Source organism: Triticum aestivum, chromosome 6D (assembly GCF_018294505.1).
Source record: "Triticum aestivum cultivar Chinese Spring chromosome 6D, IWGSC CS RefSeq v2.1, whole genome shotgun sequence".
Classification (NCBI taxonomy): Eukaryota; Viridiplantae; Streptophyta; class Magnoliopsida; order Poales; family Poaceae; genus Triticum; species Triticum aestivum.
The window spans coordinates 52,189,677-52,261,765 of record NC_057811.1 but is presented as its reverse complement, the minus strand read 5'-3'; positions in this window follow the sequence as shown (position 1 = coordinate 52,261,765).

The window sequence follows — 72,089 nt, the reverse complement described above, 5'->3', positions numbered from 1 at the left end:
GGCGCAGCGATGGGGAGGGGAGGGGCAGCGATGGGCGGCGCTCCTCGGGGGGCGGTCGACCCGCGGCTGCAGCGGCAGCGGCGGTTGGTCGGGCGTCGGGGCGGGGACGGGCGCGGCGGTACGGGGCTTGGACGGCCGCGGCGCGGCTGGCCGACATGGAAGGAGCGGCGGGGCCGCGATGGAGGTTGGGGAGGGGTGCGGGGCGGTGGGGAGGCCGGCTACGCCGGACGGGCTCGGCGGCGGCGGCATGGGCTGGTGTGGGCGGGGCGATGTGGAAGAGGCGGCGAGGGTGCGGTGGAGGTCGAGGCGGCGAGGGTGCAGTGGAGTTCGGGCCGGGGCGGCGGGGGGCGGGGCGGGGCGGGCGGCGGCGGCGGCGGCGGGGTGGGAGGAGAGAACGGCGAGGAGAGAAGAAGTGAGTAATGGGCGGGGGTACGGGCCGTTAGGTAGTGCCCTCTTGGCCGTCCGCCTATCTTTGCCGTCCGCCCTTTTTGCCTCTTTGCCGTCTGCTGGCGGACGGCAAAGAGGTGGGTCGTTAAGTTTTTTCCAAACGGGCGGGGGTGGGGGCCACCTCACTCTTTGCCGTCTCCCAGCGGACGGCAAAGATTCTTTGTCGTCTGCTGGCTGACGGCAAAGTGCTCGCAGATGGCAAAGAGCTTCTTTGCCGTCTGCCGTTTCTTTGTCGTCTGCTTTTGGGTAGCTGATGGCAAAGAGCTTCTTTGCCGTCAGCTAGCAGACGGCAAAGAGCCGGCAGATGGCAAATTAGCTGATTCCAGTAGTGAGTGTTCCAGAAGGCTACGGAGGCCATGTGCATCGATGGCGGTGCCTCGCTGCATACTTCTCACCGCCAGCTCAAGCCGTGGGCACGTGAGATTACAGCAGCGGAGCCGTCGTTCGACGCTCATAAGCCGCTGAAGTGGTCCAGCACGCCCCTCATCTTTGACGCTAAGGACCACCATGACTTAACAACCGCGGTCAGGTGTTTGCCGTTGTTGGTTTCCCCAACGATACGCACCCTCAAGGTGAAAAAGATGTTGGTCGACGGTGGGGCCGGCCTAAACTTGATCTCGCCCCGTCGTGATCAAATAGCTGCAAATTCCTGATGGAGACCTCGTGAAAACGGGCACGTTTCAAGGGGTCAATCCGGGGAGGAGCCAGCCGAAGGGAAAGGTCACATTGCCCGTGATGTTTGGAGGAGAGTTGAACTACAGGACGGAGAGGATCGTGTTCGATGTGGCCGAGATCCCCTTGCCCTACAACAGAATACTCGGCCGCCCGGCACTAGCCAAGTTCATGGCGGCGTCGCACTACGCCTACAACATGCTGAAGATGCCTAGGCTGTTGACCATCATCTCCATCCCCTCCGACAAGAAGGACGTGTTAATTTGCGCCGACCAACTCTACCGGGAAGCAGTTGTAGCAGCTGCCGCCAAGGCACTTGCTCCTGCCGGTGAAGCCCCGGGAGGGAAGAAGAAGCCCATCAAGACCTCTCGCACACACTCCGGCCAGCGCACCTCTTCGGAGTGTTGTGCTACCGTCGAGGACGTGCGAGAGAGCTCCACCGGCAAGAGCACGAAATCCAGAGTTGAGCCACCGCAGATCAAGAAGGTGTCCGTTAGGGAGGATGGCACGGGGGGAGCTAACACTATAAGCTCCACCCTCGACAACAAATAGGAAGGCGCGCTCGTCACCTTCCTGTGGGCGAATGTCGACGTGTTTGCATGGCAAGCATCCGACTTCCCCGGTGTTCCTAGGGAGGTGATTGAGCACCACCTAGCTGTCTGTCCTCATGCGCGGCCCGTCAAGCAGAAGGTCAGGAAGCAGGCTCTGGAAAGGCAGGAGTTCATCACAGAGGAGATCAGGAAGTTGAAAGCGGCAGGTTTGGTGAGAGGAGTGCTCCATCCGACGTGGTTGGCCAATCCGGTGGTGGTGCGCAAGGCAAATGGGAAGTGGAGGCTGTGTATTGATTACACAGATATCAATAAGGCTTGTCCCAAAGACGCCTTCCTTTTGCCGTGCATCGACCAGATTGTGGACTCCACGGCCGGGTGTGATCTGTTGTCATTCCTCGACGCCTACTCGGGATACCACCAGATCTTCATGACAAGAGAAGATGAAGAGAAGACAACATTCATCACCCCGTGTGGTACGTATTGCTTCTTACGGATGCCTTTGGGGTTCAAGAGTGCAGGCTTGACGTTTGCAGGAGCGGTCCAAATTGGTTTTGAACCCCAGCTCCATAGAAATATGGAAGCATACAGGGATGACCCAGTGGTCAAAACCAAGGACATGGCAACTCTTGTACAAGACCTTGAAGAGACATTTGCCAACCTGCGCAAGATCAACCTCAAGCTGAACCCTGAGAAGTCTGTCTTCGGCGTTCCGTCCGGCAAGCTTCTCAGGTTCTTTGTGTCACAGCGCGGGATCGAGGCAAACGCAGACAAGATCAAGGCCATTGAACGGATTGAGGAGCCCATGCGGATCAAGGATGTGCGTCGGCTCACTGGTTGCGTTGCCGCCATGAGCCGGTTCATCTCCAAGTCCCCCGAGCGCGCCCTCCCCTTTTTCAAAATCTTGAAGAATGCAGGCCCAATGGAGTGGACCCTAGAAGCCAAGGCAGCGTTGTAGGATCTGAAGAAATACCTTTCCTCCACGCCAGTACTAGTTGCGCTTAAACCACAAGAGTCGTTGCTGCTGTATGTGGCGACAATGAACCAAGTGGTCAGCGCCGCACTAGTGACACAGAGGGAGATCGATGAAGAGGCAGTGGCGACGACAGGACCGGCGGATGGCAAGCCAGAGATTCCCCCGGCAGGGCCTGGTGCCGGCAAGGCAAGGCCTCTGGCAGAGTCTGACGCCGTCGGGGCAGTGCCCGCACAGTCAAGTGAAGTGGTGCAGAATAAGAAGATGATGCAGCACCCGGTTTACTTTGTCAGCTCCCTCTTGCAGGGGGCTAGGTTGAGGTACTCCAGTGTGCAGAAATTGCTCTTCGGCCTCCTTATGGCCTCGAGGAAGTTGTGTCATTACTTCCAAGCCCACGAGATCCCTCTCGTCACCCGCCTCCGGTTGCAACGGATACTGCACAACCCAGATGCGACCGGACAGATTGTGGAATGGGCCTTGGAGTTGTCAAGCTTTGGGTTGAAGTTTGAAAGTACCTTGACAATCTAGAGTAGAGTCTTGGCGGAGTTATTGCAGAATGGACCTCAACGCCCGAAGAAGAAATCCAGGAGACCGCTCTCCCCGGCAAGGAGGCAAGCCGCAACTGGATCATGTACTTTGATGGGGCTTTCTCGCTGCAAGGCGCCGGTGCCGGTGTATGACATCGCTGATTACCTGTCAAAGCGCGCTGCATTCAAGCTACCTGTGGAACCAGGTACCTTTTTGCTTCGGTTAACTCGACCATCCGTCGAGCCATCAACAGAGCAGAACACGCGGAGGAAGTCAGGCCCCGTCAGTCTGCCTTGTACCAGTTCGTCGATGATGTCCTGTACAGAAGAAGGCTGAACGGTGTGAAATTGAAGTGCATCCCCCGGGGGGAAGGACTAGAGCTGTTGGCAGAGATACATGGAGGCATATGTGGCTCCCACATAGGGTCAAGGGCCCTTGCCAGCAAGGCATTCCGGCAAGGCTTCTTCTGGACCACTGCCCTCTAGGATGCAACGACACTACTAACCAAGTGTGAAGCGTGTCAGCTCCATTGAAAGAAGCTCCATCAACCAGCTCAAGCCCTTCAAACAATCCCTCTCTCCTGGACATTTTTGGTCTGGGGGCTCGACATACTAGGCCCCTTCCCCCGCGCTATTGGGGGCTTTGAGTACTTGTACGTCGCAATCGACAAGTTCACAAAGTGGCCGGAGGTGGAACCGGTGAGGAAGGTGACAACACAGTCAGCCGTCAAGTTCTTCAAGGGACTAGTCTGTCGTTTTGGTGTGCCAAACAGAGTCATCACCGATAACGGCACGCAGTTCACATGCCACACCTTCATGCAATACATTCAAGACATCGGCAGCAAGATCTGTTTTGCTTCCGTGGCACACCCCCGGAGCAACGGCCAAGCGGAGAGGGCAAATGCTGAAGTGTTGCGAGGCTTGAGAACGAAGACTTCTGACAAGCAGCACAAGAGCGGAAGGCGCTGGATTGATGAGTTGCCGGCGGTTCTTTGGTCGATCAAGACGACGCCAAATCAAGCCACTGGCCAGACACCCTTTGCCCTATTATATGGGGCATAAACAGTTCTCCCTATGGAACTCATATACGGGTCACCTCGAGTGCTCGCTTATGATGAGCTTTAGCAAGAGCCATTCCGGCAAGATAACGCGACGCTCCTTGAGGAAGGTCATCTTCGGGCAGCTGTGAGAGCAGCACGCTACCAGCAGGCCTTGCACCGCTACCATCGCCGCTACCATCGCCGCAAGGTCCATGCCCGAAGCTTTGAGGAAGGCGACCTTGTTCTTCGGCAGTCAGCCAAGAATTCCAACAAGTTGACACCGATGTGGGAAGGCCCTTATCGGGTAATACGAGTCACCAGGCCTGGTGCAGTCCGCCTAGAGAACGAAGATGCTATCCCAGTGAGTAACTCCTGGAACATCGAGCATCTTCGCTAGTTTTACCCATAAGGTGCGGCTTGCCGGGCCTCCCGGCAAGCCACCTTTTGTACAAGCTTTGCCGGCAAGGCATGTAACCCTCTGTACAAAGCCAGGCACAGACCCTGAGCATAAATAAACGAAGCGCTGCCGCCCTAAGTTATAGCATGCATGCTAGGTTGAGTCTCTCCCTCGGTTAGGGTTGATAGTGCTTAGCGGCGACTAACCCGTAGCCTAGAGGTCGAGTGTGCGTCTTTCTGTCTTCTTTGGTTCGCAGGGCACGTGGACACTTCTCCTGAGCCACTTGCGAGAAAGAGGACGGATCGGTGCTCCGGCCCCGGCAAGCCAGGATTGCCGGGGGCTGAAGATACAAGGATCCAACCACGACAAGCCAAGGTTGCCGAGGGCTGCGGATTCAGATAAGTCTTTCATTCCCCTGTTATGCATTTCCATACGGGACTGGGACGTGTGAAACCTCGTTTATTTTCTTAAAACAACCATGCTCCCCTTTTCCCGTGCCCAGGAGCTATCCCCTGGGTCGGAACTTGGTCGTAGTCGCGGTGGCAAGAGAAACATACGAGGGGCCTAACTCTACATCGCCCCTGCCTCCGCCGAGAGTGTGAGAACGGTTGGCTGAAGTGGGGGAACGGCAAGGCCTGTTGCCGGGCGATAATGTTTATATTAAAAATAACAAGGATTCAGCCTTGGCATGGGCCTCACTGACGCACAAAGAACCCGACAAACACCCCTTTTCATAAAAAAACGTCCCATACAGGTACAGTTCGTACGGAATAAAAAAACATGAGCAAGGGGATTACAAGTTTCAAATCTAACAAATGCCCGCAGGCTTACGAACTAAAAAAGATAAGGTGCCCATAATCCCTTTCTTTTCCCTCTCCTCAGGAAATGGAACAAGATGATGGAAGGGCAAAAAGAGCGACTAGGCGAGGCACGAGCAGCAGAAGGCACCAGGAGAACATCCCGGTGGCCATCCCGGGGAGAGGCCGGTGATGATGATGACGGGAGAAGAGCTGGAAGACGAGGCGGCAGGACCGGCAATACCCGACGAAGGCGTCGGTGGCCGCGTACTCCAACTTGACGGCCCGTCACCCGCCTTCTTCGCCTTCTCCGGGCCTCCTACGCCAGCCGCCCAAGGAGGCGACCCCGAGAAGTTCAAGGGGCCCGGTGCAGATGATGCTGCTGCCGACACCGCCCCGGCACGGCGGGTCTGACACCTAGTCGGACCCGTCGTCCTCCCGCCTACTACGCTCGTCGTCGTTGTCACTGTCCTCCTCGTCGCTCTCCCTCGAGGAGGAATCTTCATCGTCGGAGGAGCTCTCCACGCAGCACTTCAGGCGAGTGCCAAGATCTCCGAAGACCATGACGGAGAGCAGGCCGCCCTCCATTAACTTGAAGTAGAGGACGAGCCCCACCGTTAGGCTATGGATGGGGGCGAATGTCTTCCATCCGCGACGGAGATACATGACGTGAGGAGCAGGGAGGTCGACATCGACCCGCGTGCCGCCGGTCCCGCAGCCCCTCATGTGCAACCTGAGGGTCTGGGGCGGATCGAGCTCCATCTCCTCTGCGGAGGGGGTGGGGAGACGGATACGACAACGCGGTGGCCGGCGCAGCCTGATGAAGGACTCGCGGGGTCCCCGACGTGGCCCTCCACCGCGGGGGGCACCGCTGGCAGAGGCACAGACGCCGCGCCACCTCGTCCCCCTCTCCCCCGACCGCCACGGCAACCTCGGCCACGCCCCCTCCCCCTTCCTCTTGTGGCTGGCTCCACCGCCACGGGCTCGTGGGAAGGAGGGACGCACTGACGAGCAGCGACCCTCGCCGCCACCGTCGAAGGCCCAGCACCTCCTCTCGCCATGGCAGGTGGAAGAAAGAAGCAAAGATGAAGGAGGATCGGTGCTGGAAGAATGCGGGACGCCGCCCTCCCTCCCCCTCCTTATAAAGGGGCGAGGGCGAGGCGAGGCCGCCCCACTCAGCCAATCCAGCCGTCGGAGGCGCAGGGAATCAGGACCGACCCGCCGCCCCAATCAGCGACGGCCCGGTTTCCCGCCTCCACCGCCCGCCACTTGCATGAAGGACGTGTGGCGAACGCGCAGGGTCGAAAGGATGGGTGAGGCGACCGTTACCCGCCCCGTGATCGGGGGGGGGGGGGGGCGTGGGAGCCTAGAAGACTGCGACCACGCCCCCTCCCCCTTCCTCTTGTGGCTGCCTCCATCCAGTAAATGAGCCGCGCCTCCACGCCTCCCTCTTTTTATGGGGAAGGCGCGAGCCGCCACTTTACCACGATGTGACGCATGCATGCGGAAACCGCCCCACGCATGCCACCGACATCACACATGCCCCCCCACGTCGCGCGTTCAACGCGGGTCGTGGGGAAGCGTAGCGGACGAAAAATTACTACCATAAAATCTGCCTCGCCTGCCCGCGCACCGTTTTGGGCCTAGCCCAACCACGTGTCGCGCTTATGTGTGGCCCAGGCCTGGGGGCTCCTGTCGGTGTACAAAAGTAGGGGCTCTCCTTTTGACCCCTTTACTTGTGCACGGGCAATCAAAGCCACGGCCGTGGCCACACGTAGCAGGGCAAAGGAGGGAAGCTGGAGAGAAGTCGAAGCCCAACACAAGAGAATCAAGGCAACGCCAAGACCAGGAACACAAGACAGCAAAGGGGTGAGGTGGAGTCCCCTGGCAAGGCCCTTGCCGGGGCGGCCTCCGCGGCACGGGCAAGAGCCTTGCCGGGGCAACTTGCCCAAACACCAACAGAGCGAGCCGCCCTTGAGCCCATAGGTTCCAACCCAACCAACTACGATTGGACCAGGGCTCGGGAGGCACCTCTGTGGTGGCATTCAGATCTTTGTCAAGACCACGGACATATGAGATCAGATGAGGACCAAAAGACGGCGACTCTCGGCGGGATCCTTGCCGAGGAAAGCCATAAGACCCCCAGCAAGATCCTTGCCGGGGACGACTGCGCGCCACGTTAAGACCCTTGCCGGGCCTTGCCGAGGACATCTGCGGGGCCACTGGCAGGCCCGCACCAGCCAAGTTTCCACCGCTGTTCGCATGCAGCTGCCAGCCCAACCATCTCAGCTGGCACCTGCGTGGAAACATGCAGCTTCCAGGCCAGATCAGCAGGCGCTTATGTGGCGGCATGCAGATCTTCGTGAAGACCCTACCACCATGCCACCTCAGCTGCCTGCCTGCCTACATGGCGCCGCATGCACCGCTGGCCAGGGCGCGTGTCGAAGCGAAGAGGAGCAGCGACGGACGGGACGGCCTTGCTCTCGTCCCCGATAAAGCTAGGGGACAACTCAGCGGCGCATTAAATACGTCTTGTCCTATAATACGAGCGATAAGCTCGCATCCCTGTAGGCCTTTCCACCTCCTGTGTACCACTGTGGCTGCCCCTTTCGACTATAAAAGGAGGCCCATGGCGTACTGGAGGAAGATTCGGCTCTTTGGAACTACGTAGCCACCATAGCTAGTTTGAGAGCTCAAGAACACTCAATACATCCACCAAAGCAGGACTAGGGTTTTACGCATCCTCGCGGCCCGAACCTGGGTAAACGATCCTTATGCTGACTATTAATCCTGCTCTTCTCACAACCCTGCGCCCCGGCAATCGTAGTAGGGATTCTTGTGATCCCATAGGTGTCCTTTCCCACCGACAACGGCGCAGTCCCGTAGGTCCTTACCATCTATTCTTGTGCCATTTGCTAATTCAAGATCTATGAAATACACACCCTCCCTTTTTCTTCTCTGTGCATTCAATCCCCTGAGAGGAATAGAATGCAGTTAGCTGTTTATCATTTACAGCCTTGAATGGAGAAGCTGATCAGAGTTTGTTAAGTACTTACAAAATCAGGCTTCTAACAAGAGTGGCATCGAGCACATTGAAGTTGAAGAAGAGATGTAAGTCTTCGAAACTCACATAGATGGAACCAACATCGTGTCGCAAATGATCTCTACTGTAGTGGATTAGCAAACCATGATGACCTGCTGACATTAGATCCATGCAATATTCATGTAACTCGTGGCAACTGGAGCTGCACTCATCAAAGTATTCGCCAACAAGAAATGGCTGGCCATGGACGTAATAGCGTGCTTGAAGTACGTCTGCTTTACTTTTAGCAAGTGTAACATCCCAAATTTTCAATTTGGTATGTTATACATAGATCATCATTGCATATCATATTTTATTGCATTTTGACAAATCCTCGATAAATCCTAACCAACTCAAGGACCCTCGAGAGAGTTGGAGATTTTCTCGAATTTTCATATTTGATTCTCATCAAATAATAAAACGAGGATTTTGGTTTTAATTATTTTTCTCTCCGAAAAATATTTCATTAAAAATAAATGAGAGGAGAAAATATGACTTCTCCAAAACCATTGAAATATCGGAGGAAAAGTGTTAAAATCATTTATTGGAATTTATTCGGAATTTATTTGCAATTTTAATTGCATTAAAAAATATTGCACGTTTTCAAAATTTTATTTTGTGTCAAAAAAATGTTCACCCTGTTCTAAATATTCTAACTAGACGGGGAAATTTTGTTATATCTTTCTTTGATTTTTATTTATTTTTCTACGAATTTTTCGGCGGAACGTTAAAAAAAACCGCGTTGCGCCCGACCGGGCCGAAGCCCAGCCGAGCCGCCGGCCCACCCCGCCGTCTCCCTCGCGTACGCCAGCGCCGCCGCTCGCCGAGTCCGGCTCGAGCACGGGACCCCGCCGCCTTGCCCCTTCCCCACGCCACCAGCCCCCCCCTCATAAATAGCCCCGCCGCCGCCCCCTTTTTCTCACCCCGAGCCCGCCCGAGCCGTCGCCGCCGGAAGCCCGTGCCGCCGCCGCCTCGAGCCGCCGCCCCGCTCGCCGTTCGCCGCCGCCGGAGCCGCCCCTCGCCGCCCCGAGCACCCCCGCACCCCCGCACCCTCGCCGCCCTCGCCGGAGCCCCGCCCCCGACGAGGTATTACCCCGCCGCCGTTGCCGGTTTGGTTTTTTAAAAAAAAAACGTTAGTTTAAAAAAACCCTAGAACGGTTTTTTTTTCGGTTTTGTTATTTTGTGAGCTTTCACCGACTCGTTCGTTTTAACGAATGCGTTCGTCGGATTTTCTCTGTTAACGAACGTCCGTTCTTTAACCGTCCGTCCGTTTTTCTTTTTCGTCGGATTTTTCCGCGATTATCTCAGATCTCGATTTCTGATCGAATCTTCGTTTCTGTTTAACTTTTCGCTCGTTTATCGGAATCAGGCGATTCAAGCGCCTAGAGTTTCGTCTCGAAATTCTCTTTCCGTTTAACCTACTTAAACAAGTTTTTGCTACTGTAAAATTTGACCTAGATCCAGATTAGTAAACGGAGCTTGTTTCTTTCGCCGTTTAATTTTCGTTGCTTCGTTCGAGTTTTTTTTTTTGCAAACCGGAGTTCTTAAGTTGAACTTTCTGGTTGGATCTTTCATTCGAGTTTTACCTGTGCATTAGATGAGTACTGATTGTTTGCTTGTTTGTTTGCGATAGAGTACCCGGAGTGTGCCGCTTGTTACTTCGAATCGCTAGGTTTCGCGGATCATCAGCAAGGCAAGTAACACTTTGATCATACTTTCCATACCCAGTTTTATTGCATTAGATCTATTCCTCAAACAATTGCATGATTAGGATCTAATTAAATTGTGGGAATTGGGAAGTAGTTGAGGTAGTACCTATTACCTGTTTTCTTATCAAACCCTTGGGAGTTACTTCTACGTTGCTATTATATTGCCATGCTATGCTCGTAGACGTGGATTGGGTTTTGAGAGATATTCATGACAGATGTGAGATTGTTAATAATGGTTTACTCGCCAGGAGCAGAGTATATGGCAAGCCAAGGATGTTTTCAGATACCATTGGCCATTGGTAGGCATGTTTTCCCCTCAGACCTCATAGTTTGGAGTCGCAAGGTTTGGATGTGATTTTGGGAATGGATTGGCTATCGTTGTATGGAGGAAACATCGATTGTGCCAGCAAGACGATTTCGCTTACCACCCCGGAAGGAAAAAGGATCAAGTATGTATCCCGGCATATGCCGAAGAGGACTCAAGTAAATTCCTTATCAGGAGTTGTACAGGAGGAAGTACCAGTGGTGAAGGATTACCCGGATGTATTTCCAGAAGAGTTGCCAGGCATGCCACCAGATAGAGACATTGAGTTTTTGATTGAACTTTTGCCAGGCACAGGGCCAATATCTAAGAGACCGTACAGGATGCCCGCAAAAGATTTGGAGGAAATTAAGAAGCAGATCAAGGAGTTACTGGATAAAGGCTATATTTGCCCAAGTTCGTCACCTTGGGGATCACCAGTACTTCTAGTGGAGAAGAAAGATGGATCGCTGAGGATGGTTGTTGATTACCGTGGATTGAATGAAGTGACCATCAAAAACAAGTACCCACTGCCGATGATCAATGATTTGTTTGACCGCCTACAAGGAGCTAAAGTATTTTCCAAGATCGATCTACGATCAGGATACCATCAGTTAAAGATTCAAGAGCAGGATATACCCAAGACGGCTTTTACCACCAGATATGGGTTGTATGAGTATACCGTTATGTCATTTGGTCTGACTAACGCACCTGCCTATTTCATGAACCTGATGAACAAAGTGTTTATGGAGTTTTTGGATAAGTTCGTCGTGGTGTTCATTGACGACATTTTAGTCTTTTCCAAGAATGAGGAAGAGCATGAGGAGCATTTACGATTGGTACTTGAGAAGCTCAGAGAACATCAGTTATATGCCAAATTCAGCAAGTGCGAATTTTGGCTGAAGGAAGTTGGATTCCTTGGACATGTTATTTCGGGAGAAGGAATAGCAGTAGACCCTGCCAAGGTTGACACAGTGACAAGTTGGGAATCACCCACGACAGTTGGAGAAATCCGGAGTTTTCTTGGACTTGCAGGATACTACCGGAGATTCATCGAGAATTATCTCGAAGATTGCTAAGCCCATGACTGAGCTATTGAAGAAGGACACCAAATTCAATTGGACTGAGGAATGTGAAGCTAGTTTCCAAGAGTTGAAGAAACGATTGGTTACATCACCAGTGTTGATTCTGCCAGATCAACGCAAGGATTATGAAGTTTATTGCGACGCTTCTCGTCGAGGACTTGGAGTAGTGCTTATGCAGGAAGGAAGAGTTGTGTCATATGCTTCACGACAACTTAAACCCCATGAGAATAATTATGCTACGCATGATTTGGAATTAGCAGCCGTGGTGCATGCATTGAAGACATGGAGACATTTTCTCATCGGAAACCATTGTGAGGTGTACACGGATCACAAGAGTTTGAAGTATAGTTTCACGCAGAAGGAGTTAAATCTCAGACAGAGGAGATGGTTGGAGCTCATTAAGGATTATGATATGAGATTGCATTATCACCCAGGAAAGGCTAACGTAGTAGCAGACGCGTTGAGCCGCAAGAGTCATGTCAACACCCTCATGACAGGAGAGTTACCTCAAGAGTTAGCCGAGGACCTTCGCGAGCTATGTTTGGAGATAGTCCCAAGAGGCTATTTAACGACATTGGAGATTCAGTCTACCTTGATGGAAAGGATCAGAGAAGCTCAGAAGACAGACAAGGAGATTGAAGAGATAAAGGAGAAGATGCGCAAAGGAAAAGCCAAGGGATTTCGTGAGGATGAGCACAATACCTTATGGTTTGAAGACCGCGTATATGTGCCAGATGATCCGAAGATCAGGAAGTTGATTTTGCAAGAAGCCCATGATTCACCGTACTCGATTCACCCAGGGAATACCAAGATGTATTTGGATCTGAAAAATACTTTCTAGTGGACCGGAATGAAGAAGGATATTGCAGAATATGTAGCAGTTTGTGATGTATGTCAGTGAGTGAAGGCAGAGCATCAGAAGCCAGCAGGATTGCTACAACCATTGCTGATACCCGAATGGAAGTGGGATAAAATAGGCATGGGTTTTATCACAGGATTACCCAGGACTCGTTCAGGCTATGACTCAATATGGGTTGTAGTCGACCGTTTGACGAAAGTGGCTCATTTCATTCCAGTGAAGACCACTTACACCAGTGCTAAGTTGGCAAAGATATACATGACCAGGATCGTATGTTTGCATGGCATTCCGAGGACCATTGTATCAGACAGAGGAACCCAATTTACCTCGAAGTTTTGGAAGCAGTTACATGAAACATTGGGAACCAGGCTAGAATTTAGTACAGCTTTTCACCCACAGATAGATGGACAGACCGAGAGAGTCAACCAGATTTTGGAGGACATGTTGAGAGCTTGTGCACTAGACTATGGATCTAGTTGGGACGACAACTTGCCATATGCGGAGTTTTCTTATAACAACAGTTATCAGACCAGTTTGAAGATGGCCCCTTTCAAAGCCTTGTACGGAAGGAGGTGTAGAACACCGTTGTTATGGGACGAAGTTGGAGACCGTCAGTTGTTTGGACCAGATTTGATTAAGGAGTCTGAACAGAAAGTAAGGATGATTCGCGATAGGCTCAAGGTAGCCCAGTCCAGGCAGAAGAGTTATGCTGATTCTAAACGAAAGGAGACAGTTCACGAAGTCGGAGACCGAGTTTATCTTCGAGTATCACCACTTCGAGGAGTGAAGCGCTTTGGAGTTAAGGGAAAGTTAGCGCCCCATTTTATCGAACCATACAGAGTTGTGGAATGTATGGGAGAGGTTGCTTACAAGCTGGAATTGCCCGAAGGATTGTCTGGAGTTCATGATGTATTTCATGTCTCCCAGTTGAAGAAGTGCCACGCAGAGATGGCTGAGATACCACTGAGAGATACTGTGCCACTGGAAGCAATTCAGCTGGAAAGTGATTTGACCTATGAGGAGAAACTAGTTAAGATTCTTGAGTATGCAAGCTGAGTTACCCGCAGTAAGGTTATCAAGTTTTGCAAGGTCCAGTGGAGTCACCACACGGAAGATGAAGCCACTGGGAGCGAGAGGAAGATCTACGGAAGGACCACTCCCACCTGTTTTCTAGCCAACCCGAATCTCGAGGACGAGATTGATCTTAAGGGGGGTAGGTTTGTAACATCCCAAATTTTCAATTTGGTATGTTATACATAGATCATCATTGCATATCATATTTTATTGCATTTTGACAAATCCTCGATAAATCCTAAGCAACTCAAGGACCCTCGGAGAGAGTTGGGGATTTTCTCGAATTTTCATATTTGATTCTCATCAAATAATAAAACAAGGATTTTGGTTTTAATTATTTTTCTCTCCGAAAAATATTTCATTAAAAATAAATGAGAGGAGAAAATATGACTTCTCCAAAACCATTGAAATATCGGAGGAAAAGTGTTAAAATCATTTATTGGAATTTATTCGAAATTTATTTGCAATTTTAATTGCATTAAAAAATATTGCACGTTTTCAAAATTTTATTTTGTGTCAAAAAAATGTTCACCCTGTTCTAAATATTCTAACTAGACGGGGAAATTTTGTTATATCTTTCTTTGATTTTTATTTATTTTTCTACGAATTTTTCGGCGGAACGTTAAAAAAAAACCGCGTTGCGCCCGACCGGGCCGAAGCCCAGCCGAGCCGCCGGCCCACCCCGCCGTCTCCCTCGCGTACGCCAGCGCCGCCGCTCGCCGAGTCCGGCTCGAGCACGGGACCCCGCCGCCTTGCCCCTTCCCCACGCCACCAGCCCCCCCTCATAAATAGCCCCGCCGCCGCCCCCTTTTTCTCACCCCGAGCCCGCCCGAGCCGTCGCCGCCGGAAGCCCGTGCCGCCGCCGCCTCGAGCCGCCGCCCCGCTCGCCGTTCGCCGCCGCCGGAGCCGCCCCTCGCCGCCCCGAGCACCCCCGCACCCCCGCACCCTCGCCGCCCTCGCCGGAGCCCCGCCCCCGACGAGGTATTACCCCGCCGCCGTTGCCGGTTTGGTTTTTTTAAAAAAAAAACGTTAGTTTAAAGAAACCCTAGAACGGTTTTTTTTCGGTTTTGTTATTTTGTGAGCTTTCACCGACTCGTTCGTTTTAACGAATGCGTTCGTCGGATTTTCTCTGTTAACGAACGTCCGTTCTTTAACCGTCCGTCCGTTTTTCTTTTTCGTCGGATTTTTCCGCGATTATCTCAGATCTCGATTTCTGATCGAATCTTCGTTTCTGTTTAACTTTTCGCTCGTTTATCGGAATCAGGCGATTCAAGCGCCTAGAGTTTCGTCTCGAAATTCTCTTTCCGTTTAACCTACTTAAACAAGTTTTTGCTACTGTAAAATTTGACCTAGATCCAGATTAGTAAACGGAGCTTGTTTCTTTCGCCGTTTAATTTTCGTTGCTTCGTTCGAGTTTTTTTTTTTTTGCAAACCGGAGTTCTTAAGTTGAACTTTCTGGTTGGATCTTTCATTCGAGTTTTACCTGTGCATTAGATGAGTACTGATTGTTTGCTTGTTTGTTTGCGATAGAGTACCCGGAGTGTGCCGCTTGTTACTTCGAATCGCTAGGTTTCGCGGATCATCAGCAAGGCAAGTAACACTTTGATCATACTTTCCATACCCAGTTTTATTGCATTAGATCTATTCCTCAAACAATTGCATGATTAGGATCTAATTAAATTGTGGGAATTGGGAAGTAGTTGAGGTAGTACCTATTACCTGTTTTCTTATCAAACCCTTGGGAGTTACTTCTACGTTGCTATTATATTGCCATGCTATGCTCGTAGACGTGGATTGGGTTTTGAGAGATATTCATGACAGATGTGAGATTGTTAATAATGGTTTACTCGCCAGGAGCAGAGTATATGGCAAGCCAAGGATGTTTTCAGATACCATTGGCCATTGGTAGGCATGTTTTCCCCTCAGACCTCATAGTTTGGAGTCGCAAGGTTTGGATGTGATTTTGGGAATGGATTGGCTATCGTTGTATGGAGGAAACATCGATTGTGCCAGCAAGACGATTTCGCTTACCACCCCGGAAGGAAAAAGGATCAAGTATGTATCCCGGCATATGCCGAAGAGGACTCAAGTAAATTCCTTATCAGGAGTTGTACAGGAGGAAGTACCAGTGGTGAAGGATTACCCGGATGTATTTCCAGAAGAGTTGCCAGGCATGCCACCAGATAGAGACATTGAGTTTTTGATTGAACTTTTGCCAGGCACAGGGCCAATATCTAAGAGACCGTACAGGATGCCCGCAAAAGATTTGGAGGAAATTAAGAAGCAGATCAAGGAGTTACTGGATAAAGGCTATATTTGCCCAAGTTCGTCACCTTGGGGATCACCAGTACTTCTAGTGGAGAAGAAAGATGGATCGCTGAGGATGGTTGTTGATTACCGTGGATTGAATGAAGTGACCATCAAAAACAAGTACCCACTGCCGATGATCAATGATTTGTTTGACCGCCTACAAGGAGCTAAAGTATTTTCCAAGATCGATCTACGATCAGGATACCATCAGTTAAAGATTCAAGAGCAGGATATACCCAAGACGGCTTTTACCACCAGATATGGGTTGTATGAGTATACCGTTATGTCATTTGGTCTGACTAACGCACCTGCCTATTTCATGAACCTGATGAACAAAGTGTTTATGGAGTTTTTGGATAAGTTCGTCGTGGTGTTCATTGACGACATTTTAGTCTTTTCCAAGAATGAGGAAGAGCATGAGGAGCATTTACGATTGGTACTTGAGAAGCTCAGAGAACATCAGTTATATGCCAAATTCAGCAAGTGCGAATTTTGGCTGAAGGAAGTTGGATTCCTTGGACATGTTATTTCGGGAGAAGGAATAGCAGTAGACCCTGCCAAGGTTGACACAGTGACAAGTTGGGAATCACCCACGACAGTTGGAGAAATCCGGAGTTTTCTTGGACTTGCAGGATACTACCGGAGATTCATCGAGAATTATCTCGAAGATTGCTAAGCCCATGACTGAGCTATTGAAGAAGGACACCAAATTCAATTGGACTGAGGAATGTGAAGCTAGTTTCCAAGAGTTGAAGAAACGATTGGTTACATCACCAGTGTTGATTCTGCCAGATCAACGCAAGGATTATGAAGTTTATTGCGACGCTTCTCGTCGAGGACTTGGAGTAGTGCTTATGCAGGAAGGAAGAGTTGTGTCATATGCTTCACGACAACTTAAACCCCATGAGAATAATTATGCTACGCATGATTTGGAATTAGCAGCCGTGGTGCATGCATTGAAGACATGGAGACATTTTCTCATCGGAAACCATTGTGAGGTGTACACGGATCACAAGAGTTTGAAGTATAGTTTCACGCAGAAGGAGTTAAATCTCAGACAGAGGAGATGGTTGGAGCTCATTAAGGATTATGATATGAGATTGCATTATCACCCAGGAAAGGCTAACGTAGTAGCAGACGCGTTGAGCCGCAAGAGTCATGTCAACACCCTCATGACAGGAGAGTTACCTCAAGAGTTAGCCGAGGACCTTCGCGAGCTATGTTTGGAGATAGTCCCAAGAGGCTATTTAACGACATTGGAGATTCAGTCTACCTTGATGGAAAGGATCAGAGAAGCTCAGAAGACAGACAAGGAGATTGAAGAGATAAAGGAGAAGATGCGCAAAGGAAAAGCCAAGGGATTTCGTGAGGATGAGCACAATACCTTATGGTTTGAAGACCGCGTATATGTGCCAGATGATCCGAAGATCAGGAAGTTGATTTTGCAAGAAGCCCATGATTCACCGTACTCGATTCACCCAGGGAATACCAAGATGTATTTGGATCTGAAAAATACTTTCTAGTGGACCGGAATGAAGAAGGATATTGCAGAATATGTAGCAGTTTGTGATGTATGTCAGTGAGTGAAGGCAGAGCATCAGAAGCCAGCAGGATTGCTACAACCATTGCTGATACCCGAATGGAAGTGGGATAAAATAGGCATGGGTTTTATCACAGGATTACCCAGGACTCGTTCAGGCTATGACTCAATATGGGTTGTAGTCGACCGTTTGACGAAAGTGGCTCATTTCATTCCAGTGAAGACCACTTACACCAGTGCTAAGTTGGCAAAGATATACATGACCAGGATCGTATGTTTGCATGGCATTCCGAGGACCATTGTATCAGACAGAGGAACCCAATTTACCTCGAAGTTTTGGAAGCAGTTACATGAAACATTGGGAACCAGGCTAGAATTTAGTACAGCTTTTCACCCACAGATAGATGGACAGACCGAGAGAGTCAACCAGATTTTGGAGGACATGTTGAGAGCTTGTGCACTAGACTATGGATCTAGTTGGGACGACAACTTGCCATATGCGGAGTTTTCTTATAACAACAGTTATCAGACCAGTTTGAAGATGGCCCCTTTCAAAGCCTTGTACGGAAGGAGGTGTAGAACACCGTTGTTATGGGACGAAGTTGGAGACCGTCAGTTGTTTGGACCAGATTTGATTAAGGAGTCTGAACAGAAAGTAAGGATGATTCGCGATAGGCTCAAGGTAGCCCAGTCCAGGCAGAAGAGTTATGCTGATTCTAAACGAAAGGAGACAGTTCACGAAGTCGGAGACCGAGTTTATCTTCGAGTATCACCACTTCGAGGAGTGAAGCGCTTTGGAGTTAAGGGAAAGTTAGCGCCCCATTTTATCGAACCATACAGAGTTGTGGAATGTATGGGAGAGGTTGCTTACAAGCTGGAATTGCCCGAAGGATTGTCTGGAGTTCATGATGTATTTCATGTCTCCCAGTTGAAGAAGTGCCACGCAGAGATGGCTGAGATACCACTGAGAGATACTGTGCCACTGGAAGCAATTCAGCTGGAAAGTGATTTGACCTATGAGGAGAAACTAGTTAAGATTCTTGAGTATGCAAGCTGAGTTACCCGCAGTAAGGTTATCAAGTTTTGCAAGGTCCAGTGGAGTCACCACACGGAAGATGAAGCCACTGGGAGCGAGAGGAAGATCTACGGAAGGACCACTCCCACCTGTTTTCTAGCCAACCCGAATCTCGAGGACGAGATTGATCTTAAGGGGGGTAGGTTTGTAACATCCCAAATTTTCAATTTGGTATGTTATACATAGATCATCATTGCATATCATATTTTATTGCATTTTGACAAATCCTCGATAAATCCTAAGCAACTCAAGGACCCTCGGAGAGAGTTGGGGATTTTCTCGAATTTTCATATTTGATTCTCATCAAATAATAAAACAAGGATTTTGGTTTTAATTATTTTTCTCTCCGAAAAATATTTCATTAAAAATAAATGAGAGGAGAAAATATGACTTCTCCAAAACCATTGAAATATCGGAGGAAAAGTGTTAAAATCATTTATTGGAATTTATTCGAAATTTATTTGCAATTTTAATTGCATTAAAAAATATTGCACGTTTTCAAAATTTTATTTTGTGTCAAAAAAATGTTCACCCTGTTCTAAATATTCTAACTAGACGGGGAAATTTTGTTATATCTTTCTTTGATTTTTATTTATTTTTCTACGAATTTTTCGGCGGAACGTTAAAAAAAAACCGCGTTGCGCCCGACCGGGCCGAAGCCCAGCCGAGCCGCCGGCCCACCCCGCCGTCTCCCTCGCGTACGCCAGCGCCGCCGCTCGCCGAGTCCGGCTCGAGCACGGGACCCCGCCGCCTTGCCCCTTCCCCACGCCACCAGCCCCCCCCTCATAAATAGCCCCGCCGCCGCCCCCTTTTTCTCACCCCGAGCCCGCCCGAGCCGTCGCCGCCGGAAGCCCGTGCCGCCGCCGCCTCGAGCCGCCGCCCCGCTCGCCGTTCGCCGCCGCCGGAGCCGCCCCTCGCCGCCCCGAGCACCCCCGCACCCCCGCACCCTCGCCGCCCTCGCCGGAGCCCCGCCCCCGACGAGGTATTACCCCGCCGCCGTTGCCGGTTTGGTTTTTAAAAAAAAACGTTAGTTTAAAAAAACCCTAGAACGGTTTTTTTTCGGTTTTGTTATTTTGTGAGCTTTCACCGACTCGTTCGTTTTAACGAATGCGTTCGTCGGATTTTCTCTGTTAACGAACGTCCGTTCTTTAACCGTCCGTCCGTTTTTCTTTTTCGTCGGATTTTTCCGCGATTATCTCAGATCTCGATTTCTGATCGAATCTTCGTTTCTGTTTAACTTTTCGCTCGTTTATCGGAATCAGGCGATTCAAGCGCCTAGAGTTTCGTCTCGAAATTCTCTTTCCGTTTAACCTACTTAAACAAGTTTTTGCTACTGTAAAATTTGACCTAGATCCAGATTAGTAAACGGAGCTTGTTTCTTTCGCCGTTTAATTTTCGTTGCTTCGTTCGAGTTTTTTTTTTTGCAAACCGGAGTTCTTAAGTTGAACTTTCTGGTTGGATCTTTCATTCGAGTTTTACCTGTGCATTAGATGAGTACTGATTGTTTGCTTGTTTGTTTGCGATAGAGTACCCGGAGTGTGCCGCTTGTTACTTCGAATCGCTAGGTTTCGCGGATCATCAGCAAGGCAAGTAACACTTTGATCATACTTTCCATACCCAGTTTTATTGCATTAGATCTATTCCTCAAACAATTGCATGATTAGGATCTAATTAAATTGTGGGAATTGGGAAGTAGTTGAGGTAGTACCTATTACCTGTTTTCTTATCAAACCCTTGGGAGTTACTTCTACGTTGCTATTATATTGCCATGCTATGCTCGTAGACGTGGATTGGGTTTTGAGAGATATTCATGACAGATGTGAGATTGTTAATAATGGTTTACTCGCCAGGAGCAGAGTATATGGCAAGCCAAGGATGTTTTCAGATACCATTGGCCATTGGTAGGCATGTTTTCCCCTCAGACCTCATAGTTTGGAGTCGCAAGGTTTGGATGTGATTTTGGGAATGGATTGGCTATCGTTGTATGGAGGAAACATCGATTGTGCCAGCAAGACGATTTCGCTTACCACCCCGGAAGGAAAAAGGATCAAGTATGTATCCCGGCATATGCCGAAGAGGACTCAAGTAAATTCCTTATCAGGAGTTGTACAGGAGGAAGTACCAGTGGTGAAGGATTACCCGGATGTATTTCCAGAAGAGTTGCCAGGCATGCCACCAGATAGAGACATTGAGTTTTTGATTGAACTTTTGCCAGGCACAGGGCCAATATCTAAGAGACCGTACAGGATGCCCGCAAAAGATTTGGAGGAAATTAAGAAGCAGATCAAGGAGTTACTGGATAAAGGCTATATTTGCCCAAGTTCGTCACCTTGGGGATCACCAGTACTTCTAGTGGAGAAGAAAGATGGATCGCTGAGGATGGTTGTTGATTACCGTGGATTGAATGAAGTGACCATCAAAAACAAGTACCCACTGCCGATGATCAATGATTTGTTTGACCGCCTACAAGGAGCTAAAGTATTTTCCAAGATCGATCTACGATCAGGATACCATCAGTTAAAGATTCAAGAGCAGGATATACCCAAGACGGCTTTTACCACCAGATATGGGTTGTATGAGTATACCGTTATGTCATTTGGTCTGACTAACGCACCTGCCTATTTCATGAACCTGATGAACAAAGTGTTTATGGAGTTTTTGGATAAGTTCGTCGTGGTGTTCATTGACGACATTTTAGTCTTTTCCAAGAATGAGGAAGAGCATGAGGAGCATTTACGATTGGTACTTGAGAAGCTCAGAGAACATCAGTTATATGCCAAATTCAGCAAGTGCGAATTTTGGCTGAAGGAAGTTGGATTCCTTGGACATGTTATTTCGGGAGAAGGAATAGCAGTAGACCCTGCCAAGGTTGACACAGTGACAAGTTGGGAATCACCCACGACAGTTGGAGAAATCCGGAGTTTTCTTGGACTTGCAGGATACTACCGGAGATTCATCGAGAATTATCTCGAAGATTGCTAAGCCCATGACTGAGCTATTGAAGAAGGACACCAAATTCAATTGGACTGAGGAATGTGAAGCTAGTTTCCAAGAGTTGAAGAAACGATTGGTTACATCACCAGTGTTGATTCTGCCAGATCAACGCAAGGATTATGAAGTTTATTGCGACGCTTCTCGTCGAGGACTTGGAGTAGTGCTTATGCAGGAAGGAAGAGTTGTGTCATATGCTTCACGACAACTTAAACCCCATGAGAATAATTATGCTACGCATGATTTGGAATTAGCAGCCGTGGTGCATGCATTGAAGACATGGAGACATTTTCTCATCGGAAACCATTGTGAGGTGTACACGGATCACAAGAGTTTGAAGTATAGTTTCACGCAGAAGGAGTTAAATCTCAGACAGAGGAGATGGTTGGAGCTCATTAAGGATTATGATATGAGATTGCATTATCACCCAGGAAAGGCTAACGTAGTAGCAGACGCGTTGAGCCGCAAGAGTCATGTCAACACCCTCATGACAGGAGAGTTACCTCAAGAGTTAGCCGAGGACCTTCGCGAGCTATGTTTGGAGATAGTCCCAAGAGGCTATTTAACGACATTGGAGATTCAGTCTACCTTGATGGAAAGGATCAGAGAAGCTCAGAAGACAGACAAGGAGATTGAAGAGATAAAGGAGAAGATGCGCAAAGGAAAAGCCAAGGGATTTCGTGAGGATGAGCACAATACCTTATGGTTTGAAGACCGCGTATATGTGCCAGATGATCCGAAGATCAGGAAGTTGATTTTGCAAGAAGCCCATGATTCACCGTACTCGATTCACCCAGGGAATACCAAGATGTATTTGGATCTGAAAAATACTTTCTAGTGGACCGGAATGAAGAAGGATATTGCAGAATATGTAGCAGTTTGTGATGTATGTCAGTGAGTGAAGGCAGAGCATCAGAAGCCAGCAGGATTGCTACAACCATTGCTGATACCCGAATGGAAGTGGGATAAAATAGGCATGGGTTTTATCACAGGATTACCCAGGACTCGTTCAGGCTATGACTCAATATGGGTTGTAGTCGACCGTTTGACGAAAGTGGCTCATTTCATTCCAGTGAAGACCACTTACACCAGTGCTAAGTTGGCAAAGATATACATGACCAGGATCGTATGTTTGCATGGCATTCCGAGGACCATTGTATCAGACAGAGGAACCCAATTTACCTCGAAGTTTTGGAAGCAGTTACATGAAACATTGGGAACCAGGCTAGAATTTAGTACAGCTTTTCACCCACAGATAGATGGACAGACCGAGAGAGTCAACCAGATTTTGGAGGACATGTTGAGAGCTTGTGCACTAGACTATGGATCTAGTTGGGACGACAACTTGCCATATGCGGAGTTTTCTTATAACAACAGTTATCAGACCAGTTTGAAGATGGCCCCTTTCAAAGCCTTGTACGGAAGGAGGTGTAGAACACCGTTGTTATGGGACGAAGTTGGAGACCGTCAGTTGTTTGGACCAGATTTGATTAAGGAGTCTGAACAGAAAGTAAGGATGATTCGCGATAGGCTCAAGGTAGCCCAGTCCAGGCAGAAGAGTTATGCTGATTCTAAACGAAAGGAGACAGTTCACGAAGTCGGAGACTGAGTTTATCTTCGAGTATCACCACTTCGAGGAGTGAAGCGCTTTGGAGTTAAGGGAAAGTTAGCGCCCCATTTTATCGAACCATACAGAGTTGTGGAATGTATGGGAGAGGTTGCTTACAAGCTGGAATTGCCCGAAGGATTGTCTGGAGTTCATGATGTATTTCACGTCTCCCAGTTGAAGAAGTGCCACGCAGAGATGGCTGAGATACCACTGAGAGATACTGTGCCACTGGAAGCAATTCAGCTGGAAAGTGATTTGACCTATGAGGAGAAACTAGTTAAGATTCTTGAGTATGCAAGCTGAGTTACCCGCAGTAAGGTTATCAAGTTTTGCAAGGTCCAGTGGAGTCACCACACGGAAGATGAAGCCACTGGGAGCGAGAGGAAGATCTACGGAAGGACCACTCCCACCTGTTTTCTAGCCAACCCGAATCTCGAGGACGAGATTGATCTTAAGGGGGGTAGGTTTGTAACATCCCAAATTTTCAATTTGGTATGTTATACATAGATCATCATTGCATATCATATTTTATTGCATTTTGACAAATCCTCGATAAATCCTAAGCAACTCAAGGACCCTCGGAGAGAGTTGGGGATTTTCTCGAATTTTCATATTTGATTCTCATCAAATAATAAAACAAGGATTTTGGTTTTAATTATTTTTCTCTCCGGAAAAATATTTCATTAAAAATAAATGAGAGGAGAAAATATGACTTCTCCAAAACCATTGAAATATCGGAGGAAAAGTGTTAAAATCATTTATTGGAATTTATTCGGAATTTATTTGCAATTTTAATTGCATTAAAAAAATATTACACGTTTTCAAAATTTTATTTTGTGTCAAAACAATGTTCACCCTGTTCTAAATATTCTAACTAGACGGGGAAAATTTGTTTTATCTTTTTTTGATTTTTATTTATTTTTCTACGAATTTTTCGGCGCAACGTTTAAAAAAACCGTGCTCCGCCGGCCCACCCCGCCGTCTCCCTCGCGTACGCCAGCGCCGCCGCTCGCCGAGTCCGGCTCGAGCACGGGACCCCGCCGCCTTGCCCCTTCCCCACGCCACCAGCCCCCCCCCCTCATAAATAGCCCCGCCGCCGCCCCCTTTTTCTCACCCCGAGCCCGCCCGAGCCGCCGCCGCCGGAAGCCCGTGCCGCCGCCGCCTCGAGCCGCCGCCCCGCTCGCCGTTCGCCATTCGCCGCCGCCGGAGCCGCCCCTCGCCGCCCCGAGCACCCCCGCACCCCCGCACCCTCGCCGGAGCTAGCCGGAGCCCCGCCGGAGCCCCGCCCCCGACGAGGTATTACCCCGCCGCCGTTGCCGGTTTGGTTTTAAAAAAAACGTTCGTTAAAAAAAACCGTAGATCGGTTTTTTTTTCGGTTTTGTTATTTTGTGAGCGTTCACCGACTCGTTCGTTTTAACGAACGCGTTCGTCGGATTTTCTCTGTTAACGAACGTTCGTTCTTTAACCGTTCGTCTGTTTTTCTTTTTCGTAGGATTTTTCCGCGATTATCTCAGATCACGATTTCTGATCGAATCTTCGTTTCTGTTTAACTTTTCGCTCGTTTATCGGAATCAGGCGATTCAAGCGCCTAGAGTTTCGTCTCGAAATTCTCTTTCCGTTTAACCTACTCAAACAAGTTTTTGCTACTGTAAAATTTGACCTAGATCCAGATTAGTAAACGGAGCTTGTTTCTTTCGCCGTTTGATTTTCGTTGCTTCGTTCGAGTTGATTTTTTTTGCAAACCGGAGTTCTTAAGTTGAACTTTTTGGTTGGATCTTTCATTCGAGTTTTACCTGTGCATTAGATGAGTACTGATTTTTTGCTTGCTTGTTTGCGATAGAGTACCCGGAGTGTGCCGCTTGTTACTTCGAATCGCTAGGTTTCGCGGATCATCAGCAAGGCAAGTAACACTTTGATCACACTTTCCATACCCAGTTTTATTGCATTAGATCTATTCCTCAAACAATTGCATGATTAGGATCTAATTAAATTGTGGGAATTGGGAAGTAGTTGAGGTAGTACCTATTACCTGTTTTCTTATCAAACCCTTGGGAGTTACTTCTACGTTGCTATTATATTGCCATGCTATGCTCATAGACGTGGATTGGGTTTTGAGAGATATTCATGACATATGTGAGATTGTTAATAATGGTTTACTTCTACGTTGTCTGTTTGTATAAGGACCGCCACCCAGGCTCAAAGGGATCATAAGATTATTCATGCTAGAAACTTCCGTGTGCGGCCACAAGCTATTATGGGCTCTAGAATAGTTGAGTAGGTTACATGATCTCTTGAAGAGGTGGGCTAGCAGATGTAGGGGAAAGTAGGTGTACCGGTCCACCTGGAGTAAAGAGTGATTGTTCCTGAAAGACTGTGTCTCGGTCATCCGTTTCTCAAACATCATGCAGTGCGAGAATCAAGCGGAGGCGATCGAGTCTTGTGGGGAAAAGTGCGCAAACCTCTGCAGAGTGTATAAACTAATCATGGTTAGCCGTGTCCCCGGTTATGGACAATTTGAGTATCTAGTACCTGGATTATCATTTGAATCTCATCACCATGTTTCTTTTAATTAATTTTGTTGGGTTAATGATGATACTTAATTGGGATTGAGATGCTGTCAACCATCTCAATGTTTCACAACCACCATGATAGTTAAATAAAATTTATTCCTTTGTGGTAGGGAAAAATTGGCTTTTCGCAAAAACTTAACCGTAGAGCTTTCCACCAGCCATATATACATGTAGTATAGCATTATTATTGTTCATTATTCTCTATGTGTTACATTGCCAGCATATTCTATGTGCTGACCCGTTTTCGGGCTGCAACGTTTCATGTTGCAGACTTTCTAGACGACGAGTAAGGTGCCTTAGGTCGTGGTCTTATACTCAGTGATGCCGCTGGAGTTGATGGACTCACTTATCTTCCAAGTCTTCCGCTGTTATCGTTTTTAGATGGCCTTAAGCCATATTTATCATACTTAATCTCTTTGGAGATATTCGATGTAATAAGTGTGTGATTGCTACTCTGTTATAAATCCTCCATTTGTACTGTGCGTGTCAGCATTACTGATCCAGGGATGACACTGGTGCACAGCAGCATAGGCCATTTGAGGTCTGGTCGCTACAGCAAGCAACAAACGTACTACTTCATCATCCATGGCGTCAGAAATAATATTACTCCCTGATTCGAACAAGCTGCTGTTAATTTGGTTCTGGGCAATGAGTGCTTTAAGTAAGAGGCAATCGTTCTCTTTCCTCTTCACTTTGCCGTTGCACTTCCTCATGGTCGTGGGTGTAGCCTTTTTGGCCACTTCCTTTTGGTACTTGAAGCATTTCTGGCAGAACATCTGGTTGCCTGCAAGGTAGACTGACGAGCAGACGGTGAAGCTTGGACGGACTGCTTAGCAGACAGTTTATCTATGCCGGACCGCTGAGCTGGCGGTGCTGCTGTGACGGACTGCTGGGCTGTAGGAGCAGAGGCATCGGATTGGTGACCATGCATTGAAGCTATGTCGGGTTTCTGCGCAGGTGGTGCCAACTTGTTGGTGTGTTGACGAGGCCGTGCCAACGCGTTGGTTTGCTGAGCAGGAAGTGCTAACGCGTTGGTATGCTGATCACGCGACTGTGGATCGACGGACTGATGGGCAGTCGGTTCTAGACCTACAAACTGCTTAGCAGGCGGTTCCGAAGCATCAGACTACTTAGCAGTCTATTCCATCAGGTTGGTCTGCTGAGCTTGTGCTGCAGTTGGGTCTCGCCCCGCTGCTTCAGCGGCCGGCATCTAAACCGGTGGTGCGTCTTCAGCAGTTGTAGGCCTTGCCACTGGCTGCTTTGGGGCGGAGGATGACATGGCCCGTACGCCACAAAGTCGGGCCGACTAATCACATGTTGATGCATCAGGCCGCGAGAGCTGTTGTGGCAAGGAGAGCGTCACCGGTTGAGGGGCGACTGTGGTTGCTCTTGGCTGGGCTTCAGGGATCTCATCGATGAACTCTATTTCCTTTCGTGGCCACTTGATCTGATGTAACAGTGTTTCTCCCAAGGTCCTTTGTTCATTGAAGTCTCCTAGCACATTCTTCAGGGAAAATTCATTGAATCCAGGCTTTACTTCTGTCACGTAGCACTTCACACAGCACGGCTTCAATGGCACATTGTCCAAGAAGAGGTCATATCTTCCAAGAAGGGTGGGCAAACCCAGGCTGTTGCACATTTTAATGTACCTTCATAATGTGTAAGCATGCCCTTCAGTCTGTCTTTCATTCCAGATAGATCAGATATAGCATCATCACGAGCAGCTACAGTCTTCGTGTCGCTGGGGCCAGCTGATGCAAAGCTACTCTTTTGCAGTGTTGTCGTGCAATAAGCAGCATCCTCCATGACCGCCTCCCCTCCCATCTGCTGGCTATCTGTAAGTGTTAGAGTCTTCTGCATCATCATTGGTTCCTCAACATCTTTTCGAACAGCTGGATAAATCTCCTTCCTCAACCTTTCATACAATGCATTCTTCTTCATTTCACTCCTTGCTTTTTTCATGCTGAGCCTCTCTTCTGTGCTGAGTGTGAAAGCCCTCTTGTGCGGGACATTAACACCTATACCCCTTGCACGCCCAGGGGGCTCTTTTGTTTCCAGAGAAATGGAAAGAATGTCACATGGCCCTGAGTTCCTGTAGAACCTTCCAGGGATCTTGGAAGCCTCTAACACAACTTGATACAGTTCGGCGTCACGTCAGTTTTCAAAGTAATAAGTTTTGTCATCACGCGTCATTGCACGTGCCTGCAAGTAGTCTCTGGCGTGTTTGCCCCTGATTTTACTAAAGGTCGGATTCCCACCCGCCGCTCTTGCTTCTTTGTCCTCCTGTTCCCATATCAGTTTCATGCCGTCATATCCTGCCACACCCATACGGTGGGGGTGTATGTTCTTCTTCTGAAGTTCCGATTACTTGAAACTCTTCTCAACAAACTCTTTAGGTGCCCTGACCCTTTTGAATTCTGCCCAGTCTGCCTTTGTAATTTGGGGCCATGCGGGGATCGGGTCCTTGCCTTCACTCAACTACTTGTTGTATAGCACGTGCTTCCAGTTTCTCCAAGCATCCCTAGCCTTCCTCAGTGCAGCGTGTTCCACATGCATTCTCCACTGCTCTGGAACGTTGAAGTGATCCATGATCTCCCGGACTATCCTTCGCCATGTTTCTGTGTCAGCCTTCCGAAACCCAGCAGATTAATGTTGAGCCTTGCCCTGCCCAAAAATCCACACACACTCCTGAACCTTGTGTGTGCTTTATCTGGTTTAGTTGGAGCCCAAGACTTTAAATCAATCTCGGTTACTTCATATACACCTTTAGGCTGGTGTGTGGGCTTCCTTGGAGCGTTCCTCTGTGTCCTGACCAGAAGGGTAACTACTGCAGCTCTATCCCGTTCAAGATTACTTGATCCCTCACAATCTGTTGAAGACCTAGGGTTGTCCAAATCAGATGAAGATACATCGCCTGAAGCATTAGTGTTATCGCTGCTACTCGGCATCTACAGAGAACACATGCGAAACTCAGGAATGGAGGATAAGCATAAAACTAACAACTTGGTATCAAGCTTTCTAAACATGCCATGCAATAATTTAGAAAATGTACGGCTAATTTGTTAAGTTTGTGTGACTCGGGCGCCCGTGATCTGTAAATAGGCAGTAACTTATTGGAACAAATACAAACTATATGTAGTAAGGAAGGTAGATAATGAACATATATACGCTCTCTGTTATTTTAGAGCCAATTTGGGAACATACGAAACAAAATTGGAAGAGGGATTGCGAGGAAATATGCCTCACCGCGATGGAGAGCAGTAACTAACAGGCTTCTTAATGCAAACCTGGCCGGACCACAGGAGAGGCGAGGGTTACTGCATCGATATGCTCGAGGATGGCTGATGAGCAAATGAAGACGGCAAGGCGCGGGCCGCTGCGTGTTGGGAACGGCCGTGGAGGTAGGCTTGACACCGAAGAGCGGGCACCCGGTCGGGGTGAGCACGGCGGCGCCAGAGAGGGTTCTGCTGTGGATCTGGGGCAGGGGGGAGCTGGCGAAGGATATTGGGTGGACTAGTTGAGTGAAACACGGGCAGACGGTGGTGGGTGGTGGTTTGGCGGCCTAGGTGAAAAATATCGCCGGTCACCGCGCGCGCAGAAAGGCCTATGCAAACTGTTGCCTCTAAGCGCTCGTGTGCACAAACAGAATAATTTCGTTTGAAGTGAAGACGTACAGATTTTGAAATGAAGACGTGAGTTCATCGTTTCGCCCCTAATTTTTTTCCACGTAAAGCAATCACAATTATACCACGGGTTTGATTTGCTGGCGCATTTAAGGTTTCATGTGTTGTATGTAATATATTTTTTGGCATTTACCGTGCATTTTGGCATATAAATCAATTCCTAGCCGGACTGCATTTCCTATCGAAAGGGATGTGGATTGCCGTTCTATCTGGGAGCATCCAACGGTGCAGACGTACGATCCGTGGGGTTTGGGTTCTGGCCAATCAGAACGCACGACTTAGATCACGCGCGAAGCAAGGGGGGGCATCGGCCACGGTTTGGTAGGCACACAGCTTTCGTGTGTGAACCGTGTGCTATTTGAAAACATTTTTTGGGAGGGGCTATTTGAAAACATTCACATGTGCTCTCCAAAGGGATATGGATCACCGTTTGATCAAGGAGAATCCAACGATGCAGACATACGATCCGTGGGGTTTGGGTTCTGGCCAATCAGAACGCACAACTCAGATGGCACTGTGGCAGAGGGGGGGCATCGGCCACGGTTTAGTGGACACACGACTTTCGTGAGCGAACCGTGTGCTCTTTGAAAACATTTACATTACCTAACATCATATTTTTGTTCGAATAAAAACATGAGTTCATCATTTCGCCTGCAATTTTTTTCCACGGTAAGAAATCACGATTGTACCCTATGGTCTGATTTTCTGGTACATTTTACCAGTCGACAGGCCTCGCTAGCAATCTCAAACTATGAATATGCAAAAAAGAGATCTCATTTGTATGTATGTATGTATATATATATCAACTACACGTGTGTGGTAGCAAGATGATTTGTGTGTCGCTTTGCGAGTTTTCATCCATTGTGCGAGAAATGGGAAAGAACTTCAAACAGTTCGGCCGCAGGGTGCGGCTAGAGGCGTAGGCCTTGTTGGTATTTTAATTTCAGGAAATGCATATAGAGTCCAGAAAATAACGAAAATCATTGTGTCACTATCGCGTGCTCTCACGATCGCATGGAAAAAAATTGGTAAAGTTTGGCACAAGTTTTTGGTGCTCGCGCTTTCCATACCGGAACATCTCACAAGAAGGTTCATAGTTTCCAAAAGGAGATGCGGCACTTCGTACTACAAAACGTCGGTCATTCCTTGCACTTACCTTGCATTGCATTTTAGTGCATATATAATTAATTGAAGTCAAAAACCCTAGTACAACTACATGCGGTTGTTTTAGTTACGCTATATATACTTAGGCTACTCATACTGGAGAGTGTCGTATACTAGTATCATGCATATATATATGATACTAGTGTATGATACTACCTTTAATTAGTTATAGCACATAGTATAATACATAGAGTATAGTATCATAGATCATATTTATTGCCATGCATGACACAAATTAGCATCGCATTTAACATGATACGGTGTCTACCTATACGTTACTTTAACCCTTTCAATATATATTTAATTCTTTGTCACATCATCATACTTGCTATTTCCGAGTGCATGACATCGTCGGCTATGATACCACCACTATGGCCAGCCTTATATAGCGGGGAGTATCATATACTATATATAGTATCATGCATCTGATACTAGTGTATGATACTACGTACGTACCTTCATAGTGCCTATATAGTATCATAGAGTAGTATATATCATAGATGACCGTATTTATGGTTATGCATGACACAAAGTAGTATAGCATTTATTATATATATATATGTGTGTGTGTGTGTGTGTTTTACGATATCTACCTATGTTACTGCTTCTTTGCCACATCATCATATTTGCTATTCCTGAGTGCATGATACCGGCTATGATACCCCCACTATGGCCACCCTAATAAGGCTGGTTGTAATATGGGAGTATCAACAAGCGGTTTGATGCATGCCAACTAGACTTTTTGGATGATGTGGCACACAGTTAAATGAGGAAAGAGAGGATGTGGTATCATATCATGATACCGTATCATATTAAATGTTGTACTACTTTGTGTCATGCATGGCAATTAATAAGGCAACCTAAGATACTAACTTATGGTACTATGCATGCGCGCATTACGGAGGTATTACCGATCATATACTAGTATCATGCATATATACTCCCTCCTTTCCGGTTTATAGGCTTATCTCAAAATATTAGTTTTCCCATTTTATAAGGCTCAATTTGGTTGATCCCCATCACATGTTTAGATTCCAAGGTGCATTAAATCTTCTCATGCAAGTATTAAGCGAAAGTTGACCAATGCAAGTACTTTATGCATGCATGTATTGCAATTAATACATTGGAATTATTTTTTTGAGGAAAACAAAAGCATTAATTGGGTGTTTTTGCAAACTACAAAAAGTATTCCACCACTCAGCATCTACCTTGGTTGGTGAGATCTTTGAATTGAGCCCTATAAGGCTGGTTGTAATGGGGACTATTATATACTAGTATCATGCATATGATATATACTAGTGTATGATAGTACTTCCGTAATGCATAGTATCATAAGTTAGGATCTTAGGCTGCCTTATTAATTGTCATGCATCACACAAAGTAGTACAACATTTAATATGATACGGTATCATGATATGATACCGCATCCTCTCTTTCCTCATTTAATAGTGTGCCACATCATCCAGAAAGTCTAGTTGGCATGCATGATACCGCTTATGATACTACCATTACAACCAGCCTAAATCGGAAAGGAGGGAGTATGATACTAGCTAGTCTATGATATACTAGCTACCTCACGAAGAGCATGGTTAATAACAGCCAACGGTCGGCTATAAGAAGTTGCCATGTCATATACAGCCAACCTCTTAGCGGGCATGTACAATAATAAGTTTTAAATACATACTAGTTTATCAATAGTTGGCCCACCTTACATCCTCACAAAGTGTCTTGGCTCTCATGTTGCAGCTGGCTCTACTAACCAAGAGCCCGCTTCTCTTCTCTCTCCTCTTCTCTTTCCTCCAACTAATAAGCACATATATATGTAAGTGCATCTAGTGCCCCTTAGTGATTTTGGTGTATTGAAGACTTATAGGTTAAGGGACTAATACGTTTGTTAGTGTACACAGGTCTATAAGTCGATGAGGAGTTTGATATTTACAGAGAAAGTCGCCCCCTTAAAATGAATGTCTTCAACTGAAGACTTTGGCTTTCTGAAGACATTTAAAGTGAAGAAATTGGTGTGATCCTGAAGACTTGATATTCATGCGAGGAATATGAAGCTTCAATACTTTTGTTTTCGTAGTTTCGTTTTTCTCTTTCATGAGTCATAGGAAACACCGTACTGTTAAAGGGGGTAGAGGTAAAACTAAGGAAAAATTTCCAAGTGATGCTCATCTCAAAATCCTACACCTACCAATCCTTTCGAGTGAAGCCATTGGAAATCTCATACAGTTCAGTCAAATTTTTTCAGAGACAAAGATGAAGATCTTCTGGTCTCTGAAGAATTTGTTCTGACAAAGGAGTTAGGAATTCGCCAGTGCGGATTACCTACAAGCGAGGAACATGATAGCCCTGAGGAATTTGAACCTCAAATTTCCGACCATTGATGTGCTATGCGCCAGCTGTCCCAAAATATCTTATTGACCTAACAGTCATATCATTGAAGGGCATTTATGTCTTATCATGTCGGGCTGCTCCCTAGGCTATAAATAACCGCCCCCTACAACCACTAGCTCGTTGGCTGCTCCGCGAGAAACTGACACTTGTCATTGAGAGCATCAAGTGAGGAAAAACCCAAAACCCCAAACAAAACACCTACAATCCCAAAGCACTACAAAAAAAGACACATCCGTGACATTTTAGGCCGAACGAATTTTTTTCTGTCATGCTTATGACACTTCTATGACGATAATTGTGACAAAACCCGATATCATCATAGATGTGGTGGGCTCCTACTTCTATGAAAAAAAATCATGACAGAAAATGGGCTTTTCGTCCTGGGCAGGCCGGAGACGCAGCTGCATGACATTCTTTGGGCCAACCATGACGGAAAAAACCGTGGTAGAAGCGAGGGCGAGGAAAATATCGAGGGAGTTCCCGGTTATGGTGGGTGGTCGGGGGCCGAGCAATGCGCGTTTCTATCATATGTACACGCATGTGTGCGAGGCGTTGCGCTCTAACTGAACCCGAGCGAGGCGTTGGGCTCTAACTGAACCCGAGCGATTGCACTGTAGGCTACGCGTTACTGAACCTGAGCGATCGATCGATCCCTTGCTGTTAACTAAACCCAAGTGATTCCTTTGCTACTACTGCTAACTGAAGCCAATCGAACCCTCCTGCCTCCTTCCCTAGATGAACAGTTGAGCGTTCTTGGGGGGGGGGTGGATGAACAGTTCCCGGTGGGTGGTTCACTAATAGGAAAACGCTTATACACAGTAGCATAGTAGTAGCGCTGGAAAGAAGTAAACGTTGCTGCTATTTAGCAGTAGCGCTTTTCCTGGAAAGCACTACTAGTAACTCCATAGTAGTAGCGCTGTGAAGCAGAAACACGCTACTACTATGTGGGACCAGACGAGGCCACCGACTGTTTTTGTAGTTGTAGCGGTGTACAGAAAAAAGCACTACTACTAACAGTTTAGTAGCAGCGCTCTTTTTTTACGGGCCGCTACTGCTAGTGGGCCCCACTTAGTAGTAGCGCTTTTCCAGGAAAGCGCTACTACTAAGTCCAATAGCAGCAGCGCTTTTTGCAAAGCAGCGCTACTGCTAGTTGCGGCTGGTGCCACCTTTTCCACCGCCTTCCCCTCCTTTCCCCTCTCCCCTCTCCACTCTAGCTCCACCATTGTTTCTCTTCTTCTCTCTTCCTCCTACCTCTCTTCTCTCCCCATTAATGGCACCCTCCTCCATAAATGCCCTCTCTCTTTCTCCTACACCTCTCTTCTCTCCCCCATTAATGCCCCAATCCACCTTAACCCCTCTCCATTAGTTAGCTAGCTAGATTCTCCTCACCTCCCCAACAACTAGATCTAGCTAGCTATTTAGCCAAGCACACGTGCTCTGTCGATCATTCTCTCTCATCATCTAATTAACCACGTGCTCTCGGTCTCTCTCGGGAGATATATATAGGTGAGTAAAAAGTTGTTCATTTCAAGAATGGGAATATGTGTCTGAATGAGAATATGTGTGTTTGGGATATATATATATGTGTGTGTGGAGAGATTTGTGCTAGTGACATGCCCTCGAGTTGCTTATGTTTTTCCAAAATGTCGATTTTATTTCCGTTTTGGTGAATTTCGAGCAAACTCATATGTCCTATTTTTAGGCAAGGTCATGCCAAAATTTTATATATGTGACTTTGAAGCATGCATTATTTATTTCATAACCCTTTTGCTTGTTATACCGTGCAGTCGGTCATGAAGGTGAGTGGATGGAAGGTGGAGCGGTACATGCAATCCGCGGTGATGGGCATGTATGCAAATAATCGGACTAGGATTAGATGTCCGTGTGCAAGATGCAAGGAAGGAGTCCTTTTGGACCCTTTTGATCGTGGCACTTTGAAGGCGCACCTGCTGATGAATGGTTTCATGGATGGCTATACTCAGTGGATAAGTGAAGAAGAAGATGATGAGGAGGACGTCCACATGGCAGGGAATAACGACATGGGACTAGATAAAGTAGACGATGGCGCCAGACATGTCGGCGGGGAAGAGTCCGGAAATGACGACGGTGGCGGAGAAGATTCCAGACACGGAGAAGAAGAGTCCGGACATGGTGGAAAAGAGGCGGCGGTATCGCCGCAGTCTTCGATGCTACTAAGTGCAGTTGTGCAGGACCTCATGTTCGAGACCTCCTTCGCAAGAGTACAACTAGCGAGAGAGCAGCTTCTAGAGAGGAGGCCCAGCTAGTGCAACTTGAAGTAGACTCGAGGACTCCATTGTATGACGGTTGCGATCCCGAGGCGACCCACTTAAGTTTCACGCTAGAACTTCTAAAGACAAAGGCCAAAAACAAATGGATAGACAAAAGCCTCGATGAGCATTTGAAGTTTCTGCATAGTAAAGTTGTTCCCGCGGGGAACCTGTGTCCTACTAGTGTCGAGGAGGCCAAGAAAATCGTTTGCCCTTTTGATTTGCCGCACATTAGGTACCACGCATGCATCAACAATTGCATCATTGATTGGGGGGAGCACGCGGAAAAATCCAGTTGTCCAGTGTGCAATGCTTCTCGATACAAGAAGGCAGGAAAGAAAGCTCCTCAGAAAGTTGTATGGTACTTTCCGATCACTCCCCGTGTGCAGCAGTATTTCGTAGATCCTAAGGAAGCAAAGCTCATGCGCGCGCACGCGCAGAGGAAGAAGCCCGATGATGGAGATGATCCGAGGCTGAGACACCTTGCAGATGGTAGCTAGTGGAGAGCATTCAACGCCATATATGGATTTGCTGCACAAGATCCAAGGAACATCATGCTTGGTGCGAGTACCGATGGCATGTATCCGTTTGGAAACCAGAACACCAACCACAACACATGGCCCGTGTTTGTATTGATGTACAACCTCCCCACATGGAAGTGCATGAAGACAAAGTACATACACATGAGCATGCTGATTCAAGGGCCGAAACAACTGGGAAATAGTATTAACCTGTATATGGGGCTTCTGCAAGAGGAGCTAGACACGTTATGGAAAACACCGGCTTGGACATGGGACGCCAGCAAAGGAGAATATTTCCATATGAGAGCCGCGCTGATGACGACGGTGCGCGACTATCTTGGTTACGGGTACCCCTCAGGCCAGGTGTGCCACAGATACTGCGGATGCACGAGGTGCATGGATGATACAACGTCTCAACAGCTTACGTCAACGAAAGATGGCGGGTCCGGGAAAATCATGCACATGGGGCATCGTATATGGCTCGAGAAGGATGACCTGTGGAGAAAGCGTGGAAATCTATTCAATGGGTTGGCTGAGCTTCGAGGACCTCCACGTAAGAGGAGCGGCACCGAAATCGACGAGCTGTTGAGAAACTGTGAACAATGCCCCACGCCGGGAAAGATGAAAAGGCGCCGGAGCCGCCGCTGAAGGTATGGAAAACGAGGTCTGTTTTCTGGGACTTGGAGTACTGGCCCAATCATGACTCAACTCATTGCCTTGATCCAATGCATATCACGAGGAATGTCCTCGAGAGCTTGCTTGGCACACTGATGAACATGCCGGAGAAGACCAAGGATGGGCCGAAGGCAAGGAAAGACTCGCAAGATTTGAAGATTAGGAAAGATCTCCACCGTAAAAAGTTGATGGAGGAGACGGAGATGGAGACGGAGGAGGTGGAAAGGGGCAGAAAAGTCAACAAGAAGGAGGAGAATTATTGCCCCCCTTCTTGCTTCACCTTAAGTGCGAAGGAGATCGATTAATTCATCAAGTGCCTTATGGGAATCAAAGTCAGTTTCGGTTACTGTGGGAAGATAAGCCGATTTCTAGACCCCAAGAAGAAAAGGTTCAGCGGGATGAAGTCTCATGACTGTCACGTGATGATGACGCGGATACTCCCGGTTGCATTAGAGGGATAATGGAGAAGCACGTCCGTGACACGCTTACTGGTCTCTGCAACTTCTTCGACGTTATAGCTCGAAAGTCCATAAGTGTGAAGCAGCTCCGAAGGCTACAGGAAGGGATCGTTGTCATACTATGTGAGCTTGAGATGTACTTCCTGCCCGCGTTCTTTGACATCATGGTGCATCTGTGTGTCCATAACGTGGACGACATCATCGACCTTGGGCCGACATTCCTTCCCAGCATGATGCCGTTCGAGAGGATGAATGGGGTCATCAAAGGATTCATTCGTAACATGTCCCGTCCGGAAGGGAGCATCGTCCAAGGATATCTGACGCATGAGTGCGTCTCCTTTTGCGAGAATTATATAAGCGTCAGAGAGCCTGTTGTTTGTTTGCCTGTCAAGAAGCACGATGGGAAGCTCGAAGGAGATGCTCACAACAACGGCTGGAGGGAATTGCACGTGGACTAACGGAACGACTTTGACAGGGCTAACTTAGTAGTGCTACAACACCTAGATGTGGTAGATGATTATGTGGCACAACACAAAGAAACCATCGCAAAGAAGTACCGTGATAAGGGGATGCTCAAGACGGACGACGAAGTTACTGTAGAGCACAACGCCACTCTCTTGCGCTGGTTTAAACAGGAAGTTCTTGAAAATCCCCCCAAAGAGGGCAGTTCGGATGGATTGCTCGTACACCCCTTAGCACATGGCCCCGCGCCCAAGCTCGCGACATATCAGTCATACGATATCAATGGGTACACGTTCTACACGGAGGCCAAAGACATGGACAATGATTACCAGAACTCTGGCATGACAATTCAATGCGTGACTGACGCCAACGTCACAACTGAGAGATTCTACGGAAGGGTCGAAGAGATCTCGGAGCTTGATTATGCTGGAAGGCATGATGCGACAATGTTCCGTGTCAGATGGGCCAAGGACGTCGTAAGAGAAAACAAGTATTTCACCACCATGTCTATACCCGACGCGAAGAGCACCCCCGTGAACGTTAACTTCATATCAAAAAATGAGCCATGGGTACACGCTAAGCACTTGACACAATGCTTCTTCATAACGGACCCGGCCAATCCTAGACGTGTTGTCGTGAGGAGATCCAAAAGGAGCATCATCGGAATGGATGGAGTAGCCAACAAGGAAGACAACGACCAATACGGCAACCCGATGAGGGAAGATGACGATGACGATGAAGCATACGTGAAAATAAGAATCAATACTACATTACCTAAGAAAGATCATAATCCATGGCTCCGGAAAAGTCACAAGGAGGGGCTCAATTACTCGGCAACGAACAAGAAAGGGAAGAAGCTCAATGTGAAACATCGTTGACGTACACAGCTGATCAGGAACCTACATTTATATATGTATCTATTTTGTGTATGCACTTAAGTAACCGTTATCGGTCAACAGATATGTTACCACCACATGCATGGTTCTGGTGATATTCGCGCAGTGGGGGAGAAAAACAAAAAAAAAATCAAAACGAAGAAAGCAGTACAAAAGAAAAAGAAAAGTAAACAGAAAAGAAAAGGAAAATAATAAATAAATAACAAACTGAAAATAATAAAAGAAAATAAAACTAAAAGCTAGAAAAGGAAAATAATAAATAAAAAAGAAAAATAGCAGTAGCGCTTGTGTGTCGACCAACGCTATAGCTAAGTATTTTAGAATTAAAAAAATAAAAATTGGAAAAGATAGCGGTAGCGCTGGTTTGTAAACAAGCACTATAGCTAAGTTAGCTATAGCGCTTGTTCAAACCAGCCCTACCGCTATTGTGAGTTAACCCCCGCCGCGCGGGCTCAAAATTTTACCAAGTCCTTTTCCCCCCATCTCCACCTCGCCCCTGCGCCCGCCATCGACGCCCTCGCGACCTCGCAGCCCTTGCTGCCATCGTCGCCTCGGCCCACCAGCTATCGCCCCTCGACCTAGACCTCGGCACCGGCACGAGCCCCTGCCCGCCCTTGGCCTCGACGCCGTCCTCCTCCTCGTCCGCGCTGCCGCCGCTCCGACCTCCTCCTCGTCCGCTCCGGCCTTCTCCTCCTCGTCGTCCCCTCCGGCCTCCCCCTCCTCCTCAGGTACTGCCGACCCCCATCCCCCACCTCCCCCTGTCTCTGGCTCTTAAGTTTTCTTTTTTTTAGAAATGAAAATAGGTTTTCTATTTAGGGTTCAATTAGGTAGGGCAAATTTAGCAAATATAGTAGCTAACTAGTAGCGAGTTTTAGGGGAAATTTAGCAAATTTTAGGGCAAATTTAGCACAGTTAGCAATTTTTTTAGCAAGTTAGCAAATTAGGGTAGTAGCTAATTAGGGCAGTAGCAAGTTAGCAAATTTTTAGCAGAGAGAGAGAGACATCAATTTTTTTTTGTTTTTTTAGCAAGAGGGCAAATTATTAGTAGAGAGAGAGAGAGCAAGTTTTTGTGTATAGCATATGCCATTTTGTCATTTTTGTGTATTTAAGTACAAGCATGCTTTTGCTTGAATGATATATTAGGCAAATGATATATGTCATTGATGTTATATGTTGGTTTTCCAAAGTTGGTTGAATGTCGAAGAATATCCGAGTGGCCTATGTTTTGCCGGAATGTTGATTCATTTCCATTCCGGCAAATTTTAGGCGCTCCATATGTCCACTTTTTAGCAAAGGTCATGCCAAAAGTTTTCGTGATTTTCTGCATGACTTGTGCTAGAAACTAGGACATATGGAATACCCGGGATTTGCTTGAAGGGGAATGAATCAACATTCCGACCAAATATAGGCCTCTTTTTTCTCTTCATTATAACTTTTATTTACAATTGTTGAATAGGAAACATGTCTACCGACGCCGAAGTCGCGGGTGGTTCTGCTCGCCTTGAAGACCCCATCGAGGCAGCAAGTCACTATTTTTATTACCTAGACAAACACCAGATGTGGTTGCATGGTGGCAGCTATGGCACCAACCCCGACACCGACGCCGACCCCGGCACAAGCATCGGCACCGACAACACCCCCGAGACCGGCAACGATGCTGTCGTAGCCGCTAAAGCAACAAAGAAGAAGAGGACACGAAGACGAACCGGGCTTGGCATCAGACAAATTGTGGTCACGAAGATGCACCCCAAGAAGTTAGAGCCAACCGAGCCGGAGGAAGCGCGCTTGTGCTGGGGCAATCAACTTTGATGCATCCTCAGGGAAACCGCCAACATCAACGACGAGTGGTTGAGGCAGATACGACATATGGAGAACATGCTCCTAAAGAAGTTGCACAATAGGTTCTTGTTCCCTGGCCAGAATGAAGAAAAATATAAAGATTCGTGGGAAGACATCTCCATGACAAAGATAAACGATAAGGCGATGGTGACGTTCACCAATGACTTGTCTGCCTGGAAAGTTCGGGTGAAAAAAGCGATTGCGAAGAATGAACCGTGGTCCAAGATTCATGCTGATAATCTGTCAATAACGGAAGAGGACTTTGCAAAATTCAAGGAGAATTGCGGTAAAGAAAGTGTCAAGGCAAGGCCAGAGAAAATGAAGGTGCTCCAGGCCAGGAACATGCCTCACCACCGCCTCGAAAGCGGTGGTTAAGAGGGGAAGCGGCATGTATGGGCCAAGGAGGACGCCGAACATGAAAGTCATGGAATCCCAGACCCTTTGGCAGAGTTCACCGACCCGCTGGAGCATGACTCGATCAGGGCCCGATACAAGTGGGACAAAGAAAAAAAGCTCTTTTACACGGACCCGAACACGAGGGATTTCATGAGACTTGTATTAATTGTTATATTACCACATTATCATATTATAGCTTCTAATCAATTCGACTGCAATTTATGTCACATTAGTAAACCATCCACGTTCCTTTTGCAGAAAGAGTAGCACCAAAAGGCAACCGAAAGCGACGAGTCGTCATAGTCGTCGGCGAGGCCCAAGTGGGACACCCCATTCAACCGGGCCTTGAACATACTGAAGAAGGTCCCGGTGGACAACCCGCCGTCCTATGGACGTGTGCACGGCATCAGAGATGGCGCCTGGTGGAAGACGTGCTACCACGAGGAGCCAGAGAAAAGAAAGAAGAGACGCTTGGTCGTCACTCAGCAGAGCATCGACGATGTGCCTTTCTGATGTTTGACATTGCAGACATGTCTCCTTCGTAGGCCAACGACACCTGTGCACCGTACTCTACGACATCAAGGGCCAGAAGGTGGTCGTGGGAAAGGCAGCGATTGTGAAGCCGAAGGACCGCATGTTCCACAACCGAGAGATGCCCGATGGCGTCTTCAAGGTTAACGTGGCCAGTGTCTTTGCGGGCTTCAAGGATTTGCCTCCTCCGGTACTAGTCGATGACAACGAGACCCCTAAGATGATTGGCGCATGCAAGGGCTATTTCTTGCCTTGGACGAAGTCTCTTCTTCATCTCGAGGCGCCCAGTATCACGCCAACGCCACCTTCTCAAGAAGGTATGAACACCACTCCACCTACCACATTACCTGCACCTGTCGTGGCGAGTGATAGCGAATGACGCGAGGGAGAGTCTCCATTAGTGCCAGATGATGTAGTCCCCGCTGTTAAACAAGCACATGTTGATGATGACATGGAGGATGATGATGATGACCCAGACAAGTATTTCAATACTGCCTATGATGATGGAGGATTGATGTCTCAGGATGGTGAAGACTCAGGCTATGAGCATGGAGATGATGACTTGATGCTGCCTGATTTGCTGGAGCCAGAACGTCCTAAGGCGGAATGCAAAAAGTCTCTCTTCAAGCGATCCTCACAGGAGACGCCTCCAGATGCCGCCTGTACCGAGCAACCCCCGAGGCCCGTCCACTGATTGGCCCGACGAGACTGGGTGTGGTGGTTAGGGAAGGTATGGTGGGCTGACTACCACCACCTGCCAAGAATCAAAGGAGGAGACAGGACAAGAAAGGCCCTAAAGGAGCCAGAGCTGCTTCAAGCAGCCAGCCGCCTCTGGAGCCCCGGGTGGTAGACAGAATACCTGTCAAAGGTGCGCAGCGCTTCCATGTCGCCGGCCAGCCGATCCTACCTGCGAAAGCTTTAGAGCACATACTGAACAATGATCTAAGGAGACTCCATGAAGATGTGCTGGCCAGAGAGAAAAGCCTTCTGGTCGCAAAAAAACAGGATACCCGCTTTACGCGGCTCAGGTGCCGGGTGGGAATTCGTACGTCGAGAGATGGCCCACAAATAAGTTCATCCTGCGATGTGACTACATCTACGACATGTTCCACATGACCAAGCTAGATTTCCAGTTCATCCACATGTATGCGCTGTATCTGAACTACTTCATCAGGGTCGAGAACATCAAATATATCTGCGTCGCGGACCCATTCTATATGCACGAGAGCTTCTTGGCAGTTTGCAAAGAGCACTGTGACTATGCGAGAAAGTACCTCGGCGAATTCATGATCGCTAATAAGGACAAGGAAGTGATTCTCTTTCCTTATCATCCCACGTAAGTCATCCGCACATATCCTTTCGCAAGTGTTAATCATTCCTTTCCAAGCATGGAGGCTAATTTGAGGTGTACTTAATTTGCGCAGCGGCGGGGGGGGGGGGGGGGGGGCGCCGTCCTCATCATTCTGTCCCCGGAATACTCCCATGCGATGTACTTGGACTCATCGAAGAACCTCAGGAAAAAGGATTACAAGCACATACAGAGTGTTCTCGATAGTGCCCTGTTAACCTTCAGCCTGTCTGGCAGATATATCAAGGTGAAAAAGTCCAGGAATCGTGGGCTGGCTTTCGGTCATAAGACCGACTTCTGCTGCATCCAGCAACCGCACACTAGTATGGCTGATGGATTCTACCTCATGCATCACTTGCTCGAGTACAGAAGGGATAATCAACGCCTTCGCATGTCACCTACTACCAACGATGCCGAGATTGTCAGCTGGGCCACAAGCATAGGAAGGACACCGGATCATCGAATCAGAGCTTAGTTTTATCACGTACAGTGTGAACTTGCCGAAGTGATCATGAAGAAGGTCCTCGAGCCAACAGGGATGTTCTACCATGGGCCAATCACACGGGGAGATATCCGAGCACTGCTACTCGCTCAGCGTCTCGACCTGAAGCCTTTCAAGAAGCTCGGGTGCTTCCTCCCTGACTATGAAGATTGGACCGCCGACATGGAGGACTGATTGTTGATGACAATGTGTCACTACTGTCTTTCTATGGCAAAACTTTGAATTTATGCATGGCGAAACTATGTGATGTAACTAAACTGTGGTCCTGAACTAGCGTAGATCTCTCTATTTAATTAGTTTGGGTATGAGGAACTTTGTCATTTATGTTTACTATTGGTTGCTTGTATTTTGCTCTTGGTTACCTCTTTGTTTTCTTAAGTACATTATGTTGCATATTATCGTTAAATTCATCAACTCATGATGCAGTTACATAGATCAGAGATTGCGAAGGGCTACTACGCCGTGTATGTTGGGAGGGTTCCAGGAGTCTACGACAACTGGGCAGCCGCTCAGGCCTAGGTGCACAGGTACCCGGGTTCTAGCCATAGTGGGTTCGACTTCAGAGCCGAAGCGGAAAGTAGTTACTTGAGCTGGACACTCCAGCATGAGCAGGGGCGGGACCGCCAGTACTACATAGTCGCGCTCTTGCTCATGTTGATCGCTCTTCTCTTCTACATCATGGTTTAGATAGAGATGATGAAACTTGTGTGTGTGCCATGACCATGCAGTTGCACTTATTCGAGACATGACATTGTCGCACTTGTGTATCATTATTTTCGAGATGTGATGGTATTTGTGTTGAATTATGATGATGATGAGGATGGTATGATGAGACTACTGTATGTCTATGATATGATGAGAATAGTGTATGTTTAGTATGATCTAAAGAAACTATTGTATAGAGCCTGTGTAAATACATCACAAATACGTAGGGGGTGAGGGTCGACGAAAGCAGGAACATTAGCAGTAGCGCTGGAAATCACCTAGAAGTAGCGCTGGCTTAGCAGCAGCGCTTCATATGAACAAGCGCTACAGATAGTTATTAGTAGCGCTGGTCCAGGAAGCCCTACTGCTAACAATACTTAGTAGTAGCGCTGCCTATACCAGTGCTACTGCTACAACATAGTTGTAGCCCGCTAGCAGTAGCGCTGGACCCAGCGCTACTACTATGCATATTTCAAGCGCTACTACTAGGGTTTTCACTAGTAGTGGTTGGATGAACAGGACCCCGTGGTAGTAGAGGTCGTTGCGGCTAGATGAACAGGACCACTAGTAGAAAAGGGGGCTTTTGGCCCGGTTGGTAAGGCCCTTTAGTCCCGGTTTTTGAACCGGGACTAAAGGGTCGTTACTAATGGCTCTCCCCTTTAGTTCCGGTTCTTACACGAACCGGGAATAAAGGCTGCGGCCACGTGGAGCTCCACCTTTAGTCTTTTTTTGAAAAAAAAAATTGAATTTTTTTTTGATTTTCAAATTTCTGAATTATTTTAACCTCTAATCTCTAATGACCACCCCTCATCAATACTCAATTTATCCACTAATCTCTAATCACCCCTCATTATTCCAAATCATCTAACTTCCCGAACGGTCACCCATCCTCCCACTCCCCCAGCCTGAGCACGCTTAACTTCCGGGTTCTATTCTCCCTCGTTTCCAAGTCTGCACTTGTTGTTTTCCTGACAATAGTAAGATGTCAATTCTATTAACCCTCAGGAATTTAGCTTGAGCATCAAGTGACACATTTCACTGTTTGAGTTTGAAACTATTGTTTTTAAAAATAATAATTATTTAGTAACACTAATATTTCTTGAATAATTAGTTTGACCATTGTTTGACCACAATTTGACCAGATTTGACCAAAATTCAAAATAACTAAAATAATTATTTAGTAACACTAATATTCTAGAATAATTAGTTTGGGCATTGTTTGACCATTGTTTAACCACAGTTTGACCAGATTTGACCACATTTTTTCCCAAAAAAATTAAACTATAATTTTTTCTGTTACTAGTGGCGCACCTAGCAAATGGTGCGCCACTAGCCCCGTAACTTTTTTTGTTAGGTTTTTGAGGATTTTGAAAATGTTTAACGAGGTTCATATCACATGGGAAACTTATTTTATTTTATTTTTTGACATTTCCATCATTTTCTTTTGTTTTTTCTAAAACTGAAAAGGCGGTCCACGAGGGGGGGGGTTAGAGTTTGAAAATGGGACCTTTAGTACCGGTTCGTGCCATGAACCGGTACTAATGCCTCAAAGCCCATTAGTACCGGTTGGTGCCACCAACCGGTACTAATGGGCATCGCACCCTTTAGTCCCGGTTCGTGGCACCAACCGGGACTAAAGGGCCCAGGTGAACCGGGACTAATGCCTTAGCCGCACGAACCGGGACCAATGCTCACATTAGTCCCGGTTCGTGACTGAACAGGGACTAATGTGAATACTGCCCTGTGACCAAACCCTGTTTTCTACTAGTGGACCCAGATCGAGCCGGTTGGGCGGTGGATGAACAGGACCCCGTGGAGGGCTGGATGAACAGGACGACCCCATGGAGGGCTGGTTGAATAGTAGCCGGTGGAGGGCTGGATGAACAGTAGCCCGTGGAGGGGTTGTTGAACAGGACCCCGTGGAGAGGGCTGGTTGACCAGTAGCTAGTGGAGGTGCACGCGGTGGAGGCTGGATGAACAGGAGCCCGTGGATGAACAGTCGCAGGTGGAGGCTGGAGGAGGTGGATGAACAGTCGCAGGTGGAGGCTGGAGGAGGTGGATGAACAGTAGCCCGTGGAGGCATTCGACGGTGGAGATGAACAGTATCCCATGGAGTCCCGTTTTGCGGTACGCCACACTGCTCCCGACGAACAGGACCCCCGTTTTCGACCATGGACCTCGTGGGTCCCAGCCGTCAGGCTCTCCACATACAGTCCTCTTCCGATGACTCTCGTTTGTTGACCACGCCGGTCGATGGACGATGGCGAGGCCCCAGGCGGGAACGACCCAAAGATGTGAAGACACGGCATTGGAGTCGCAGATTGAGAGGAGTACAAGGGTTATAACTAGTTCTGGTGCGGTGTGGGGCTATAGTCGGTGGAGAATAACATGAGGTGTGGAGGGGTGGAGGGATAGCCTGACCGGCGGTGGGGTAGCGCTTCGCAGCGATGCATGCTAAGCAGAGCCGCTAGCCATCGGAGGCCGGATCAGGCGGTCCCGGCGACGCTGGTAGAAGAAGACGAGAGATTGAAGGTGCATGTCGTCTGTTGGATAAAAATCCAATGGTTGTGGATGTCATAATCATTTGTTGACCAAGTTGACAACACCCTGCGTAGGCTTCGACCTATTGGCCCACATGTCAGCCTGCAAAAATGTGGCATATATTTAACCCAAGTTTTCTAGAATGCACAGTCCATTTGCTGGGCTGGGTGAACAAATAATTTCGCGTCAATGCGGCCCATTTAATATTTACTGTGAAATCCCAGCTCATTTGCACTTTCTTGAAATACACGAATTAGCTAGGCTCGTTCTATATATAATGTTAGGTTAGAAGGAGCAATTAATATCAAAAATAAATCGAAGCGACACATTATATATATATGTATAATTAAAAAATTAGCGAGTTATTGCTCAAAATGAAAATAAGCGCGTTATTATTACATTCGTCCTTAAAATCTTCGCAAGCTTTTGTATGCAATCACCAGGATTTTCCTACCTGTTAGTCAAAAACAACCAGGATTTTCCATGCCAACTTCTATTAAACATTTACTTTTATAAGTTAATAACATGTGGGATGTTTTTATAATGTATACATAAGTCTCTATAAAATATACAATAATAGTAATAATATAAATATATATAATGTGGTTAGAAGGGAAAACATAAATTGGACACAACATTATTATTCTTATATAAAGATAAATAGAACAGAGATCTACGTTTTATTAAAAAAATATTGGGCTGCCGATCTTTAAGAAAAAGTAAAACCTACGCTGGGAGGCCCATAGGCCGGTATGGAGCCCAAAAACTAAGTTGAAACCACTGTCTCTGTATGTCGTGGTCTACGCATACCTAGGCCTAGCTGATACTTGTTCGCCCTCTAGAAAAAAATGATACCAGCTAGATCCCCGAGCGAACTGGATTAAAGAGGGGGCCGGCAGCGCGAGTGAAGAAGCACATTAGACGCGATTTTTTTCTTCAGTGGATGGCTCTTGATGGAATTTTTTACTTGCCTCTGCACCATACAACTTGTATTTTTTGCCTCCCAGTCTGTGGTGGACCAGCAACCCATTCGCTGAGCGGGCCAACCTACAGAAACCAGCACTCGATTTTTCATCAAGCCCCAAAAACAATGCAGTACTATGCTGTTTTGAGGCTGAAAACATTACGACAGGGGTTGAGCGGGGGAGGGGGGAAGACAGAGCAAAAATACTAAAAAGAGTTCATGCGCCGGTGCTACCCGAACAAAGCAGGTGCAATTCTTCTCGGGAAGAAGGTGTGCCGTTGACACCCACATGTCACAAATCCCGCAGTAGACATACTAACAAGTTCACACACAAGTACAACAGAACAGGTAAACATTCGTATCAAACTCAGGTTCACAGGACACCTTCATATTCATATCCAACATTCACAATAAACAAACTCAAAATATTCATATATACACAAGTTGAACATGTCTATGCGTCCAAATGATTGATAGATCACACGACAATATTCATAGATAATTCACAAAAAGATTCAGATATACACATGTTCAGTATGTTTATGCAACCAAATTATTGAGATCACATCCAATATCATCCATGGATGAACTTTAATTACATAGGGTATAGACTGGTAAATGGTGTTCAGTCGGAGGTACTTCTTGCTAAAATTTATGCTTGTACAAGTAAACTTTCGAGTAAATAAGAGGCAGCACACACAATCTGAACTTTGCTTGTAGGTTTATCCTCAAATAGTGGCCTCGTGCCGAGGGAGGTTTGAGCAACTTGGCCACTACTTTCATCCAACTAGTTTACCGGCTCATCTTAGTCCTGTAGCTCGCCAAAATTCTACATTGCAGACGAGAAAGGACCCGGTTGAGAAAATGAACCACCCAAATTTTTTGTGCAGTTCAACTGAAATGGAGCATCCCTGACGTGCAGACTGATTAAGTGCCAGATGATTATACGCGTCAACCAACTTGTCTGGAATCTTTAGACTCCATGCCATACAGTTCGCTACCATATGTGCACAAGTTGGGACCAAAGACTGGACTGTGTTTTTTTGGGCTATGCGCCAGGCAATATTTTTGGCGTTCACTCTCCTAATACTTGGAGTTTGACAACTGGTTGACGCCGGTTGATACTCGAATGAATATAGGCACTTCTTCTTGTCAACATCGATACTTGTCTGAGTGAACTTTGAGTACATAGCAGCAACATAAGTATCTGTCCGTCTCATCTTTTTTTGCAGTTCTACTGAAATCACCCAATGTAATGATTTCCATGCGAGTTCAGGCTCCAAGTTACTGCTTTATGAAATCGGCAAACTGTGGCACAATACCAAATTACCAATACATATGACAAGCACAATAATCAGGATAAAGACCAGTACCAACCTGTGTGAGGTAGCATATGAATTACTATTTCCTTTGACTAGAAGCCGAGATAAGCGAAGCGACTGACAGCAAAGGAAGGAAGTAAGCCCAGATTAGCGACTGACAGGAAACGAAGGAAGTTGTCGAGGCAATGAAGCACCCAGATTTTTTCTACAGTTCCACCAAACTGGAGCATCCCTGTTGGCAAATATATTGAAAGAGTGAGATTACTATAATAGTGGGACTAGTTGAGGAAACATACACTAACAAATAGAAGCACCCTCATTATCTTAATGGGTAAAGTTGGCAACATAGTAGTCTTGCTGAAAGAGAGGTAGTAGTTTATTTAATCAGTGCCAATTAGCTCAACAGTCAAAGCATTGCCATGTATCATAGGTTGCAAAACTTTAACGTGCAAAGATAAAGGGGTTTCTCATGATAGTAGCACGATACAAATAGAGATGACAGCAAACTAATATGGATGAAGGCCTTAGGCCGGTACCAACCTGACAAAAAAAGCTTATTCATGTAGTCCCAGAAGAGATGATAAAGCACTCACTGGAATCACTCAATAGTATATATTTTTGTGCACTTCAAATGTATGGTTGAAATCATTCTTGTTTACAAGTACTGAGATTATATCGAAAGATTATCAAGAACTTCCAGCAGAGTTAAAGCACTGGCTGGGATACAGTTCATTGTATTGTCTTGTGGTGTTCCACTAAAATGTATGATTGGCACAACATGATCCCTGTTTGCACAAGTAGGAACAAGGTGAAACCTTCATTAGCCTAGTGAGAAAGGATAGAAAAACATTAGCATATTACTCTAACAGTAGCTTCAAATTCATGATGGAAAATACACAGAAGTGGAAGGGCTCCCTGGAGGATCATCTCACATCTAAGGTAGATGTTGCCGGAGCCCTTGAGTGGCCTCGACTGAGGCCTCGGCTTCAGCAAGATCACCCTGGCACTGTTTATTCTTCTTCTTCTTCCTCTTCATGCTCTGTTTCTCTTTTTTCTCACTAGTTGATGAAACCAAGTACATGATTGGCCTTCTATTTCAGAATTGGTTTTGTCGGTGAGGGAGTACAGGTGTACTAGTAAACAATAGCATTATTTTATCATGGCAGTCGCAAAATAGAGATGAACACATGCATTAAATATCATCTATTATCTATTATATAATTAAGACAGAAGCCAAATTAGATACCACGTTCTTCCACATAAGCTAAAATAATATACATCGTTGATTAATAATATTTACGGCTCAGATTTATCGATATTATGTTACATACAAATTTTCTAGACAAGCACTATTTGGCACATATTAAACCTGTCACGTACAAGTACCTATGATGTAAACAGCGCAAAACAAATAAATAGAATCACGTACAGGACATGGACAGCTCAAAGGTTGGAAAGCCAAGATCACCTTTGTTGTATGTGTGAAGTACACGGATAGCTATTCAAATCCGACTTGAATTCTGTTAAGAGGAAAAAGAAACTTGCATATCCCTATAGAGGCTACGTAAGCCCATCTAGAGACTACATACAGAACCTGCCACCTTTTTTTGATTCGAAGGAACCTACCACAGCCACAGTTTGGCCCAGTTTCACACTCTCAGGTAATCAGAAAAGCTTATGGGCAAATAGTAGTGGGCCATCAAAGGGTAAAAAAACAACCAAGGTGGTAAAAAATTAGAAGCGTAATAATATTAAATTAGTGTAAAATTTATGAATATTATATATGAATTCGGTTGTAATATTTTTTGTGTGGATGAAAACTTATATTACTCAATCACATAGTTCTTACAATCATCATGAGCTAAAGCAAGAGCGACGTCCGGGCCACACGAATGCCTAGTCATAGTACGACCCTCAGTTTTTGCAAATTTAATTAACCTATCCCTAACCTTATTTTGAGTACGATTAATATGAACTCGGTTGTAATATTACATACACTTAGTGAATGGATAGATAATAGAACTACATTGGATGGTATGAAAAAATTGTCCACATAAGAGAAAAATATATTCCGTTTATATAAAGAACGTACAGATCCTATTATCGACAGATCTATGGGAGTATTTTTTTTTATGTGCGTCAATGGCCAGTTCAACATGCATACCGTAGTACACATTACTGAAAAACGAAACTATGTGAAGGCCTGCTTGGAATAAAAGTCCCGTACAGAGTCAACATAGACACATCCGTTAAAAATAGAGAGAGAAAAAGGTAAATTACCTCTAAAGAACTTCTACATAAAGTTCTGTCCGAAACAATAACAAAACAGGTTCACGTACAAGCTGTGACCAGTTTGGACACCGCACCTAGAACGAGATCGTGCACAGAAAAGATATAAACTTTGAAGAAGGCTTTTGGAAGAAAAGTACGTGTTGGCCAAACAACGTTGATTTTTTTTACCCAAATAGCCTAATCTAACCGAGTCCAACACATATGAGCCAACACTGCTTAAATTTTTTGTGATTAAGGTCTTATGAGGCATCACATGCATAGGCACGTACTAGAGTCCAATGCCTATATGAACCACCCTTCATGTTCTGATTAGAAAGCAAAAAATGCAAGTAAAAGTGATTGCAATCAGCCCTTACCAATCAGATTAGTAAACCACATATTGACATGTACACAATCAGAATGTAAATTATGATATGAGCAAAGTAAAAAATCGGATATTGCAGACGTTTTCAAATAACATATAATTTCGCATGATAGCCATGACAGTATACTAAATATGAAATTTAAAATCTTATTCGCGAGTAAGTGAATCATGATCATGTGATTGTACGGCTACTTCCCACCCAAGCGAGTTAGGCTAAATCCCATCGATAACTATGTTTTCATTCGCGATCAACCAGAATAGTTAAAATGTAATATATTCCACACCATCATAACTAAAAGCAATAACGAGAGGTAGCCCAGAGTGAATGTTTTGGCCAAAAGGTTATCAACAACATATATGCCGAGAATGTATTAAATATAAGGTAATGTAAATAAGAAAGACATGGCCAGGAAAAAATATTGGTACTTTGGAATAATAGGTAATAAATCCATTTTGGAACTCATAATTTTACTGCTAATATAATAATATGTCATGTACTAGAAATTTGTATGGGATAATAAAGCATACAATGTTTTCTCTGTATGAAATTTGACATGAGAAAAAACGACCGTAAATTGGCTTAAACTAAAAGGATGTTCATATTTGGTTTCTTTATAGAAACTGAGTTATATATGTGATTCAAACGTCAAATTCTAAAGGGATTAAAGATAATACAATTTTGATATTCTCTTGATAACAAGCAATATGTAATATCGGGTAAAAGTTCAACGCAACCTGCCTCGGAATTCTTGACATGCATGTGTTCACTGTGACAATGAGCAAAGTAAGAAATATGCATTATATGTATTATCGTGAATGCTTTCGCAAATATATGAAAAGTTCACAAGGAGTAGAATGGAGATGAGTGGAAACATTCATGATTTCTTAATTAATGGTAGATCAGATTCATGGTTACTGAAAATGATTGGGATCTGGTAAATTTGGAATGGCCAAAGAGTACGTGCCTAGATACATATATCACGGAGGGCATGTAGGATATTGATCCAAGAAGAAGCATCAATAGATAAATGTCTATATGAAATGTGTGCAAGCGAAGGAACATGGTTATGTGGAAGCAACAATAAAGTTCCCGAATCCCGCCAAAAAATAGAGGTTGGAGCACATATAATGTAGAATAGTTAGAAAGCTATTTTAGTTGTATTAAAGAATGCAACTTGAACAAGCAACACCGGTAGGCCAAGAGTATTCTAGATCGAACAACTTAGCATATTTTGGTGAGAATATCTATAACAATGAATATGCTATCCTAAACAGGCATGACACAACAGGAATTAGAGTAGGATGAGTGCGAGAAATTAGCTAGATGCAAGATATTGCATTAATATAAGTGCAATATTGCTAATGATGAGGCGGAACATTGTTGAACATTCTTTCTAGAAGATATAGCAGTGAGGTTTTCATCCTTAGTTTAGAACTCCTATTTGGATGAATCGCAAAAACATAAATTAAGAATAATATGTGTCATCAAACATTTATAACATCATCTATTGTTCTACCAATATAAACATTAAAATCATTATTTTTTATCTAGCATGGATGATTTTCTATAGTAAAATCATTCATAATTTTATGAAGTTAAGCATACTGTAGATTATCTCAGATCTAAAACAACATTTATAAAGATATAAAAAATCTAGCCGCGCAAATGCACGGGTAGCTCCGCTAGTTGTTACCTAAAGGAAGGTTATGGTGCCAATATGGATGATGAGGTTTGGAACACAAATCTCCCTTTGTGCAGTTCCACCAAAATGAACCAACTGTTCCATTCTGACATTCCAGTTAAATAGCACAAAAGTCACTTTATTTTAAGAAGTGTTTTGTGCAGTGCACCAAAAGGTCACAACAGCAACCAGGTGAAATGGATATCCCTGTTTGCACAAAAAGCTACAGAGGAAACAATCATAGTCTCAAACAATTACAGGCAAAAACATTTGGCTAAACTTGTCATGGCTTATAACAGTGGCATGGCTTCATTTTACCAAGGGCATTAGATTAAGAACACCTAAATATTTGGTATAAGGGCATGGGACAGTGGGTGCACCAGTAGTCCATCACCATGTACCTAAACCGGGGCATAAAGTGGTGATTCTGAGTTTGTTGTCCCGAGAAACAAACATAAAAGAAACATATCTGGGTTGGTCCCATTTTTGTTCACTCTAGCCACCTACCCCTATGTGTGGATAGCAAATCTAGTCCTGGTCATACCCCTGTGTACAGCGTTTCCCCTATATTTCCCTTTTCGACCAAGAGACCGGTTGGATGACCAGTTTGTACTACTTTCACCCCCTTTCCTTCCTGTTTGTACCAAGTTCGATGTACATACTAAATTGCCCTACCCCCACTTTATTTCTTGGTTGAACCAAGTACAAGATTCGACTCCATGAAGTAGATTATCTCTAACAATAGAAGAAAAAAATATGTGTCATTGGACCATTCGATCGAGAGGGGCTGAGAGGTAGAAAATGATGCACAAGCAGCGACATAGCGAGTTGGGGAAGTACAGCTAGGGCGGTTTTGAAGGAAGATATACCTGAAGGTCGTCGGGATGTAGATAGTTGGGCGGCGGGAGGCCGTATCTGCCCACACTAGGGCCACGACGAAGGGATCAGAGGATCTGCCCTGCTGGCGCTCGGCCAGAGATAACGGTCCGGACGGTAGTGGGTCTCCTCCTCGCTATCGACGACGGCCTAAACGCTGCCCCTCCTCCCCTTCACCGGCGGAGCGGGATACGTCCGGATTGTAACCAGTGGTGAGGATAGAAAGACAGTGTTTTTTGAATGGAGAAAGACAGTGTTACCACAGCTATCTTGTTTAGATCTGGAGAGGATGAGAGTGTGTGAATAGACCAACACTAGCAAGCAAGCGCGGAGGCTCCGGCCTATATATATGTAGTGGGGTAGTTTTCCTTTTTCACTCCATCAAAACAATAGTTTAAAACTATGTATATGCCAGGTCGCCGTTTTTTTTGAGTTGTTGATTGTTTTTTGAGATAGCTACCCACTTATTTCAAGTGGTGTTACAGTGTGCCAGGTCGCACTTTGTATCATTCAAGTCTGGTACAAGATCCTCCATTAAATGAACAACCAACCCCTCCTAAAATTTGTGAACAAGCCCACGGCTAAAATTATCGGAAACTTGGGCTGCCCCAACATGCATTATTATTTACATTTTCTATGTGGGAGTATCCTCAAAACAAAATGTGAGAGTACAATTTATTGGGCCCCTTCGTAATTGGTGCTAAATTTTGACCAGAGATTTAACTGACAAAATGTTAGTGCATGTTAACAAAAATTATATCCTTTGATTCGTATTTGAACATTGTTTTCAATGATGTAATTTTTTGTGACATGCATGAACATTTGGTTAGTTAAATATATAGTCAAAATTTGGCAAGGTGCATTAAATCAACACATGCAAGTATCTAAACGGGAGTCACGGCATGCATGCATTGTAACTAATGCATTGGTAAACGCAAATGAGTGAAATATATCGAGTGCAGTGCTTTGATGTGTCGCGTCAACTCGTGCAAGACCGAGAAGTTTGATTACTACAACGCCCTCTCCCTCGCGGACTGAGCTCCGGTGCCTTAACTGCACCTGCCTTTGGCTGCATGACAGGTGAGCCACCCACCTATTGGGCCCACCTGTCATACATGCAAAGGCAGGAGCAGTAAGTCCATGAAGCTGCGTCCCTCCCTCGCCATGGGCGTGTTGGCTGGCAGGACTAGGAGAAGCTTTCACTACGCACGCTCTCCCTCCCGCACGAGGTGGACATGCAACCATTCAATCGATGTCAGATGATCAGAAGGATAATGTAGTACTCCTCCACTGCAGTAGTACTCCATCATTGTTCGACTTCCCGAAGAGGCAAAGAGCCAAGCGTAGTCCGGACGCTCGTGTGGCAGTTTCATGTGTACAATAGTCTAGGATAGCGCCTATCGTGCCTGGAAGCTTAAATTGTTGGGGTCGGCTCCATGCTTTTTTTATTAAAGTAATATTCTGGCCCTACCTGTCATCCTGGAGATTGTAGTTTGCTCGCTCATATGTTCAAGACAGGAATATGTATATTTTAATTTGCGGTGGGGTAAATGTTAGAGGTTGTAGCAAATATATTGTACACTATGGGTCTTACAGCCAATTTAGAGGCAACCATGTGGGGCCAGTGCTATGATGTGTCGCGTCAACTCGTACAACGAAGAGAAGCTTGATTTTACTACTACACGCCTTCTCCCTCGCCCATGCGCGCGGTGGCTTGCAGACGAGGACAGGCTTTTGCTTAGGCTGGTCGTAATGGAATACTAGTATCATGCATATGATACTAGTGTATGATACTACACATCCATAGTGCATCGTATCATATGTTAGTATCATCGATGACTTAATTTATTAGCATGCATGACAAATAGTAGCATAATATTTAATATGATACGGTATCATGATATGATACTCAACCCTCTCTTTCTTCATTTACTTCTATGCCACCTCATCAAATTTGCATAGTTGGCATGCATGATACTCCCTCCGTTCTGAAATATTTGTCTTTTTAGGTATTTCAAATGGACTACCACATACGGATGTATATATACATATTTTAGAATGTCGATTCACTCATTTTGCTCCGTATGTAGTCACTTGTTGAAATCTCTAGAAAGACAAATATTTAGGAACAAAGGGAGTACTACCTATGATACTCCCATTACAACTAGCCTTATAGAGTACTACATCAAGCTATCCCTCCCGCACGTGGTGGACAGACATGCAGCAGTGGATTCGATACTGTAGAAGCAGTAGTAACATCATTGTTCGTCTTCTCGAAGAGGCGAAGAGCCAAGCGCAACCCGAATGTGGCAGTTGCGTACGCTCGCCACAGTGTGTTTGGTTGCATTCTCATCTTAGCATACACTAGTAGAAAAAGGGTCAAATGTCAAGCACATTAGTGCCGGTTTGCTTTTGAGCCGGCACTAATGTGTGCATTAGTGCCGGTTCGAACGGCTATGCATTAATGCCGGTTCTTGTTGAACCTTTAATACCGGTTCGTGCCACGAACCGGTACTAAAGGGGTGGTGGCAGGCTGGCGTCAGGCCGGGGCCCCACGATCACCTTTAGTACCGGTTCATGGCACAAACCAGTACTAAAGGGCTAACCTTTAGTATCGGTTCGTGCCATGAACCGGGACTAAAGGGGTCCGACCTATAGTCCCGGTTGGAGACACAAACCGGGACTATAGGGCAATTTTCAAACTCTACCCCCGTGTGGACCGCCTTTTCAGTTTTAGAAAAAAGAAAAGAAAATGATGGAAATATCAAAAAAATAAAATAAAATAAGTTTCCTATTTGATATGTGGTCTAGTTGTTGGGAAAATTTACAAATATGAATTTCACTTTATTTGCAAAATCTCTCTGGAATTTGTAAAATGGGCATAACTTTTGCATGCGAACTCGGATTAAAAAGTTTTTTGTATGAAAAATCATCAACTCGAAAAGTTACGGGGCTTTTAAGATCTAGAGTGGAAAAAAATGGAAAAAATTTCAAACTTACTAGTGGCGCACCATTTGCTAGGTGCGCCACTAGTAACAGAAAAAAATATAGTTTCAAATTTTTTTTGGAAAAAATGTGGTCAAATCTGGTCAAACTAATTATTCTAGAATATTAGCGTTACTAAATAATTGTTTCAGTTTTTTTGAATTTTGGTCAAATCTGGTCAAACTATGGTCAAACAATGGTCAAACTAATTATTCAAGAAATATCAGTGTTACTAAATAATTAATTTTTTTTAAACAATAGTTTCCAACTCAAACAGTGAAATGTGTGACTTCATGCTCAAGCTAAATTCCTGAGGGTTAATAGGATTGACATCTTACTATTGTCAGGAAAACAACAAGTGCAGACTTGGAAAGTAGAGGGAATAGAACTCCGAAGTTAAGCGTGCTCAGGCTAGGGGAGTGAGAGGATGGGTGACCGGCCAGGAAGTTAGACGATTTGGAATGAGTGATCCACACTTGAGTAGTTAAGAGGGGTGATTAGATACTAAATCATCAAATAATTCAGAGAATTGAAAAATCGAAAAAAAATCAATTTTTTTCCAAACTTTTCAGAAAAAAAATAAAAAAAACTTTTAGTACCGGTTGGTAACACCAACCGGTACTAAAGGTCCCCCATACCACAGCGCGAGCTCACGCCATGTGGTGGGCCTTTAGTGCCGGTTCGTGCCGAACCGGTACTAAAGGGGGGGGGCTTTAGTCTCCACTCCATAGTGCCGGTTGCAGAACCGGCACTAAACACTACAGGAAACAGCTACTTTGCCGTCTGCCACGGCGGACGGCAAAGGCTCGAACGGCGGATGGCAAAGACCTTTGCCGTCAGCCGCGGACGGCAAAAGGCTCCGGCAAAGAAGGCTACGGTAAACAGCTGCTTTGCCGTCTGCTTCCTGGCGGCGGACGGCAAAGGCTCTTTGCCGTCTGCCACGGACGGCAAAGAGGGCGGACGGCAATAATTGCGCTGTCAGTCCGTTAAGTGGCTAACGGCAGACCTTTGCCGTCCGCCGCTGACGGCAAAATTTCTCTGGTCTTTGCCGTCCGCCGTATGATGTCATCTACACGTCACTAGATGGCAGGTTCTTTGCCGTCTGCCGCTGATGGCAAAGTGCAGGTTCTTTGCCGTCTGCCACGGATGGCAAAGTCTTTGCCGTCTGCCACTGTAGGCAAACTGACCAAATGGGTCAGCTCCCAGGAAGCACAGTTGGCTGCCACGTGGCTTCTTTGCCATCCGCGGCAGACGGCAAAGAGGCCGTTGTCGTCTGTGGCAGACGGCAAAGAGCCTGCATATTGGGTTTTTTCTGTTTTTTATTAAATCCCACAATTTTCACAGAAAATATATATGACATATAGATATATTTCACAGGCATTCATAAGCAAGTCCATAAGCAAGTTCATGTATTTCACAGGCATTCATAAGCAAGTCCATAAGCAAGTTCCATCCGTACATATTACATAAGCAAGTTCCATCCATCATTTCATACATAAACAAGTTCCATCCATACATAAACAAGCACTCCATAGCTAAGGTGACTAGGATGAGAAGACAAGAATGAGAAGACAAGAACAAGAAGAGTAGAACAAGCACTCCATCCAGCACATAATGAAATCTACAAAATGGCAAAATAAGAAAGTTAGAATGGATCGTTTTTTAGCTCACTTAGGTGAAATGGATCGTTTTTGAGGTAACTAAGGTGAAATGGATCGTTTTTTAGCTCACTTAGGTCAAATGGATCGTTTTTGAGCTAACTTAGTTGAAATGGATCATTTTTTAGCTAACTTTGTTGAAATGGATCATTTTTGAGCTAATTTAGTTGAAATGGATCGTTTTTGAGCTAACTTAGGTGAAATGGATCGGGGTGCCGGGTCGGGGTCGGGGTGCCGTGTCGGTGTCGGGGTAAGGGTGGGTGTGGTGTCAGGGTGTCGGTGTCGGGGTGTCGTGTCGGGGTCGGGGTGTCGTGTCGTGTCGGGGTGTCGTGTCGTGTCGTGTCGGGGTGTCGTGCCGGGGTGTCGTGTCGGGGTGTTGCCTCCTCATCCTCCTCCTCCTCTTCTTCTTCTTCTTCTTCTTCTTCTTCTCCTTTTTCCTCTTCTTAAACCTACCACTAAGTAACCTAAAACAAAACTAAAACTAAACTAAAAGTAATCTAAACTAAAAATATAAAACTAAACTAAACTAAATCTAAAACTAAACTAAAAGTAATCTAAAACTAAAAATCTAAAACTAAAAAACTAAACTAAACTAAAAAAACAGGAAAAAAAAGGAGAAGAGGGGTGGGGCTCACCTGCGGCAGGGGTGGGGCGCTCGCCGACGGAGGGGCGGCGGGGTGGCGCTGGCCGGGCGGAGGGGTGGCGGGGCGATGGGGCGGAGGGGGCGACGGGGCGGAGGGGTGGGGGGCGACGGGGCGGAGGGGGTGACGGGGCGGAGGGGTGGGGGGCGACGGGGCGGAGGGGGCGACGGTGCGGCGCCGGGCGGCGGGTGGGGGGGCGACGGGGCGGAGGGGGCCACGGGGCGGAGGGGGCGACGGGGCGGAGGGGTGGGGATGGAGAGGTGGGGGCGGCGGGTAGCGGGGCGACGGGGCGACGGGGCGGCGGCGGGCGGGCGGGATGTGCACGGTGGCAGGGCGCGTCGGGGAGGAGAGAGAGGATAGGACAGAGAGTAACGGGCGGGGGGTACGGGCCGTTAGGTAATCGGCTCTTTGCCGTCCGCCTTTTTGCCTCTTTGCCGTCCGCTGGCGGACGGCAAAGAGGTGGGGCGTTAAGTTTTTTTCAAACGGGCGGGGGGTGGGGGCCCCCTCCCTCTTTGCCGTTCGCCAGCGGACGGCAAAGAGCTGGCTGATGGCAAAGAGCTTCTTTGCCGTCTGCCATTTCTTTGCCGTCCGCTTTTTGGTAGCTGATGGCAAAGAGCTTCTTTGCCGTCAGCTAGCAGACGGCAAAGAGCTTCTTTGCCGTCAGCTAGCAGACGGCAAAGAGCTGGCAGATGGCAAATTAGCTGATTCCAGTAGTGAAAGGCCCTTACGAACCGGTGATAAAGGCCGGTTCTGCACTAGTGATAGTTGTTCCCTCTTCGTGCATGCTCATCCCAGCACCCCTCTTCATGCATGCTCTTCTCATGCATGCTCCTAGTGTATTTGTGTTAAGCTAGTGTTGACTCATGCACCCTTCATACACCCTACCAAACACCCAAAAATGGGTCCAAAAGGGCTTGGAGCACGCATATAGCCAGGCTCTTGCATGAGACAAAATAACTATTTGAGCCCACTATTGTAGTACTACTTGCTAGTATAGCCCTGTAAACCGGAAAGGAGTATTTGCCTTTCTAGAGATTTCAACAAGTGACTAGACTATACCCTAAATGAGTAGTACTAGAGCAAAATGAGTGAATCTACACCGTAAATAAATGCGTAGTTCTCTCGCTTTCCTCTCCGCCTTGGTCGCGGTGCACAATATTAAGTACTCCTATATGACTAGCCCACTACTAGGAAAAGGCCTACTAGTGGCGCACCAGTTTTGCCTACTAATGGCGCACTACTGGTGCGCCACTAGCATCACGCCACTAGTATTTTTTACTAATGGCCCACCAGTGGTGCGCCATTAGTATCTGGTATACTAATGGCGCACCACTGGTGCGCCATTACTATAGGCCATGGTGCACCATTAGTATAGGCCACTGGTGCGCCATTAGTATAGGCCATGGTGCGCCATTAGTATTTTTGAATTTTGAAGGCGGGAAAATAGTAGTGGCGCACCGTTTAACCCCCACCGTGCGCCATTGCTATTTTTGAATTTTGATCTGGATCGCGATTTTTTTGCCCATTTTTTGCTTGTTTTTTTGCTCTTTTTTGCACGATATTATTTCAAATTTTGTTCCTATTTTTGGATCTTGTACGTTCTTTTGCCGTGTTCTTTTGCCGGAGAGGAGTTCGCCGGAGAGGAGGAGGAGGAGGTCACCGGAGAGGCGCTCGCCTACATCGCCGGAGAGGAGGAGGAGGTCGCCGGAGAGGAGGAAGGAGAAACCATGAGGGGATGGGAGGAGAGGAGGGAGGAGGAGCTCACCGGAGAGGAGGGAGGAGAAACAGTGAGGGGAGGGGAGGGGAGGAGAGGAGGGAGGAGGAGGTCGCCGGAGAGGAGGAGGAGGTCACCGGAGAGGACGAGGAGGAGGTCGCCGGAGAGGAGGAGGGTAGTATGGTGGAGGAGAGAAGGGAAGATGGAGTGGAGGAGAGGAGGAGATGGAGTGGAGGAGAGGTGGAGTGGAGGAGAAGAATGAAGAGGTAAGGAGGAGAGGACACGCCCAGCCATATATACGGCATAGTAATGGCGCACCGTGGGCAGGTGCGCCATTACTATTTTTTTTTGAATTTTGAAGGCGGGAAGATACTAATGGCGCACCATGGGCAGGTGCGCCATTAGTAACTTTTTTTTATTTTTTTATTTATTTTGAATTTTGAAGTAGGGAAGATACTAATGGCGCACCATGGGCAGGTGCGCCATTAGTAACTTTTTTTTTGATTTATTTTGAATTTTGAAGGCGGGAAGATAGTAATGGCGCACCATGGGCAGGTGCGCCATTAGTAAGTTTGAATTTTTTTGAATTTTTTTGCCTCTCCAGATCTTAAAAGTCCCGTATCTTTTTTTCTGTTAGGTTTTTGAGGATTTTGAAAATGTTTGACGGGGTTCCCCCCGTTAAATTCGGATGTAACTTTTCGAATAGATTATTTTTCATATATTTTTTTTTCATCCGAGTTCGTATGCAAAAGTTATGCCCATTTTTAAAAATTCTCGAGAGATTTTGCAAAAAAGTCGAAAATTCATGTTTGTAAATTTTGCTAACAGCTAGACCACATATCACATGGGAATCTTATTTTCTTTTATTTTTTTGACATTTCTATCATTTAGTTTTATTTTTTCTGAAACTGAAAAGGCGGTCCACCGGGGGGTGCATTTGGGGGAATGTTTGGGCCAAATTACTAATGGCGCACCGTGGGATGATGCGCCATTACTAGTTCAACTAGTAATGGCGCACCCCTCCCACGGTGCGCCATTAGTAGTTTAAAAAATAAAAATAAAAAAATTTGAATTTTTTTGAAACATAATTATTAATGGCGCACCATCCCACGGTGCGCCATTAGTAGTTTTGAAAAAATTAAAAGAAATTTTTTTTACTAATGGCGCACCGTGGATGTGGTGCGCCATTAATATTTGCACACCAATGGCGCACCAACACATGGTGCGCCATTAGTATTTAGTAATGGCGCACCACCTGTACAGTGCGCCATTAGTGTCCATATTGGCTATAGCTGTTTTTGTAGTAGTGGCCGCTCTATCTACATGCGGGACATCAAAGCATCCGGGCCCGCGTGCCATCTACCAAATCACAGCGAGGTGCTATAGTCGAGACTCACCGGTCACACCGGTGTGGCCGTCATGACCCGTCATATCACAAAACACACACCTTTACCAGCAGTGGTATAGTGGCCTCGAAGTGGCCTTGAAGTTGGACTGGACGAAGCAACCATCATTTCACTGGAATGCTCGTTGAAGCCCTTTCTCCCCTTTCTTGAAGAAAACCTCACTCCAGGCTACTCACTTCTGCCATTTTCTTCTGTACCGATGAAGGAAAGGTGGGTGAATCAGTGATGCTACTATATTTTCATTCCAGGAATCTTCTTTTTGCGAAGCACCAACCGATTCTCACAGCCTATTCTTTTCCCGTTTTCATTGCGATTGTGGTTTCCTTTCGATTGTTTTTTGTTTGTCAGTTCATTGATGGATCCTGGAGCACTAGGGAAAGTGTTGCCGGCGGACAACCCACTGGAGACAGCGCTCTCCAGGAAGCGAGCATCGACCAACGAGTTGACCATGTTGGCGGGCCAACCCATGGAGACGAAGAACTCCAAGAAATAAGCACTGGCCAAAGAGGTGACGACGTTGGCAGACGAACTCCTCAAAGAAAGTTGGAAGAACAGCAAGGGCCCCACCGTGCCTACCCCAGAAACTCTAATGGCCACCTATGCGAGGCTCAAGGCCGAGTTTGAGGAGATAGACGCTATTGAGAAGCAGTATTCCCCTGGCAAGGTGATGGCCCCCATCGAGGATGAGGAGATGGCCCCCGGAGGGATGGGATCCCCGGTGAGCTGCACAAGGTAAAAAATAATGGCTTACCATAGTTTTGGTTTTTGATTATTTGCAATGTGCTTGCTAATATGTTAGGGTTGTGCAGGTGCCGGTGGACGTCCTTGATGATTCCAATGTTGCGGCCCGTCCTGTGGACAACGCCCCAGAGATCGTTTTCGATGTCGCGGTCCGTCCTGTTGACATTGCCCCGGAGATCGATTTCGATGCCGCTGTCCATCCCGCCAACATTGCCCCAGAGATCGATTTCGATGTCGCGGTGGACATCGCTGCAGATATCGATTCCTATGCCGTTGTCCGTGCTGTGGTCATTGCCCGAGAGATCAATGACAAGAAATAGTTGGTCGCGCTAATCCTTCTGGGTAGTTTGCATTGTGTTTAATTACCAGAATGATGCATGTTATCAAACCATCTTAGGGCTAGTGCACTATCTTGTGTGGGCGGTACTTGCTACTTTTGTTTGATAGTGAATCATGCGAACCCTCTCTGAGTTGTGGAAACAGATGTATCCTCACCAGCTTTTGATGTAATATATGGCATGCTTAGATTTAAGTTTGAACTGTTTATCATATCAGCAGGGCTTGTTTGATGATTCTTGGTGTTAGTAGGCTAGCTACTATGCAAGCTATAGTACATGCAAAACACTCACCGAAGAGAAACGTTAGGGCTGATGAGCTCGTGATACGCTTATACTGATCCGTCGTCGATCGGCCAACAGACCATGCTCCTAAAATTGTAGGCTTAGCGATCGATCAGACAATAGTTGACACGGATACATTCAGGGCTCATTTGGTTCATAGGGTAGGAAAATCGTAGCAAAATTACAGAGACGTACGACACAAAATCAAAGCAGTACGGAGACGTACTCCCTCCGTGCCAAAATAGATGACTCAACTTTGTACTACTAACTTTGAAATGGAGGGAGTACAAATCCTAGGCGGGCTAGTTTGGCCTTGTGGGTTTCAGTGATATGAAAAGGTACAGTGCCGTCCAGTCTTCGCGTGTGGTAGAAGTATTGCGGGTACAGTAAGTTTTCTTGAAGAAACGGAATTCAACGAAGTCATGATGGTTCCTTCGTCCGATCAAATTATAGTGGGAAAGGTTGGTCCTGCGCTACGACCGGGGTGGACCAGGATAATTTTATGCATGGCAGGTGGACCGAGATGGTCGACGTCCCACATGTCGGCGAATGAAAGTATTCTTTCCGATATGGAGGACGAGCAACGAGTATTCATTGTCTATTTTTGATGAAAGCTATCGTCTCCACGGTTACAACGGAGGAGTGTGAAACACGGCAGCCCACTGAACATGGCATGTGCACCACTCCCTCCTTGCTCATGTAATACTACCATAGTGTTGACTATAAGGTTGGCTATAAGGTTACAACTTTTTCTCACTTTCTCTCTATCTATTTCCTCTCAAATTTTTTTTACCTTTCTTTTTTAGACACAATTGTTTTTTATGCCTCTTTTTTTAGAATTAGTTTTTTTATACCTAGGAGCACGTGTACGGACGGGCTCTTGTAGAGCCCACTCCTTTACTTTGTCAATGCCTCTCTCTCCTCCACATAAGCAGGCTTATAGCCCAGAATTTTAATGGTACTACTTGCTATGAAGGCGGGCAACTGGCATCTGAGAGGGGAGCGCGCGCGGGGAGGTCGGGGGGTTTCTGGTGGGCCAGGGCACTCAAAAGCGGGCTTGGAAGCGGTCCGGACTCCCGCATGGCCCACCTGACATTATCACCATGTATTTCTTGGAGTCCGTGCGCGGCGGGCGGGTGATCTCTTCTCCCTCCCCCATCTCTCTCTTCTCAGCAGACATTCGCCGAGCGATTAGATTTCGGCTATCGACGGTTTATTCAATTGTAGTCCCACATGTTAGTGAAAATGCAAGACAACGCGTGTCCACTTTGGTGAGCGGCGTGTGAGCCAGACTGTCGGGGGTGCGACGTGAAAGCGACGCGTACGAGTCATAAGTGTGCCGCCTTTTCCTTTTGAACTTGCAGAGCGTAACATTTTCGTGCGATCGATCGGTAGAAATCCAGAACAAAATGACGAGGGCGGTGCTTTACCGCGCGTTAGGTGGGCTAGTTTGAGTGATATGACATGCTACAATGTCATCCACTTGCTCCATTTTATGTAAGCAAGAGTCTACACTCTTACATGGGCGGAGTGCAAAACATGGCCGATCTGATTTTGATCGAGGGATAACTATTCCCTGCGAAATAGTGGAGCACTGTTAGCGATTATAGCATGATAGTTATGGCATCTCTAGCAATGGCCCACAAATTTACACCGGCGTCTGTCCGAGGACACTGATGGATGCCATCCAATGCTGCCCGCATACATTTCGACAACTATATGAACTAACCGGACGAAATTCGTGCAAACAAAGCAAATTTCAGATTAACTGGAGGAAATTCATTACATTTCGAAAACTTTTCCTATAAACTGGACGAAATTCATTACATATTTCGCACAAACCGTACTAAAACCTACTGTAACCTAATCTAAACGATCGCCTTTGCCTCCTCCTCATCCGCCTCGATAACCACCTCCTCCGAAGCACAAGTTTTTGAACATTTCTGCCTCCACGTTGTCGTCAAGCGGCTAATCGGCCGCCGATGTTTATCCCACCAAGCTTGGCGTCGACTGAGTGGAGGAGCGGTGGCCTTCCTGGGACCAGAGCGGCGGCGACCTACCGCGTACTACTCTTCCTCGCTGCTGGCGGCGCCCGTGCACGCGCGCCGGCTTCGTGGTCGTGGCGGTGGAGGGAGACCGGGGGGGTGCCGGTGATCTCCTTCGTCTGCTCTGGCGACAGTACGTCCAAGAGAGCTTTGGAGCATGCCCGGAGCGGAGCCGCGGATGTCCTTCGTCTGCTCCAGCGACAGCACGTCCAAGAGAGCTTTGGAGCGCCTGGAGGCCATGGTTGGAGTGCTGCCGACAGAAGGAAGGGACCGGAGGAGAATGAGTGGGGGCTTTGGCTATGGCTCGGAGCTGGGGCTCAAGTTATTATAGCGGGCGAATGGCAATGAGTTGCGGCAGACGGATGGACGGCTGGCGCCGGAGTAGGTTCGTCGGCAGGCGCGTGTCATTAATGTGGGAGGCGGATGGAAGGATGGCCGTGGTGTCGTTAACGCGGAACAGTCGCTTGCACCGAGATGCCGCGTGGGTGGCGCTCTCTCGGCCATCGCGCTGCTGCAGTGCCGGCGCCAGTGAGAGGTCGCGTCAGGCATGAATGCGAACGCTGCTTCAGTGACTTAACCAAGGTGCAATGGGTCACTGACATGTGGGCCCAACGGGCATCTGGCCCGCATGTCAGTGACACACCAACTGCACCTACAGTTAAGTCCGGTGAATACGGCATTGACGTTCTAGAGAGACAGTGACCATTTCAGGCGAGAAGCGTGCGCTAGCGATGGAAGGGGTTTCGGTAGGCCAGGGCGGTCAACGCTGGCGTGGTGGTAAAATGGGAACTCATGGATGACAAGCCTTTGAAGCGTATGTGGCACGTATTGACAACCAGGCATCCATGCAACCGCTCTTGTCGTCAGCTAGCCTTCGGCGACCACCATTAGACACCACACAACCATGCATAACTTACGAATAATGGATGAATCGATCAGACACACTCGTGTGCAGTGGCACTATGATCCGTCGCTCATGATAGTACATACATCGTACCATAGTACCCTCTCTAGCTAGGCTCTTTTATAGATTGTCATTGTGATGGGCGATATACATGAGCATGGCACCGAGTCACGAGTATGACCGTTTGGTGTTGAGCCAGGTGAATACATGCTCAGTGTTCGCGGAGGCCTCCATCAAACGTCTAAACAGTAATGTCAGGCACCTCTGGGGCGCGCAGGTGATGGGCTCGCCGTTTGCGTGGCGCCATGAGCAGGACTTTGATTGAGAGGGCGACGTGCATGCATTAGCATGGTTTGACAACGTGAGCGTGAGTGTCTGCATGCGTAAATGCTACCTTCCTCTATGGACGGTGTGCGCTAATGTGTGCATCACGTATAATATAAAAAAATCCGTTTGTGCATTTAATGCAAAGTATTTCATTTTCATTTGGCTGACGAGTGTGCGTTGCAGCGACGAGTGCATGGTTTGATTCCTCACATACGCATAATTTTGGTTTTTATTTCTTTCTCCACTGGCAGATATAGATAGATAAAGAACACGAGCTAATGAGGCGCATGCGGACTTTTTGACTGGTCAACTAGACAAATACGGAGCTATACGCTGAGCCAGTGGCCGTATAATCACCATATCTCGTATACAATGATCAAAGTGAGCTATCAAGACAAGTTCGATGACCGCCAATACATTTTACTCGGTAATAAATGACCTGGATTGAAGGGGAATCCAAATTTCCTTCGTCTTCTATCCTTGAGCTCTTGGCAAACCAATGCACTATATGGTTGTCCGGCCACTCCACCCCAGAGCTGTCACCAAGCATCGTTCATGCCACCGCGCCGCACACTAACCGGTAAGGAAGCGATGGCATCCCGCCGCACCGAGTTCCTCACCCCCCACGTCCGCACACAGAATGGTAGGGAAGTGATGGCATCCCGCCGTGCCGAGTTCATCGCCGCTCGCGAGTTCACACCTATATATGTGGGCGGAATTCAAAGCTGCCAAGGCCGAATGGGCGGTAGAGCAAGAGGTAGCCAAAGCCGCACAGAGGGAGCAGAAAAGTCAGAAAGCACTCAAGAAAAGAGAGGCCCGCTGCCGCAAGAAAGAAGAGGACGCACGCGTTGTTGTCGAGAGGTCGGCGGAGATCCAAGCACAGTGGGGTGTTGTCGGTTCAATATCCGGCTTATCTCGTAGTAGGCGTCTTGGAGCGATGGTAACATGGACACCGTCAGTAGCCCCCTGAACCGGTCTTCATGTTGGGGACGTTCCTCGGTTCTTCCGAACTGCTCTTCATCTTCGGTCGTTGGTCTTGAAAACTGGTTCAACAAATCTTCCCATCATCTATTTTGAGGATTGCCGAGCTAAATCTGAAGAGTTTATTCGACGGGTATCCGAGGAGCCCTTTTAAGTCCTCAGCCTTTATCAATGCCTTGTTATTTTTGTGCCAACCTCGGGTCTGAAGTGTTTCCCGTGCAGCGGTGTCCTCTTGCATCCGAGCTCCAACGTCGGACTGCATTCGAGGTATCTTTTGCAGCCAAGCACCAACGCCGGACTACATCTGAGCTCCAACGCCAGAATGTATTCGAAGACTCTTGTTATAGCCGAGCTCCAATGCCGGACTGCATCCGAGCTCCACCGCTGGACTATGTCCAAGCTCCAACGTCGGACTGTATCCGAGGTGTCATAGCTCACCTTGGTTCAAAAAAGTTGAAGGAGTTTGAAGGGAGTTAGCCGAGCTTAGTGTCGAAAATGCCCTCTATAGAGCGAGCCACTTGCATCCGAGCTTTATGGCGGACTGCTTCCGAGATGACGCACCACCTCGGGCTTGGGCTGATTGTTTGCGGATTTTATTTCTGATTGATGCAATTTACTTATTGACGAGATATATAGCTAGTAACCCTCAAGGTGTGTGTCGGCCTAAAATTCCGAGATGCACTTTAGAGGAGATAGTGATCGGCGGACGGACCCTTGAGAGAGGGCTTTGAGAAGTTGCCGTAATATACTAGCTTGATGCCGGGTAGGTCCATATGGTACCTATTGTTGTCCGAAGACACGTTTGCGCATAGTTCAGTCAAGCCGAACACTGAGTACTTTGAATTTTCTGCATTGAATAGGCAATGCAGTAGCCCCCGAGACATTGGTCGGGTGGCAACACCAGATCAGGGGATCGATGTACCCCTTTAAATTTTGTAAATAATTAGCACGAAGCCCAGTAGCCTCCGAGCCTTAATGTGGGCACGGGTGGCCGAATTAAGGATTGATATCCGAAGTAAAATCACAAATTATGTGTAATGATTCTATGTATCCAAGTACTCTACATTATTAATGCTCGGATCCGCATTGTACAAAACTTTGTTGGCCGACCATCAGCTTCCACCTCCTTGGCCAGTAGCCGAGGAGTGTTTGTCCTACTTTATAAAGCCTTTATGAGGGCAAAGATTTACGACAAACAAGGCAATCCAGCCATACGGTTTTATAAACAAAGGTACGTAGAGAGATATGTTATATTATGTTTTAACGTAAGAAACATCTTCCAAAGAAAATAGTCCCGCTATCGGTTCCTTTCTTTGGGTCGCCATGCTTATCATGATCATGAAACCTCACCTCCGATCGATGTGGGAGGAAAGTATTGAGGATTTAGTTCGGGGAAAGTTCCCGAACTCTATGTTATTAATGAACCAAAATTTTCACTTCCGTCATTGCCGACCAATGTGATCCTTTAAGATTGCTAGCTTTCGGCTTCACCCAGTCTGAGGTACTTACTCGGATGACCCGGTAGTAACAATCACAGAGGTGCTCCCTTTACCACCTAGCCGAACAATCGGGAACATAGGGGTAAGCACAGGAGCCAGGCAACCCAGCTTGGCCAAAATCTTAAGTCAAATTGATGCATATTTAGGGCTTTATTACGATGATTGCGGAAGGCAGCCCTCGTATATGAAATACAAACGCCGATGATATGTTTATTTTAACTCCGTTCCGACCGTTTATTAGTTGAAAGTGGCCCATCGTTGGCTTCCACCCCCTTGTAGATGCTACGCAGGGTGTTGTCGCAATTACAAAACAACCCTTAGCCAACGTCTCGGTGCCCGAAGGCGGTTGTGCTAGCGGAAACGAGGCAATCGGATATGCGGGCTTTATAACTTTCACTTAGTCATAGGAGCTTAAAGTTGGGAGGCCAGTTACTAGCCCCCGGTTACTGTTCGGCGACAATCGAGGTCAAGCCGTAAACACTTCGCTCAATGTTATGAACAGACCGTCATTTAACACGGGGTGACCTCCATCGATCTTTATAGTTTAATACAGTCATCTAATCATTGACCAGTTTACGCTTATTGTGACAGTCAGTTTTCGGCTTTCTCCACTGAGGCGCTTAACCATGCTAGTTGGAAGCACAATCGCAGTGGTTCTCCTTTTGCACACATAGCCGAACAAAGCGGAACCTAGGCGGCAAGCACAGGAGCCGGGCAACCCAACTATTGACCGAAGTCACAACTCGAAACCATTGCATATATAGCAATATTTGAGCATGTTTTTGCCGAATCTCTAAAGGTGTCCGGCGTTGCACTGCGAGACTAATGCTTGAAACACAGAAATAGTTTAAAAGTTCCATGGGCTTGGAAAACCAAAAACTTCAGTAAAAACTGGTCGTCCGAACTAGATCAAGTGTTCAATGCCAAATCAAAAGTTGGTCTTAGAGAGAAAAAAAATTGTGCTTCTATCGTGCTTTAACATGACACATCCTATCACAAGACTTCAAGTGGGTTAGCCTATGGCTTGAACTTCCTATCCCGAAGGCGGAGTACTTCTCATTAGACCAATTTAGCAAACTAAACTCTAGTAGCTTTGAGAGAGAAATTAGGCTCTTCAGCTATCGACCACACACTCGCGTCGAAAAAGGGAGTGATAGAAAAAGACTTTGCAACGACTAAGAAGAAAACACTGATGATAAAATGGCTCATGTAAATTTAAGGGCCCCCCAAGTGACTTGGGTAGAAGAATTTTATGTATAATGATCATATGTACTGAAGTACTTATATCATATCTATATTCACCCGAACTTTAAACGCGTCTTAACCGACCATCGGCTTCTCCCTCTTCGGTCAAGGGCCGAAAAGTGTCATGTACTCCACCTATCGAGAATATCGACGGTGTTTCCGATAGCCAGGCAATCAGGCCATAAGGCTGTAACAGACAAAGCGCGCTCAGGGAACTTATGCTATATTACTGATGAAGTGTAAGAAGCATCTTCGAAGAAAATACTACCCCCACCGATACCTTTCTTCGGTTGCTCATTGTTACTATGAGACTTGTGCAATAGATTTTTTTTATTCATGAGTTCCATTGTGTGCCGACCATGATTGAAAACAATAAGAGCGCTAGCTTTCGGCTTCACCTAGTCTGCGGTCCGAGCTCGGATGACCCGATCGTGACAATCGCAGAGGTGCTCCCTTTACTCCCTAGCAGAACAATCGGGAACGTAGGGGTAAACAAAGGAGCAAGGCAACCCACCTTGCAGAACACTTAAGTCAACATGGTGCATATTCTGGCGTAATACACGAACAAGGAATGAAGCTATACAAGTATAATCATATGCAAGAGGAAAGGCTTCATAAAGGAAGCCCCCAAGTAAACGGGGTATTTGAATTTGTGTGTCACAAACAAAGTTTTGACAACTAAGTTTTACACAAACAACTTTGTGCCAAAAAAGTATAATGCTCGGTCAAACCGAACAAGATTCAAAACTGAAAGTTTTTGAGCATGAAAGCGACTTAGCTGGTTAATGTGCTCGGTGTTGATGACGCGTTCCGAGCTTGATGCGGGACAAGGTCCCAGCCCCTGAGCCGGTCCCGAGGTGGCGGAGCGAAGAGCTCGGCACTCTGAAGTAGCGACGTAGCACGACCAAAGTGGCGAGGTGGAACCTCCAGTCCGATCGAGGCGACGCAGCAGGTCGGCAGTATGACGCCGAAGTCCCTGGCGTGGGCTAATGAAGTGATGACAAAGCTCCAGTCCAGCCGAGGTGACGTGGTACATCGGTACGCCGAGGTGACGGCGCTGCCGGACCCGGATCATTTATCTGTGCACGGAAAATAGTGCAAGCCGGAGACAATAGTAATAATAATAAATTAAAAAGAATTAGTTGCATAATTAATAATTTATGCAAAGTGAGTAATAAAAGAAATACGGCCTGTGTGCCGAACACTCGATGAGGTAGAGCTCTCTCAACGATGCCGAAGTCCCCGAGGCAACCGAACATGTCGGTATGGCAATTCGACCAACAAGATGATTAAGCGAGCCGATTTATGCCGATTGGGACGACGATGTCGGCTTGCCGAAGTGACCGTGTGATGCAATCGAAGTCGATTACGTACACATGTAAGATAGTGTAGTCCAAAATAAATAATCTTCTACTTAATTGACATAAGTGAAGTAAAAAATTGAATATATATGGCCTGGGTGACAAGGTCTGCCCGACGGAGTGGCAATGCTGAAAAGTTGACACAAGGACACGCGTGATGTGTGTTCGGAGGTCCTCATCTCCATGTGGTCACTCGGGATGTGCTGCCACCGCACGTATGCGTTGCTGCACGTGTGCCCCTGAGAAGTCGATAAAGCCAGAGCTAACGCCCAGCACGTGGTGGCAATAATGACCAAAAAAGGGCTTGCTGGTATATTCATGAATAGTTAATGGGCTGCCCGAGGCTGCCACTATTGATTTCCCTTAAACATAAAGCAACGCAGGACAGAAATAAAAAATTATTTTGTATAATTTATTTATGCAAAATAAATAATTTAAGAAATATAGCTT